This window comes from Amblyomma mixtum, chromosome 2 (genome assembly GCF_055824585.1).
Source record: "Amblyomma mixtum isolate Tamu chromosome 2, ASM5582458v1, whole genome shotgun sequence".
Taxonomy (NCBI): Eukaryota; Metazoa; Arthropoda; class Arachnida; order Ixodida; family Ixodidae; genus Amblyomma; species Amblyomma mixtum.
The window spans coordinates 91,596,898-91,668,986 of record NC_143013.1 but is presented as its reverse complement, the minus strand read 5'-3'; positions in this window follow the sequence as shown (position 1 = coordinate 91,668,986).

The following is a 72,089-nucleotide window of genomic DNA, read 5'->3' as shown; positions in this document are numbered from 1 at the left end:
ATCATTTTCCCCAAGGAGTTCATTTACGTTCTAAGATATTCACTAATTCAATCTTCTTTCAAAATAAGGTCGGCTAAAAACTATTTAGAACGTTTTTTTTCTTTTTTTAGGAAATCTAAAAGCTAGAGTAGGTCACGGAGCTTCATCATCATCAGCAGCAGCAGCAGCCTGACTATGCCCACTGCAGGACAAAGAACTCTCCTAGGTCTCTCCAACTAAAGCTGTCCTTTGCCAGCTTCCGCCACCGTATCCCCGCAAAATTCTTAACCTCATCCGCCCAACTAACTTTCTGCCGCCCCCTGCAACATTTGCCTTCTCTTCGAATCCACTATGTTACTCTTAAGAACCAGCGGTTACCTTGCCTTCGTATTACATGTCCTGTCTAAGGCCATTTTTTCCTCTTGATTTCGAATAGGATGTCATTAACCCGTGTTTGTTCCCTCACCCACTCCGCTCTTTTCCGATTTCTTAACGTTACACCTATGATTTTTCTTTGCACAGACAGCTGTTTTGTCCTTAAGCTGAACCCTCTTTGTTAGCCTCCACGTTTCTGCCCCATAGGTGAGTACCGGTAAGACACAGCTGTTTCATACTTTTCTCTTGAGGGATATTGGTAAACTGTCATTCATGATTTGAGAGAACCAGCCATTTGCGCTGCACCACATTCTTAATCTTCTAGTTATTTCCCTCTCATGGTCCGGATCACCGGCACACCACCCGAGGTGAAGTGAGTAGACGTAGTCACTTTCTGCTTCCATCAACTGGCTACCCATTATGAACTTCTTTTCCCCTGCGAGACTCCTGAACCTTTCTGTATGTTAATTTTAAGGCCTACCGTTTTGCTCTGCCTGTCTGATTTATCATTCTTTGCAGCTCATCTCCTGAGTGACTTAGCAAGACAATGTCACCAGCGAATCGCAAATTATTTAGGTATTCTCCATGAACTCTTATTCCAACTGTTCCCATTCCAGGCCTTGTAACACCTCTTGTAAACAGGCGCTGAATAGCATCGGCTAGATCGTGTTTCCCTGCCTGTCACCCTTCCTTATTAGAATTTTATTGCTCACTTTATGAAGGACTATGGTTGCTGTGCAGTTGTTATAGATATCTTAAAGTATTTTCACATAATCCTCTTCTACAGCCTGAGTCCACAATGGTTGCATGACTGCTGAGGTTTCAACCGAGTCAAACGTCATCATGCCTTTCATCTAAATAATGACCCTTTCCTTGTAAACCTTGCGACCCTGTCTCCATTTGCGAAAGCATATAGCACACGAAGCAGTCAGACATGGAAGATTCCTCACAGCCGTACTAACTATGGCCGCCAAATGCTGATGTACACACTACCACACGCTCTTAACTCTTCTGATAACATGTCCAAATGATCTATCAATCAGTGTATGTGTAATTACTCAAGATATTAACACTCGCAATTATGAACCCGCAATGTTAACCCGATCACTTAACATGTTTTTATGATTATGTAAAGCCGTCGTCATATATATATTGCTTTTCTCTATATCGCTATCTTTTTTTGTCCACTACTGTATTGCTCTGTGAACGGGGTGCTGGCCTTTGTCAAGCCGTTACAGGCTTTTTTCTAGCACCCCGTAGCATCGAGTTTTGTAACGTCATTGTTGATGCTAAATAAATTTGAATTTTAATTTGAAATGCTATCTCGTAAGCAATGAACGCTATCTATAGAGGTCGGTAAAATTCGTTCGCATTTCTCGATCTATCACCTGGTTCATAGTGCGAATATGGTTAGCTGTCGAGTATTCTTTACGAACTTGATTGAAGTCTAAGGTTGTCCTGATTCTATTTACGATTACCTTAGTAAATATCCTGTAGGCAACGGACAGTACGCTGATCGGACTGTAATTTTTCAAGTAGTCGTCGTCTCCATTTTTATTAACTAAGATAATGTTAGTGTTCTTGCAAACTTCTGGTACGCTCGAGGTCATAAGGCATTATGCACATAAAGTGACTAGTTTTCCTAACATAATCTCCCCTCCACCCTTTAAGATATTTGCTGTTACCTGAGCCTCACCTGCTGCTTTCCCCCTTTCCATTCCTTCTTAGCGTTTCTTTACTTCCTTTTTCGTTACTGCCGGGATCTCCAATTGCTGGGCGCTGCTACCTCGCTCATTAACGTTCTGATTACTTTGGCTACTGTATAAATTTGTGTAGAGCTGTTTGGCTACTTTAACTATCTTATCCACACTGCTAAGGACATCGCCCTTTTGGCTCTTTGCGCATACGTCTGATTTTTACCCATGCCTAGTTTTCTCTTCACTGTTTTTAATTACGCTACCTCCGTTCTTTAGAGCGTGCTCGATTTTTTAGAGCATGCTTGATATTAAACTTCCTTATGTCGGCGAACTCGCGCCCACAAACTTGCGCCGACATTTATTAACTTCAATAGCTCTATACTATAGGGACATAGCTCTATAGCTATGTCCGTAGGGTTAGGCGGTTTCAAACATTGGCGTTTCTTAATCAGATTTCTCGTCTCCTGAGATAGCTGGCCAACAACCTGTCGAGCCATCCCACCGCCTACTTCTACTGCGCACTCCGTAATGATAGAAGTGAGATGATCGTTCATTGTTTGAACATTAAGATCGTCTTCCGCAGTTAAAGTCGAATATCTGTTCTGCACGGATGTCCTGAATTCCTCTACTTTCTATTCGCGCTAACTCGTTAATGGGCTTCCGTTTCATTAATTTCATCTGTTCCCTTTCCCGTTCCCATTAATATTTTCCATTCGTGAACTTGCCATTCCATGGTCGCTACAACGCACCTTTCAGAGGACACCCACATCCTCCACAATACCAGGGTGAGCGCTCAGTCTGAAGTCTTATTCATTGTTGGTCTCACCATTGTGGCCCTTCCACGTCCACTTCCTGCTTTTTTCCTTTCCGGAAGAAGATATTCATGATCCGTAAACTATTTCTCTCTGCGAACTCCCCACTCCTATTCCTGGAGCCTGTGCTAAGACCGCCTACCGCCTGGTCTCCGGCCTGCTTTTCGCCTTCCTTCGCATTAAAGGCTCCCCTTACTACAGTGTACACTGTGATTTTACTTTGTTAATGCCGATTCCACGTCTTCGTAGAAGCTTTCAACGATCTGGTCATCATCGTTTGATGTAGGCGCGTAGGCATGTACCACCTTCAGCTTCTATCTGTTATTAAGCCTATTTGTTCGTAGAAGGTTAGGGCGAAGTACTACACAAGGGTGGCCAAATCCTGCTCTGTTGAGGAAGTTCGTTGTTGGTTCTGGTCACTGAGATCAGGCCCCACCACCGGTCTGGTTATGCAATTCCATCGATACGCAGAGTTGTTTTTTAGCCCCGTAAACACTTACGCGTCACAGGGATTCTATCCCCGGACCTCTTGCACGCGAAGCAGGCCTCTACGCTACGGCTGCCACCGCTGCCACCATCGAGCCTATTCGCTTTAAAAAACTTTAGCAGGCTCCGGCTCTTACCGTTCTCCGTTAACCACAAGGACAAGGGTTCCTCCATTGAAGCCGTCAGTTGAACTTTCAGCAATCACCTTTGGAGTCCTACGGTCCTGGGCAGGCCCAGAAAAGGTTGGCGAAGATCCCCCACAGAGGCCAGCGGGAATCGTTTGGGGTGTGTGCTGAGCTCTGCATCTTCTTGAGAGCCCCATCGGCCCATCACCGAGAGGTTAAGGGCCACCGCAGCACTTACCCTTCTAAGGGGCATCTCCTCTAATCTCGATAAATTATGAGGGAGGCGATGAGTGCACTTGGGGAATCAAAGCACGTGTACTTCTCCTTATAGAGGATGAGAAGACGGGAAGAACGGAACGAAAATCTAAAGGGAGGCTAGCGGGCGAAGCATTCGTATATGGGTTTCGTGTGTAACGCAGACTGCGTTCCTCTCATGAACATTCTGAGTATTTTCGTGTCTCCAATGCATCTGGATGCGTTTCTTTATTTCCATACTAAGAGCATGATGGTAAAGAACTAGAAAGTGCTCTGTCAAAATGCTTGTTTACTTACTCTTCTCGTGTTACAGGTTCTAGAGTTTCGTCAAATATTGTCTTTAGTTTCGCCCAGTTGAAGAACGGCTGCGGCGTTCGCAACACAATCGTCTTTTAATTTAAGGTTTGTCGAAAACACAGCGTTGCTCTTCCGTGGAGACTGGGTGTATATTAGCTTTCTGAGCCTGCAAACCATGCATTTGAAAGAAGAAAGCTGGGCTAATCAAAACAGCAAGACATAAACACTAGCACAAAATAACATGCACCAAAAAAATGGATGATTTGAAAGAGATGAAAATCAGCCTTCCGGAAAGTATTTTTGTATTCGTGATATTTTATTGCTACTTACACGACGTGTGCGCGCCCAGAACACAGAATGATCAATTGCTGAAATGCAACCATGCCTAATATGGGCGCAAATAGAAGACGAAGATTTTATAGCTGTTTTATGTATCTGCCAGATTTCAGCTCATAACTATTTATGTAATCAACATCCAAGTTTCACTAAGACAGGAATCTTGAAAATTCGGCAGGGCGGAAATGTCGGCGAGAGTTACAATCTCTAGCCAGATACTCCACTCTGAAGCAGAGGGGAAGGGAAATAGAAGTAAATAGGGAGAAAGTAAAGATGAGGGGGTGGGGGGGGGTGCGGAGCTGCGCTCGTGGTGCAAACTCAAGTAGTGACAGTAGCCCAAAGTCATGACGTTTGTCCCCTAAGTTAGAAAAGAAAGAACAGCTTTAACCGCGAATAAGACTACCGCAGCTGCCTTGGTAACTGGCTTAAGGGCTCCAACAACAACCACGCGCAAAGAACTAACCATCTGTTTGCCTATCGCTTTAATTTGATCGTATGCTTTTAACTCTACAGGCTGTCGCATGGCGAACGAAGCTCACCACAAGGAGCGCATGAAAGAATGGAAACCATGCGGCTGGGTATTCCTTGGGGATTGCTAAGCATTCCAAACGACGCTCAGGAGTGGTAGAATGTTTCACTAATTTTTCACATTAGGTGCAGTGAAATTAAGCAGAGAAAGGAAACGTGGCATCACAGTGCCAGGCAGGCTAGAGATCGTAGCATCGTCCATGCGTAATTTGCACGTCGACAACGAAATACACGTAAGCCTGACACGTCACCCACCTCATTCGCACATTTTGAAGGCGCATGTAAGCATAGTGTATGGCCTGGACGGGTAAAAAGGTGCTGCATGGGCGGTGAATTCAAGAACCTCGGTTCAATAATATACGGCGTCAATGGCGGACGTTGCTTACCCGACAGGAAAAGATCGCGCAGCTATGCTTCTAAATGACGAATGTTTCTCTCACATCCCGACTTTCGTAAAAAAGACAGAACATTTCTTGCAGTTTAATCTCTCATAATATTAGTTTAGGTTTATCAGCAATAAATTACACTTTTCGTTATGCTCTTCATTGTTTAGATTTTGCTCATGGGCGGAAGAAATTGCAAACTTATCGGAAAAGGATTCCTCTCAACACTGCAAAAAACACAAATGAATATTTAATACCCCAACACAAATAGATCTCGTTGCGCAACCGTGTGCCTCGTAAATTATTCTTTCCAAATGATGCCTCAACACTATTTCGACATAGTCTTTCGCTATACGCGCGTCGTCTGAGCTATTATATTGAAAAAAATGAACATCTAGACGGCTTTCTCAAGGTTCAGTCCTATATTGACCTTGCAGCTTTCATTTTGGGTGACTTTAACTCCGAGAGATCGTGTCACTGCGCTCGTGCCTTGTAAAGGCATTCCCTTTGATCTATTCTGTGAATGCCTCATCATTCTGGAGATGAAAGTAAACTTGCAAAAAAATCTTCATTTCTGATTGAGAACGCCGCCCGAGGGCGTGTATTTTATCCACGAGGTAACGAGGCGAAGCATTCCTTGAAGCACGCCGCCTAAATAAGTCTCACTGCAGCGAGCCTACGTGTCAAAGCCTGAACGGTTGCGTAAACGCAGCGCACTTCTTTTTGATATACAACTTTGTATCATTTGTGATGAATCGATGTGAAACGGCTCTTATTTCTGGAATGCATGCTATCGTTGAGTAATGTGCGTTGCATGTATTTTTTAGGCAGTGTAGCTGTAAATCTGAGGCAACATTACGTGCGATGGGAAAGTTTCAAACCAGGAAACTTGGAAAGATTACGCCGCTTTTTGCTGCTTCTAACCCGCCTCGGTTTAAAAGAGATCCCATCTCTCTATAAATAATGGTTAATAGTTCTCCAACTCATCCCTGTAGGAACGCGAATAAACAGGTGTTCGTAATAGAAGTTATGAGAAAGCGAGTGCGTACGAGGTGTATGCGTTTATGCTTGTCTCTGGTTCGTTTAACAAACGACACAATATTCTTTCGGTTTGTACTTACGCTGAAATAAATCTGCGGCCTCAATGAAGCTTCTCATACGTGACCTATGTGCACGCAACTAGTGGTATGCTACTACAGCCAAAGTGCAATTTCTTTCCTCAAAGATACCGCTAAGCGCCTTAAACGAGTGACTGTTGAGGCATGTTGTACAGGGCTGGTCAAAAGTTCCCAGGCCACAGGGTCTGCTTTTCAGCGCCCCATCCTGACGCGCATGATATTAATAAAGGTATCAAGCTTCTCAGAGGCGAGAGTGATACTTCTCCTATCCTGTACTGAGATCTTGGGCTTCGAGGGTGTCGTACCTTCCCGACTACACTGCTCGAAAGTAGACCCTGTGACCTGGGAACGTTTGACCAACCCTGTACGTATTGAAATAATGGCTTCGTTTTTTTTTTTTTCTTAAGCACTTGCAGACATCACTCGTGTCGCCACGAGCGCCACTGAGGAGAAAATTCAGTGGAGTTTAAGCTCGCGCCCATATCTATTGAAGTCTTGAAAAACAGAAAGGTCTGCAATTACTGTATTCTTGTTTATCAAAGAAACAAAAATTCGGCAGCGACACATAGAAGTGCTTACGTGTGAGCGGGCAAAAGCCCGCTCTCTCACTTCGCGGAAGCAGTCGTTCGCTCTACATAGCACACGCTCACATACGAACAGCCGTATGACGACTTGCGGTGAAGTGGCGTGGCAGAAGGAATCGCGTTGCCATGCAGCCGGCAACGTCCTACCTCTGCATGGCTGTTGGAAGCCATCGCTGCGGCGCCGCTGCACCCTTTCTGCTACGTGCTCTACGTCGTGATGTAACCCGATGCCACGAAGCTTGCAATTCTACCTCTAAGCCATCGCCGCGACGCCGCGCTAACTTCGTGATCGTGGTAGTTGCCCTACCGCGGCCCGCGCCCCGCTGCCCCACCAGTTGCCACATCAGGTTACATTTGGATGCGCCGACCGTCTGCATTAGTACGCCATACTTTATGGGCACCATCGAGTGTTATCACACACAAAGTCATGTTTTCGGTCGATTAAGGTGCGACAAAAGATACGCTAGTCTTATGGCTTTGCCCGAGTTTGCAATAAAAAACTTGAAACTTAGCCTCACCGCGGCGTTAAAAGTACAGGAATTCTACAAAGCGTTCTTTGGTCGCGTAAAATAAGAGGACCATATTTCGTCATTTGTGATTGTATAAATGGAAGCTGCAATTTCTGGCAAACATGACATGCGTTCCACTAAAATTATTGCGCTGCACCTTAAAAGAGTGTAGCCTAACCGCTGCCGGATGTGTAGCTAAGAGACATCACGATGGTAGGCAACAGACATCGTTGTGCTGGACATATTGGGCGGAAACGTCACTGTCATGTTTGATAATGTTGTCGTCACTTCGGAGCCCTTCAAAACATTTTTCCCCTATTTTGATAAATATCTTCGGGACCGCTAACAACTTCAGCTGTTATTTGGAATAAGGCCTGATCACTCAGTCAGATGAGCGCCATCGTTTCGTCCTACTCATAAAAGTTTAAATTTCTGGCTATATCGGCCGCACACGTCTGACGCATGATATGCGGAGCGTGTTAAGCGCGAGGCTTTGTCAGAAAGGGGCCTGAATTTTGGCACACCTCTTTGAATTATGCAAAAATGTGTTGTGGCCTGTCAGATTTATTCGGCCAAATAGCTAGAACCTGTCTATTGGCCGTCTTTAGCTGTAGTTTCAGGCTAATATACCTACTTTTCTATCGGCAGGAAAAAACATTTGTAGGTTCCGAAACTACAGCGCTAGTGGCATGGATTTCTCGAATAGCTGTCAATAACCAACGCTCTGGTTACGTATACATGATCATAAAAGGCCTTACACAGACATATCATAAAGTTTCTCGTAGACGCCCAAAGCCCATCTTTAAAAAAAGAAAAAAAAGTTAGAAAACAAAAACAAATCTTTTTTTCGGTCTTCTATTGTTTTTCCCTCCTAACACAATAAAGGCGAGACCACATCTTCGATATCTACATAAATGTTGCTGAATGATATCTGGTATATGCGTACACGAGTTGCAACTAAAATACCATGTAGGATTGAATGCTCGCCTCGGCTACCGCATTTCCTTCGAAGCAAGGGCAATAGCGTCCTTGGCTGTGCGATGTCAGCTGATTTTAAAATGACCACAGGTGGTAAAAATTAATATGAAATCCCTAGATGCGCTGTCATTCATAGCCCCCATGTTTCGCTTTATGCCGTTAAGTCCAACGTATACCACTAGCAACTATGTTAACGTTCTTTTCTTCCCTAATCTGTTTTCTTTGAGATGCTATATCTTTCAGTCACTCTGTGGTTTGTTCTCTTGCTTTTAAAGTGTAGCTGCTGCGATCGATGAAAAACTGGCACGACGCAGATTATAAACCAGCATGCGGCTTGAAATTTTCTTTTTTTTTAGTTCTTTGAAAACCAAGAAGCAAACAATTTCATCCGCATTCAACTCATGTGTCACATCATTCACTGCCACATTGGGAAATGAAGCGTAACGAGGCTTGTGTAGTAGATTTATAGGCGCTATAAAAGTGAAACTGACTCGCAATGTGTTACGCTCAGATTGAAATTTTAACAAAGAAGCCGAGGATAGACTTCGAGGCTCCGGGTCTCATTCCACGAAGAATTCACCACGAAAGACGAAACAACGAAATGCGCTGCTAGACGCGATGAAAAAGCAAATGAGGATGCCAACGGATGACAACGGACGCGCCGACTCGGAAACTGCGAGAGAAAGGAATCGTCTATACATAAGATCGAAGTTGCAGACACACACGCTATATGGCACACAGGAAGCGAAATAAACACGAACACTTTTTCGTCCGTGACTGGAACGATCGCCAGGGTAGACAGCAAAGGGGGGCGAGCACGTCTCCCACGGTCGACATTAAGGCCGCTCATCCTCCGGGTACAAAAGGGAATCCTCCCATGCGGATCTCTTGTTGACTTGCATGCTACGTAAATCAGCGCACGTGCGTTTGCTGCGGTGCTCCCGCCTTGCGTTGTTACATTTGCGCTTCTTTTTTCGATTCTGCTACCACTGATGTGTTCTCATTTCCCGCCGTTCTCTTCTCGCGAGCCAGACACTTTTCCCTCTCTCACTTTCAGCTCGGGTTGCGCTGTCGGATGCATTGTACCCGTGTCCAGCAACATACACGCCCCGCAACCTCGATGCGCCATGAACACGTCGTGTTGCAACGGTCCCACGCCTCCTGTGAGAGAAAGCGGCTCCGAGCGTAGCGAGGCACGGGTCATGAGTCTGCGAAGCGGCTTGCTTTTGTCTGCGGTGCGGTTTCGGAGAGTGTGCTTGTTTACTTGGAGGCTGGCACATCGGCGCCGGACTTTTTCTATTTGTTTCTGTCGCCCTTCTTTCTGGACCCGTGAAGCTGTATTCTGAGGACATGTGAGACGAAGCGCATGAAAGTGTCAATTCTGATGACTGAGCCGAAGGCGGATTTTGAAAGGCAATCACGAAGGAACACTCAAAATGGCACGGGAATGCAGTTTATCACGTACTGCAGAAAATTGTCGGTTAATTGGGTTGGCTCTGAAGACGAAGCGAGCTTCAAGACGAAGATGTCACCACAATGAAATGAGCTCGTAACAAAGACCTCTAAAGAAGAGCTGTTCATTTAAAAAAAGAAACAAATAAAGCGGAACAAGGGATGACAATGCGGTAAAGTTTACGAGTCCTGAGTTAAACATTCAGTCACCCACACTGTATGCATCTGCGAGGGAAGAAAAAGCACTGATACAGTTCTGCGGCGTGCCTTTTGGAGAATTCGTCTGGATAGGTTCATCCGGAAGCAAGGTTTCCGCTCGCGAAAGACAAAACGGAATTTCTTCCTTCGTTTCTTTTCGAAACTAGAACATTTCAAGAAACAAAAAAACCTGAAAGAACATTATCAACACCATAAAATGCAAGGCATGCTTTGCCGCCAAGCTGAACAGAACTAAATGGAGACGCAGGAATCCAAAGAGTCGCGGCTGCGGAGGCGGCGTCAGGCTATAAGTGTCGAGAAAGATGCCACTTGCAGTCTAGTGCGACTGTCTACTTCCCTTTCTTTCCGCAGCACACAATGGGAGCAGTGAAACTACACAAAAATGGGCGCAAGGCGAATGAAACAGAGCACACATGGAACAAAACACGCCAGTCGTTGAGAGTTTATTGGGCGGAAGAATTTCGCCTCCGCGATCGACGGTTATATTGAGGCCAGCTCTCCCAACTGGTAAGAATCTTGGTTGGTCGTAAATGTTCAGTATAAAAAACGAAAAGAAACAGAAATCTTGAAAAAAATGAAGGGAACGCCGTAAACACCTGAGGTCATGAATCTCTAGTGCGTGGGCTGTTTCTGGGTAAATAGTCGGCATGACGCACGCATAACACGAAAGCATTGGAGAGGTATCCTAAAACTGTCTGGTATCATGGGAGAGGTATCTCAAGAGCATCTGTAACATCTCCACCGGCTTGATATATATATATATATATGTAGCATTCTCAAAACTGCCCACTAGCATACCGCTGTCCTCACCTAGTCCACGCGAAGCGTCGTCATACTGCGGTCTGGGTTCCATCTTCTCTTTCGTTACACATACGACATAAATGTGACCCGATGCATGTTATGCTAATAGGTTCTCCAGGCAACCGGCAATGAAAAAAGGACGCATGTAGGCACGCAGCATCTAACTCACGCTGACGCCACTTTCCAAGCATAGCTTTAGCCCGGCAGAGCGAACACTGCCCAACGAAGACTGCAAGATATTTCAGTGTTTGCAGAACCAAGAATTATTGCTCCTTAGAAGCCCAATTAGTTCGTTTTACACTGGGCGAGGATTTAAGAGCAAACTTTGGGAATTTTCAGCAGAAGTATTTGGCAGTGCGACATATCCCTGCTACTTTAAGAAAGAGACCGATAGATTGACGAGTGGTCGTCACTAAAGAACGCTTCTGGCTGGTTGTCCCTGCAGTATGGTCTCATTAATGTACTCATTGCGGGGCTTACAGGACGATGAAGACTGAATGTGAATGCTAAGTATATGGCGTCTCGACAACAGCGGTGGCGGCGTTCTACAGCAGCGCCATGCTGAACAGAGACTTCGTGCTTTCATGCCAGTAATAAATAGGACAGCCGTGTTGTCATTGTGTAAAGTCTTCGGTGAAACACCATGTCTATACAAGGGCTTCTCGGACGCGTTTCCCTGGGCCCGTTGAGGAAGCATTTAAGTGCGCACAGGAAGTAGAAACATCCCCTACATGGCTATTATAAAATGACATGTTACACTAGCTTCTCCAAACGTTGCGCCGTACTTCGTTGGGCGAGCTTCCTCGCATCACCTACAACACAACACCCACATGCCTTTCTGCCACACCTAATCCATAGCGTTCATGGCGTTCTCGGAGAGGAGAGGACGAACCTGGTTGTAGCGCTCGGCTGGACGTTCAAAGTGGCATTTCCATTATCGCTTTTATTGCTTGCACACTTGTAAAAACAGGTCGACTGCAGTCGTTGCTGTTCAGGTTGCGGGCTGGAAGGAAGTTTTTGGCGCACTGATTAACAGGCATGATGAAACTGTATTTAAAAATGGTAGTGTTTAGGCATTACGGCTAAACACCTTCATTGCGATTTAGAGGCTTTCGCTGCTTCTCGCATGGTCGTTTTTCTTCCATGTGTCTATGTCTTGTTGTTTCTGTTGAATGTTATTAACCGCCCAGACTGGCCAAGCGCACACGACATATAGAGGCTCCTACAATTCGAACACACATACGATTCGTCTTAGCCACTGCGAGACAATTTCCTCTCTACAAAGGCCAATTCTCAATCACGTCCCCCTAATTGGGTCTCGGAAGCGAATCTTTGGTCTGGCCAGAGCCGTCCCTCCATTATTAACGAACTGCGTTGGCCGTCGCTTCAGTCCTTCGGGCCAAAGAGCGCGTTCCGGTAGCTACTCAGAGAGGCGGTGCCCGGGCTGTAATTGAAAGGTCAGCACCACCTTGTCCAACAAAGAAGGAGCCATCTCCGAGAGAAAAAAAAACTCTTTCGTGTAAAATCACAACTTAAAAAAACAAAGAAAACGATGCTACAAAGGTCGCATAACGAGCGTAACGTGGGGCACAACATGGTTGGCAAAATGCAATAAAAAAGGACTAAATTTCAAGACGGTTTCTCTCTTTAAGCTTCTTAACGTGTGAGCGCTCTTCAAACACCACATTCAACGACAGTGAGTATGCATTCACTTCTCGATGTCTCGGCATTGTCCTTTGCGTGACTCGAACGCAACACTGCTTAGTGCGAATTCTGGCCTGCATGCTCGGCGTGAAAATTCTGCATCGTCTTCTTGTGCGCGACGACGCCGCAGCACATTTGTGCAGCTAAAACACTACTGAAGCAGCACACTGGCAATTAACTCCCTGATGAAATGGCTCAAAAATAGTTCGTCATGTGGACCGGTGCGTCTTCGTCCCACTTTTGAGGGTGGACCCCGCAAGGAAACTTTGCAGCCTCGCTTGGTACGTCGCCTTATCCAAGAGGGACACATAAGCAGGGTCTACTTCCGCACGTCCCAGATCCTACGCTGCATGAAAATCCATTTCGGCTGTGCAAAAAAATGAACATCACATATATTTTTGTTAGCTGTTGCTGAGAACACCTTTTAAAATGGTCATTCCTACCACATCCGGTATGTTCAACACACCGTAACGCACGAAGGCTGACATTGCAAGCTAAGTGTCTGCTGTAGTGGATCACTGCGGAGGACGTCGTTTCCCTCGGCAGTGCGCCCTTCTCGGGAACACCGCCGTCCTCGTAATAGATGGTTCTGCGCACCGCCCCCACCTGTCCAGAACGCGGAAGGAAGGCGGCAAAGGCGCTGTTTGCTCCCTCGGGTCAAATGGCCTGTGCGGTCGCCTATGGCACTACAACGAATTCTTTTTTTTTTGCATGTTTTTGTGTGCCCACTGTGCCTTGCCATCTCTTCATTTCTCTCTCGCCCAATTTTTTGCCTGTCTTATCTTCCAGGTTCGCCAGAGGATGTTACCTGCAGGCCGCAAACTAGTTCTGGTAACCTCCCTGCCATTGATAGTTAAGGTACGTTACTTTACTGGCTCCCCTGACAGTTTAAATTGCCTTCTCTGAGGAAACCATCGCTTACCGGCACACCACATAGTATGCCTTGACCATGTCCAATGCCTCATTTTTACCTCAGCTAGGACATCATGATACATGTTTAACGCCATGGTGAGATTGAACTTTTCTAAATGTCTAATTATTCTAGACTAGACCAAATCCTAAGGACCAGCCTATGTCTACCGTGTCTTTTTCGTTTGGCCCATGTATTTAGTGCTAGTAGTTAAGTCTTAATACCTATCCGTATTTCCTCCTTTAAATTCCATACTTTTCAACATAAAAAAGGCAATATATGCTGCTACTCGACTGTGTGTGTCGTCGACAAACCTAAACTTTAAATCACCTTCTATATGAAATGCTGCTGCTATCCCTCTACCAAAAAGAAATCTTACAAAATATAACGAAGCTCTAAACCCTGTTATGCACAAATAGTTAGGCTATTTGCATTTTACAGGGTACATTCAACTTCTTTGCCCTCTAAACATAGCCAAAATGAAGATGAGGGTTGTGTTTGTCAGCGTACTTTTAGTTTGCCGTACTTTTTCGAGAAAGTCGCGTGAGTTGATACCGCAACGGATATCGTGGCTGAAAACGAGGTGAACGAAGTGTCTCGATGATGCTTGGGTGGCCAGTGCCCTGTGCTTTGTGTTCTCTGTGCAGGCCCTGTTCTCTCGTCCTGCGCGCTGTGCACGGGACGTCCTAGCGTCGTTCTCGTCTTGGGCCACGAAACAATGTAAAGAAAAAGCGACGGTAGAACAACAAGGAGAGAGTTCTTCACATGTCACAGACAGACACCCTTATGTTCCGCAAGCGTTATCTTAACAGCCTCCTGAACAAATCTGCAGAAAATGAAGAGCAGGCATCAGTACACTCTGAGCAGACCGACATAAGACTACAAGTCTCGTCAAATTTTAACAAAGACCTTTCAGTCCCGCACTTATTTTTGTTTCAAAGCAAAGGACAGTTGATATCCCACCATGATTACAGTCTCCGAGCTGCAGGACGAGTTCTAACTGTGGCTAGTAAAAAGTCTAAATCTGCCCGTCATTTTTCTCATCCATAGGCTCTGCCACGTTATTGAGCGTTAGGGCAAGTAAATAAGAACGTAAAACGAATATATTTTTGACAATGTTTCAGACACGCCTATCAGTTATTTGTCTCCACGTCTAGGGCGAAATCGACGTTATGAATTTTGAACTACCGTATCAATCTGATTTTCACATATGTGTTCACGAAGCTCTTTGCCGCGTTTCTGTATCAAGCTTTCAACGCCCATCGAGATTGCTTTCTCTCCAACAACAAATCAGTGGCCGCATCCACAATAGGGCTCCGTTTGAAACTGCTCGCTCCTCGCCGGCTGCCGCGCGTCGTCACAGCCGCTGCGATGACATCTAACAAATGCGGGACGGCGATTTTTATACACCTTTTATGAGCTGTCACACAAGTGAAAGGGAACCGGTTAGCTCGGCCGTCCGTGGAACTGAGACGTTAGCGTTCACTTCAATGTAATGCGATGGTTCTTACGCTTCTCTCTTTGATGTGCGCGCTGTCCAGTGGTCGTTATCGACGGCCTAACGTGCGCGAGAATTCCTTCGACATGCCTTATGATACTTTTACGTGGAATTTAAGGCTGTCGAAGGGATTAGTACGCAGACTGTCTGTCGAACTACAAGACAAACTTAGACCGCACTGACGAGAAGAAAATTTCATCTGCGCGCTTCGCTTTTTTTTGTGACCGGAGCTTTCCGGGTGGGCTTTGGCAGGAAAGCCACAGGTTCTAGTAGTCGTGATGAGCCTGACGCTGGTTTGTGGTTGTGATACGTACTAAAATGGATGGATAAGGTATGTTGAGGAGGTGCCTTTGCCCCTCTGACTCTCATCACGCGTGCTTGCTGAGGGAACAACGGATAAGAAAGCGCTGTAATTCAGTTCTGTAACATTCCACACCTTTCCTCGTGCCATGCGTTGTAGGTTTACTGCTTCAAGAATTTTACAGTTGCCCTGCCATGATAACACCAAGGAGCACAACGTTCCGCGGTTATCGGTGGTCTCTTGCCAGCGGTTCACATTCTTGCCCTTACGAACAATTATTTAAACAGTCCATAAAGTTCGGTCTACAAAATCTATGGACTGTCTATAGACAAATCCTAGAGAATAATCTATAGGCAATGCAAATCTGATGGACAGTCTATAGTTGAGCTACATATTATGGTCATACACTTTCAGAGGACTTTTGTATATAGACAGTCTATATACTGCAAGAGACGAAAAGTAATAACTATATGAAGGCAATAGAGTCTATAAGAAGTCTATAGACTGTCTATAGGCTATCTTTATAAGAGCGGTGAGCATGGTTGAGTCTAAATGAAGCCTTCACCATGTAACAAGCTGCTTTTTATAGCCCGTTTCTTTTCCAAGCTAATAATAACACAAGGTATGTACAGGGTCAATCACACTTGGAGGGAACACGGCTCCGCCTGGCCACGTACCTGCTGAGTGCCACTTCATCTAATCCGTTCATGAATCAATGCAGAGTGGCGCACGAGAGGAGCGACCTCGACGTAGTGCTTCGTGTCATCTGCCTCTTTGCACGGGTCTCCCACCGGCTTGGTTGCAATAGTGCTCCGCGTGTGCGCAGCCACAGGAGTCGTGTTCCCTCTAAATGTGTCCGACCCTGTACCTTGCATTTTCGTGGTTGTATATGAATGTCTATTTTCTTCAGGGGAACATGACCCGGGTCAGTTGGATCAACATTCGTATCAGGAATGCGCAAGAAAGCGGTGCCTCACGTTTGCTAAAATGCGCATTTTGCATTGCCATAATGTCAGTTTTACTAGCGAACTGACGGAGGCATGTAACATCAGGAATAAAAGTAGCGAATTTGGCAGCCAGCAATCCGCTATGTACAGCGACGTGAGAATTGTGGATGATACGCGAACTGCAAAGGCGGCGTTGTTTTGGGTGTTGTGTTCTGCTCATGCGTTTTCTTTCTTCACTGCGTTCACTGTACATTTCCTGAGTTATTTGTAACATTATTTAGTCTACGCATGAGTCTACTTGCCCCTCCTTGTCCCGCGTTTGTTCGCGAGCCCAGTTTTTCCTGCAGTGCATGTGAACCGACTAGCCCAACTTGCAAACTCTATTGCTCCATGCTCCACCAGGAGCTCACGCTGGTGCAGCGAGGCGAGCAGAATCAGACGCAGCCTTTTCACGCCGGCACCCACCGAACCACATGAAAACGTAAGCAACGAAAGAGCTGCCGTCACCTAGGCTTCCTGAGCAAGTTCAGAAATGACGGCCGCCTTCTCGTTAACGCAAAATAATGCTCGCGTAATCATTCATTCACTGGAGACTCCTGCTCGTCCTCCCTCAATGTTCTCACTATCCACACCAGCGTCAAAATGACGAAACGGCAAATCGAGTCGGCTGCAAAGTTGACTCTTCCGTGGACTCGTCCGCAGCACGCTTATGGTAACAGTGATGCCGCGAGTGGTATCCTATCGCAGCGTAAAAGGAAAGCTTTAACGCACAGCCTTTCGCTCCAAATTGCCCAGAAATTTACGAGCAGTAGAATCATTACAGGTTTGAGCGGTACCGATATCGTAACCTCATTAGCAACACTTTGTGTTGAAAAACAGTATACTCGCAGTCTTGCAACTTATTACTGAAAGAGGAACGAAGTTTTTGCTTTGTTTTGTTTTTCATTTTGAGCTTTTATGAGAGATCAAAATAGTGTGCACATGTTTGCGACCACTATGACTGAGCACATAGTAAGGTTTTCCTCTGTATGACTTACTGGCAAGTTCAGTTCATTCTACGAAGACACAAGGACAATGTGAGCCGCAGGGGTTCCGTCTGTTGTTTACAGCGTTAATCAATTGCTGTGAAAAAATGATGTGCATGTCAGCCTTAGGAACGGCCGAATCTTACAACCAAATACACAACACCGATGATTTATTGTCCGCCTATTGTGTAATATACGAGATTAGTCGAAGAGAACGCCAGATGCGCCAGTGGTAAGCATCCATCGTAAAAAGGAAAGCAGAAAAAAAAACTGATTCAGTCCAAAGCAAGGGGCCCTCGCTTCAAACTACGTCCCTACGATGGAAACGCGTACATCAGATTCACCTGCGCCAAACACGAAAAATAGTGTACGAGCACGAACGCGCCGGTACGGTTCCATCTAAGGCTGAAAATTGCGCACTGCGATGGGCTAATATTTAAGAGCACATAATCTTTTTGAGTTCATCTATCTACACAATACTAAATCTTTTTATTATTCCTGAAAAGAGTCTTGCGCTGTGTTCCAGAATCAACCAGTATTTCCACAGCATGCTAACTTCTCTTGTCCCAGTTCTCTTCTTTCGTTTCTCGGTTTAATAACACACACACCCACGAGGCATTACCTATGATACCTAACACCACAGTCCTTCATTTGAAACACTGTAATTTTGCATAAGTGCATTGTTCCCGAGTACTAAGTCTCAATACAGACTTGCGAAAGTTTCGCGCTAAAAGAAAAATTGTGTGCACCATAAAAACTTCTGTCAAATCATTTTTCATTCAGTTGAATAGGCACCATCAGCTTTTTACCATTACACACGAGCTTGTACTGAACGGAACGTGTTTTTTCTAGTCAGTAAGTAACATAGTTTTTTTCTTTGAATTAGATTGCTTTTCCTTCCTCCAGTTGGAATTTCTCATCAAAGCTTTCACCACTCTGAAGTCGTGCCAGCTATTAATGCGTCTTAAATTTCTAGTTCATTATCTTTTTTTTTTTCACTGAGGTGTTTTTCGGTTGCTCGCTGAGACTTCTCGTGTTTCTGCGCCCCACTTTGGGCAAGATGCGATAAAAGTTTCCCTGTTTGCCCTTACAGAGAGACAGCATTTAGTGTGCTCCTGAAGTTACGCAAAAAAAAGTCCATCTTGAAAAAAATGCCTTGAAACTCTTGAACAAGGCCAAGCTCTTGTTCTCTCTCCTTCTCTTTTATAAAAGGCTCATTCCCGGCGGTCATAAACTGACGTCGTAAGAAGGTGCACTTTGAGGCAGCCCGGTCGTCTCTAAGAAAAACTGGCCACGTCTTTAAAGCCTGAAAAGAAAATCGTGACTATCCACGATGGCGGAACCTTAATCCAAAGAAAGAGAAAAAAGAAAGATGCCGATAACTTTTCCTTGCTTGCGCAACATTTATCCACAGCGCGGGCGGGCTTTTAATTTCGCATCGAGTGACTCGACGGTACGCCCAAGAGGCGATGATAGTAAAGCTAGATGACCTCTGGAAAACCATGTTGCAAATTATAGCACCTGTTAGCGTGTTAATGGAAGGATTAGTGCTACAATAAAATGAACTCCTAGTTAAAAAAACGAACCTATGCTTCGCTCCATGGAGCAAGAGCCAATTGCAAGCGTGAGTATGCTGAGACGCCACGAGTCCAATGATGATTGTGAAAATCTTTTAATTGGACCTGTAATTTTTGGTCGTCCCTCTATTCCGGGAGTTCATAGGATTTTGAAAAGGTTCTTGCCCATTCAACCAGCTCCTGCCCAACTTTCGGGTCTGAGCTCGACAGCGTTTCCTCCCACCGCTAAATCGTCGGTTCTTTTATTTTTTCCATTTCTCTGTTGTCTTGCCAGGCCCCCACCATGTGGTAGAGGTCTGCTTCTATGCGATAACGTCCGCATTATGGCTCATGATATTCTGGGTAGCTTGCGTGAATTCTTTTGAGGCTTGAGCACGTGCTTATAATCTTCTCAGCCTTATTTCTGATTCCTTGTCTAGATCTTCAGGTGTTGCGTATTCCCTTCTGCCTAGCGTATAGCGTTGTAGGATTTCTGAGTATATGGTCAGCAGATATGTGTAGCGGGGCTCGTCCGTGTGTTGAGGTTCCCGAGGTCGGAGTGGTTGGACTGCGGCGTGAAGGAACGGCGCGAGCGAAACCGTGTTGTTTACTCCTTTGGGTAGGTGGTTCTCCGGCAGATTCATACGTTGTCAGTGTTTGTCTGTAAATATATATCTTGGAAGCGCTTTTGCATAAATGTGTGCGTGACAGTGAGGTCTACAAGCAGCTAAATGTCAGAGCGTGAGTTTTCTGGTGCTCCAAATACAGAGAGAGCTTAGAAACAGGAATTTTCCGCGCTACGTAGAACGTCTGCAGGATCATGATAGCGCATTTGTTATTAGGTTTATTTGCCAGGACTAAAAGGGCGGATGTAAATACGAGCTCCGATTCGCTAGTTAGCACCGGTGAGCTCGTATGGCTAACGGGTGCTTTCGAGCAAGAAGTTTATTCCTGACGGTCTCTCTAATGGCAGGCTTTTTACCGCAGGCTTTTATGTTGACCTGATGCCTTGTTGTCAAGAAGCAGCGGGCCGCGTGTGATATCGTGATTTCGTTCAAGTGACATTTTAGTTTGATTCGTTCTGCCCTTCGTTATTGCTCTGTGCCTTCGCTGCCACTAAAATCATTGAGTCATACAGGCGAACGCTTAAAATCGAATAGAATCAGACTAAAATAATTGCATCTATGCGGTCGTACAAGTGCACAAAAAGTAACGCAGAACATTAGCGGTGGCAAACTTCTTACCAGCGTGTTCTGTCAGCGGAAGCTCATTCAGAAAGCGGGGGTCCGGTGGACCAGCCTAGCAGTTTTAATGCTCGCCTTATGGCCGGCACGGGCAAAGGAGCACTCGTTCTGTCGGTTCTCTTCAGGCGCGCTTTTAATGCTTCATTCAGGCATTTGTCGTTGGCACGCATCATGAAAGAACTGCGCACCTTTAGCAGCAAAAGCTCAATTGAGAGTGTTACCTCCGTAAATATTTAGAGCTTATTTTCTGCGCTATAAGCATGACAGTAGGTAGATGTTGATTACTGTTGTACAAAATCCTAAAAATTTCCCTCCTTGCGTGTTGCATAAGAGTCTTTCTCGTCCATGCAATGCATTTTTTTAATTATTTTTTTTCTTTAAGGGCGCATAACCTGTCTATTGCTCCGGTTTGACTCTTGCCGTTCTTGAACGCCTGACAGTGATTTCTTCTTTGTCTTTCATTTATTCCTCCGCATCCTCACAGAACCAGCCTGTATGACTCGCGCCATGCTGCCGTCGTAAACGAACCAGCAAGAGTTAAGGATTAAATGTTCAAATAAGCGTATTCTACCTCAGCTGGCCTGACAAGAAGCCTTCCGTAACACCGCCATATAGAACGACTCGAGCCGCCCCCTCTAGGTTGAGAAAATAACTAATACCCTGAGTTGGTGGCATCAACGCAAGGCTTAAGCCGCGCGCAGCCTCGATCTCGAGATTCCGCAATATTTTTCTCTGTCTTCTCTGTTCAACCTCTGCTTTCTTTCCCTGGTGGGGTTACTCTGGTCCCCAAACTCTGGGAGACCTTTGTTACAACTTTTCTTTTTTTAAAAGCGTTTTTGAAGGCTCCTGCAAATACCCTTTATATCACGAAAAGCAGAAATGCAACAGAAAATATGACAAAAATATAAAATGGAGCCCATAGTTTGCTCTGGCCATGGCAAAAGTGCTTGGCGTGTTCTTTAGATTCGCCACGCGGAAAGGAAGGTAGAACGGAAGGTAGCAGAGTCTGCGTGTTTCATAATTACACGCTTTACTTCGAGGTGTTTCTAAACTTTCGCTCCCCATTTTCCTTTACAACTTCCCTTTCCTCCTTTCTTAGCTTCACTCCTTTCCAAAGTTCTCTTTCCTGAAATTGCTCCAGTCATGCAGTCTCTTTTCTTGCGTTGTCCCTGCTATCCTCTCATTTCTCAAACGCTGACAGCCACTGTTTACGGCACATTTTCAATCGTCACTTCTTTTTCTTCTCTCTTTGGTGCCCATTTTCTAACTGCTTTGAAATATTTTTTTTCTTGCGTTAATTTTACTTTTTACCTCCGAAGCTAGAAAAACCGAATAGCATGAAGCTATACATTCAAAGTAGTTTCATTTGTTAACTTGCCTGATAGATAATGTGCTTTCATAAATGTTCATGCTCTTTCTCTAGTTACGTCTCTGCACATTCTGTTTCAGCAGGTTTCCTGGCCTGGAATTCAACGACGCAGAGAAATGTATCAGATTCAGCGGGCGACCTTTCTATATTGTCACAAAAGACGCAGTTTGTTTTCAGTAAAACGAGATATCCAGACGTCACAGACCAGAGTTGTTTTCTATGTAGGTCCGCTTTGAAATATATCACTATCCGTTCCTGAAATTGAGAACGTGCGTCACTATAAAGACGTATAAGCGCTGATGGAATAATAAACAAGCATGTGAAAAAATGGCTGGGGTTCAACGTGGCATGAGCCTAGTTATACGAGCGAAACCTTTTTTAAGCATTGTCTCGACTGTCTCAGATTAAATGTCAAGGTCATGGTCAAGGTCAAGGGTTAAGGTCAGGTACCTAATGGTTATAGTCGTATGATCACGTGGTCATACTACCATAGCTTGGGCCATACCACCAAGCAGTTAAGTTCGGTTTGACCTTGTGAGGCATTGAAGGTCACTACTATGTGGTGCCCACTGTCTCAAATAAAATGTCAAAGCCAAAGGTCAAGGTCCAAGATGAAGGTAAAAGGTCAGGTACCAAATGGTCATAGTCATATGATCACGTGGTCATACCACCATAGCTTGGTTCATATTACCACGCAGTTAAGTTCAGCTTGACCTTGTGAGGCACTGAAGGTCATTGTCGATGTGGTGCCCACTGTCTTAAACCAAATGTCAAGGTCAAAGATAAAAGTCAAATTTCAGGTACCCAATGGTCTTAGTCGTATGATCACGTGGTCATACTACCATAGCTTGGGCCGTACCACCACACAGTTAAGTTCGGTTTGACCTTGTGAGGCATTGAAGGTCATTGTCTCATCCACATCGAAATCGGATGGAGTACCCTGCGGAGCAGAGCTCCCGCTCTAAAAGAGACATTCTTGCGAAGTGAAATTACTTGTCCAGCGCCAGCGGCAGGCACTCGGTTTTCGCAACTGGGAGCCCTGTAGCGTTATTTCAGAAATACAGAGTTATAACGCAGCAGCGACCGCTGGTGGGTTATTTCTTCACTCGCTTGGGCCAGAATCGAGTATGGGGCGAAAGCGCCGTCCGACCAATAAAAATTAAGGAAATATGATGGTGACCTTTAATTTCTTCTCGCCTAAACAACATTACCGCAAGAAGCACACCGGTTGGTAAACACCGAAGTGATATAAATTATTATTTTGACTTTTCGAAGCTGCTTTCCTTGTGGTTGAAAGTTACGAAATGCCGTTTTCATCTTGTACCATCTTGAGAAGCATGTCTTAAGCTCGGAGACAGTGATTTAATGTCTCGTTGGATGTTGGCTTCGCAGGGGATGTACTGCCTCGGTTTAGTTTTTTTGTTTTTATGGCGAACATTTCTTACGGTTCGCGCATTGTTGCCTAGGCGTCTGTTGTGTGGGCGCGCAATAAAGGTATTGAATAGGTATATAAATAAAATATATTACTCCACCCCATAGTTATCCTCAAAACCTACATACTCCACTCGTACCATCGTTGTCTGTTTCGTTATTCTCTTTAGTGCATAGGAGAGTAGAGAGATCGGTGAGTTCGTCCATATTTTTAAGACTCTAACCAGTGGAAAGGATACAGACACAATAAAGTTGCATAGCACGACGTTAGACTACCAGATAACCTTACACCACTGCAGACGAGATATATACTCATCATTAAAGGACACCGGGCATGCGCATACGTCATCATCGTCTGCATGAAAAAGGCAACAAAAAATAACAACACAGGAAACTCGAACGTCACACCATGGTTTCGATAGTTATTTATGAATGCTGTAAACAGCTCAGAAATTTATTTTCTTGTCGAACAGGCTCACTGACTTTTCGTTAACGCATTATCTGCCTTTTATCCGAAGCATACTACTTTAGCTACCACTTCAGCCCTTCACCGTGGTTATGCGCCTCCAAATTACGTGATACATGACGTCACACCACGTGACACGATGACGTCACGACAGTAGAGAAACGGGGGCCCACTTCGCGCCGTCGCTGTGGTTGTGCGCCTCCAAATCACGTGATACATGACGTCACACCACGTGACTTGATGACGTCACGACAGTGGAGAAACGGGGGCCCACCTCGCGCCGTCGCTGTGGTTGTGCGCCTCCAAATTACGTGACACGATGATGCTTCGCATTCTCCAGGCTTAACCAAGTTAAGCCTCAGCCATTTTTATGCGAAGCATACTACTTTAGCTACCACTTCAGCCCTTCACCGTGGTTATGCGCCTCCAAATCACGTGATACATGACGTCACACAACCTGACACGATGACGACACGACAGTAGAGAAACGGGGGCCCACCTCGCGCCGTCGCTGTGGTTGTGCGCCTCCAAATCACGTGATACATGACGTCACACCACGTGACACGATGACGTCACGACAGTGGAGAAACGAGGGCCCACCTCGCGCCGTCGCTGTGGTTGTGCGCCTCCAAATCACGTGATACATGACGTCACACCACGTGACACGATGACGTCACGACAGTGGAGAAACGGGGGCCCACCTCGCGCCGTCGCTGTGGTTGTGCGCCTCCAAATTACGCGACACGATGATGCTTCGCATTCTCCAGGCTTAACCAAGTTAAGCCTCAGCCATTTTTTTCTTTATATAGTATGGCCCTTAAATTTGATCATAGTTTTTCGTTTTTTTAAGGCCCAACAAAGGTAGTGTTCGTACAGAATGCAGTGCGTCTCTCAAAAGAATTTTATTGGACCCCATGGTTACACGATAAGGGACCACAGTACCTCAAAAAAATACAAGAGTACAGTGCGTCTATGCTTTCTGCAGTGCTTCGCAAATTTCACGTCTGATGAGAAGGTTGGTTGGTGGTTGGTTGCGACTGAGAGAAGAATGAAAAGGAAAGTGCACGGGCCTGCCAACTGGCTCCAGCCGAGCCACCACCGCTGCCACGTGCAGATAGAAGGCAGGTGAAAGATAAGACAGAGTAAAAGACAGAGTAAAGACGCGCGTCGCAACAACCGCGTCCGCCGGAACGGACGCTGGCTGAAAAATACAGATACACGGCCGCAGCCCGAAGGCTGCGAACCGAATGCAACAGATATAGAAGGAAGAAATCTTTCATGCTGTTTCAACCGGGCGCTAATACACGTACATGTTTGCTAACGTACATTTTTGCCCCAAGAGAACGGAATACAACACACAGAACACGTTGCACAAGTGACGTACTTCAAAGTTAACATTCCACTGTGATTTCTTATTCCTTTTCCGTCCCACGCTCCTGCACAAACTAGCAAGTTTTCATACGGCTGAAAAACAACGTCAGCACCACCTCTGCTAGGACCTTTAGGTTGTGCGAAAGCGTATTCACGTGAAGCATGACCACTCTTTTTATTTGGTCCTTTTTATCTACCTGCTCTGTTGGCAACGCGCTTACTTTTTAAGTCGAAAGCCTTTAATGGCTCATACTGTCGTGACCAAGACGTGCTAGCAAATTTGTCCGCGTTTCAGATTGGACAAAATGGTTGTGACGTCACTGCGCGCGAATTTTGACGGGTGTCCACCGCGATATGTGAGACAGTTACTGCTTAATTTCCTTTCCTCAAACACAATTTTCATTTCCTTCCTAACGGCCCCTCTTCTTTCTTCTTTCACTCCACTTCTTCCCTTCCTGTACGGTGCGGTTCAGTACAGTGCGCTTCAGAATTACAGCGCCATTTCCTTTCCTCAAAAAGCGCTGCGTTCAAAGGGCAACGCATCGCGCCGAACGGGTGGTGGCGTTCCGTGGACTCCCTGGCAGCGCCACAACACGCTGTCGCGTTCCACTCCTAAATGCAAAGATTAAGCGTCATTAATTGGCACTTAATTAATGCACCAACAGAATGTGATGTGAACAATCGCGTATCAGAATGCAGCACTATGGTCGCCTTTCACCACTTCAGCCGCTTAAGTTCCTCGTAATTTTTCCTGGAGCTTTTCCGATGCACATTTGACAACGTTCCAAAGAAAACTTTTTTCTTATAGTTTTTTCTATTGCTGCAGAAAGCTAGCTTGCACGGTGTGAAAATAACTGTCTTCAGCTCGTTTTTGAGGCATAAGGTAACTACTCCATCTTTTCGTAAGTTTGGAGTGGCAGGTCTCTACGGACGCAAGGCCTTTTAGCTAGTGATGCGTAGGTCCAGCAAAGGTGCCCGCTGTTATGAAACAATAAAACGATGTCTAAAAATCTAAGCCTGTTGTCATGGGGTAATTCATTAGTAAAACTGAGCGAGTGTACGCACGATCTGAAACAGACTACAACTTTACAGGCTACATTCTGTAGATTGTCTTTGGTTAAAACTTCGAAAAGTACTAAAAAGACATCCACATATCTAAAGACCTTAGTCACACAGTTGACGTCCAATATTTTTTTTGTAAGCTGTCCAAACTGACTAAACAAATATGGGTTAACATTGTCGCTACAGTACGTTCTATAAAAATTCTATTCTTCAGAAATTAATCACATGCCACCATTAAACTCAACCATCGTCGAAGACAGGTAGGCCATGAGAAGTTCTAAGCCGCCATCGAAAGAGCGTTCACAAAGGTTCTTTCAAATTCTCTAAACGTTTCACAAATTATCCACAGGGTTCTAATGTAGAAACCTTGGTTTTCAGGAGCTGTCCGACCACCTTTTGCCGTGATCCCCGCCCTGTGACGACTGTTACCAGCGGGAAATCAATTTTTTTGCGTATTTGTTGTGATAAACATGAGCAGCTCGTCGCCTTAACGAAAATTTACAGCCTTAAATTATCTCTAGGCATAACTTGTAGAGAAGCCTAATGACTTCTGCTTCACTCTTGTAGTTCTTACCTTTCATTTGGAAACATTCTTGTGTACAGCGGACAGCGCTGTGCAAAAATTGTATGATGTCGCCGTTGCTGGTCGTTTGAAGCCTCGCATACGGAGGGGCCGGAGCATGCAGATGGAATGTAGCATTTTGAGAGAGAGAGAGGGCACAGAGAAGATCCAACTCACTCACTTTTGCTAATTAATTACGACATTGCATCAAATTAAATTTTTAGACCTCGTTTCAACCTCCATTACAACGGGCATCTTTGCTGCGCCTACGCCCCACAAGGAAGAAGGCATTGTTGAAACAGTTCCTGTCGCTCAAAACTCGAAGAATGCAGGAGCTACCTTGTGCCTCAGAAACACGCTGCAGAATAGTTGTTCTTTTGCAGACAGCGAGCTCGCACGGTGTGAAAACAAGGACTAAAACAAGCGGGTTTTCGAAGGCACGTTATCAAGGGTGTCTCAGAAAAGCTTATTTATCTATAATCTAATTTAAAATCTAAGCTACTTTTTATCTGAGAGCCTTCGCTCTCGCTCTCAGCTAAAAAGATAAAACAAATTAAAAAGGACAAAGGAGTAACGCCATTCTTTACGTGTGCACATTTTCGCACAGCTTGAAGCAGGTCGCGAGCCGACACGTAGATGACATCATTTTGTTCAGCCCCACGAAAATAGGCTAGTTTGTGCAGGATTGCGGCCCAGAAGTTGTGAACAACACCAATAGAAATTCACAGGGCCCTGTAAACAGCGAATCATCACTTACACTGCGCGATGGTCATTGACTTCAGAACGTCATCTACAGAGCCAAGATATCGACTCTGCAAGGCAGAGCAATCGGCTTGACGTTGAGTAATCACGAGCAGCAATCGCCAAAATATCTATACTGGGGGGCCAGTTCCGGCCTGATTGCAATACTACTTCCGCATCGATTAACGCTCTGTCACTTCGGGGAAAGAAAACTGTCAAGGCGTTATGGGACACAGTGCTCCGGAGTGCGCCTCATAAGCACACCAAGCATGGAGCACTTGCCATGGGCAGCCTACTTTACTGGGCAGCTCTCGAGGAATGAGTTGAACGAAGGAACTAATTTTTAAACACGGTGTACTTGTGTTAACTGTTGTCCCCTCTTTTGTGTGTTTATAGAACTGCTCACTCTCTGGATGCGCAACTTGATAGATCACGCCCCGAAGAGTCGCCACTTTCGACGAAGTCTCTTTTTTTTCCTAACTTCAAGAATGGTAGGCCCTCCTCGTCACGTGTTAGTGGCCGTTCAAGTTGTGATGTGGAAAAATTGCACTAGATGGGAAAGGTTGAGTAGCCGAGACTGATGCCCAGTTATCTGAGCCCTAATGGGTGTGAAAAGTGATGTAAAATCTTTCTTTCTTTCTTCCTTTCTTTCTCTCTTTCTTTCTCTCTTTCTTTCTTTCTTTCTTTCTTTCATTATTCAATACTGCAAAGTTTATACAGGTCCAAGCAGGGTGGGCCAAATGGCAAACAAAACAATAATAACAAAGTTAATAAACATCAAAGTGTGGCGAAAGCCAATAAAGAATCACTCCGGTCGGTTACAGTGCCAGGAAAAAATGAAAACTTGAATAAATCTTTCCGTGCAATACAAAAAATTTCCGACGCCATGACCAACAACAATCAAGCTAGAATTGATGTGTGAACCAATATTCGCCTCTAAGAAATGCGCTTTCCTTGAGGGGGCCTCTAAGCTGATTTGATCCGACCCTTGTCTTCGTATTTCTCTTGCTTTCTTGTCAGTGTCCGAGTATCAGTTTGTTTTCACAGCAGCTGCTTTGTTTTGTGCGTCTTAGAAGATGTGAAACACTTTTCTGCTCTTGATCTGACACTGCTGAAATTCCTCATTCCTTACGGTCTGGTGTTCAACTCAACACATGGTTCATAATGTATTGTTGGCGTGGTTGGTAGCCGCGCTATGACCGGCTTTACTGACGGGAATCACACCACATGAATCGCACCACAGACAAGGCAGGGTCTAAATGTTTAGGGCGCACGCGCAGTGTCATCACAGTGTCATTGCACAGGCCTCTAGAATTTCGCCTCCACCGAAATGCGACCGCCGCGGCCGGAATCGAATGCGTGTCTTTCATTGCACTTCAAGACTTTCGTGACAGAGTCTTCAGTACTGACTCGAAGAAAACTGCAGGAATCGATAACGTCAGCAGGAGGAACCTACAGCTCATTTTACAGGTACCACAGTACTTCGCATACTAAATAGGTGCATTAACCAAAGTTTTATTACCAATAAATTAAAAGTTATAATTCATTCATTCATTGAGGCGGCCCATTTCCAAGCAAATGGAGGGGAGAAAAGTAAAAGCCGCTATTTCACAGCTTGAGTGGTCCTTGACCCCCTTTACATATTGCTAGAGCGATGAAATACAAAGACTCCAAGAAAAACATAACCAACATACTGAGCTACAGCAGACGAGGGTGATTTAAATAATATTTTTCAAACGAGAGACGAACTCCGATAAAATCAAGGTATTGATGTCAATGTCGACATTTAAGCAAGAATTTAATAGCCGTGGTAAGGTGTTTGCGATAACCTGGCGGCCGTAATTTGTTCCTGAATGTGGTTTATACCATTTCAGCACTTACCGATACGCGGTTTGTTGAAAAAGGTAGAAAGTTATAACTCTATTTCTTTAATCTGGCGCAATGCCACGCATTACAGAAATTCTCTAAAAACATGCTTTCCAAATTAGTACCAATTTGCTCTAAATTAGGCACCAAAATCTCCTGTTATGTCCATGTCAATAAAAAAATTTTATCTGAAGCACAGTTTGGTTTCATTCAGAGAAAAAGCACCACTAATTGGCAGACGAGTTTTTCTGCATGATTTATTTTTTCTCAGACAGCGATTAGGATGCTCGTGCTCTGTTTCTAGATGCCAGCGAGGCCTTAGATTCTGTGCGGCGCAATCCATTCTTAAAAAAGCGATGTTCAGGGATATAGCCTTGTTTTTTGCGGGTGTACCGCAGAGGGGTTCTATCGCCCCTGCTTTTTAATTTATTTTTTGATGATTTTCCTGGTCTAGATTCTAGATGCGTTATATTTCAGTACACAGATGACACAGTCCTTTGGTGGGCTAATATATTTTTCTTGCTGCTAAAGAGGCTCTTAGGACCAATACTGCGTATGTGATGGACTGGTGTTTTCAATTTTTCAACCACCATTATTCATCAGAAAACCAAACTTGTCTGTTTTTTCATAATCCGCAGAAAACAGTTTGCTGCTGTAGCAGTGTTGTTCTTTCTTCACGTTACCTTATTTATTCATGATTTCCTACTCCTTTCTCTGATAATGTCAAATATTTTGGGGCAATGTTCAGTGGCGATATACGAGGGGGTACCCAAAAGAAACCGGACTAATTTTTTGAATCGGCACAGCTTCTGTGGTACCGCGTTTTGCCAGTAGGAGCACATAGAACGAACATTCCAGAGTCAGTAAGCCGAGTGCCGTCGCTGAAGGAGGTCGGACTAGTTTAGGCAGAGTTTTAGAGTGACGAGTGTTTTGTGTGAGTGTCGTTTTTGCAATGGCTGATGTTCGTGAACAGCGTGCGCCGGTGAAATTCGGATTTTTTCTCGGAAAAAGTGGAACGGAAACTCTTGAAATATTCAGAAAGACGTTCAAGGACGATGCTATGGGGACAACTCAAGTGTTCCTGAATTAAATCCTGAACAAAGCAACAGTCATGCCAATGGAAAACTTCAAGTTCATCTCGCCTCAAGAAAGCTCGTCAGGTGAAACCAAACCTCGAAACAATGCTGATTTGTTTTTTCGACGTGAGAGGAGTCGTCCATTCAGAATTTGTTCCGCAGGGTCAGACAGTTAACCAGGCTTTCTGCTTGGATGTTTTGAAAAGATTGGGAACAGTGTTCGGTGTAAGCGGCCTGATTTGTGGCAGACGGGGGACTGGTTTTTCCACCATGGCAATGCCCCTGCTCACACAGCCCTGTCTCTACGACAAATTCGGACCAAAAATGGCATGACCTCTGTTCCTCAACCCTCATACTCACCCGACCTTGCCACGTGCTACTTTCTTTGTTTCGTGGAATGAAAAGACAGGTGAATGGAAAGCGTTTCGCTGATGTTACTGAGGTGAAGAAAAAAACGACGGACGGACTGTCAAACATCACAAAAGATGAATTTAAACAATGTTTTGAAAAATGGAATGAAAGATTCGACAAAGGTATTGTTGTAAGTGGAGAGTACTTTGAAGGATATTAAAGGTGTGTGCTGAAAATGTGAACAAATAAGTTCAAATAAAAATAAGTCCGGTTTCTTTTGGGTACCCCCTCGTATATGATGGAAGAGCCAATTAACCTTTGTAATCAATAAGCTCTGTGGTTCACCATGTATATATAATGCTAGGTTTTCATTGCCTTTCCCAACTGATAACTTAATCATGAATTTACTCATTCCTGCTAATCCTGAATATGGAACTGCTCCTTCACGTTTCGATCATCAATCTTTAAGCTGATCCTTGAGCCTGTAATGTACAATTTTGACGTTCCACCATATTGAAATTTATTTTCTTTCTTGCAACTTCCTCTTTTTGACACTCTTCGTTCTTTAAGTGCTTTGCGCGCTCATTTTGGTAAAGTCATTTTTTAGTTACTCATGCGCCCGTACGTTCTTTCCGCCGCCAGTCATGATAGTTTGTCCGTTGCTGCTACATGCATTATGGCCGCTTTATTCGAGATGATTATGTACGCATAATTTAATCACAGTCCCTGATTTCATATTTTGTATTTCATCACACTCAAGCGTTACTTAATAGAAAATAAAGGAAACTGAATTTCTTTTCACAAGAGAGTTTTTGCTCACCCGTGCTTCTAGTTCTCACTTTTCGGATCGTGTGTGAACACGTTTCCCTCCACTGCTGCCGGGTAGAACACGAAAAACCATACTGGCGTGGGTTAACATACTAATCATATGCAATTTTTCTCTCGCGAATAAAGAAGCTATCATCATTTTTTTACTATTATGCAATCCTATTCGAACGCAAAAGCCACTTGTAGCAGCATCTTTGAATCACATGCCATTCTAAAGGGTTTTTCGTATACGATGACACATGTCCAAGAGAATGGCACATGCCTCTCTATTCAAAAACCTTCCCATTAATTACGTGCAAGTTTGCTTTTTCATTCTACTGTTTAAAGTGATCAAATTTACGAGCGTATCAATCATCTTTTTCTTATTCTAATAGCGCTCTTCAGTCAGAAACAAATGTACAGATGCGGCGAAAATATTACGGAGCACGCTTCGGCGTTTGAAATTTTCTCAGCGTTCCGTAGTGGTTTCTGATGGTTTCTGGTTTTTGATGGTTTCTTCGATTCCTACGTGTATACAGCAGCAGATATGCTACCATATATATAAAGTACTTCCCAACTTGACTCGGCAAAGGTGTGACAACAGAAGCGTGCTCCACAATATTACGGCCGCGACCGTGCGCATGGGAGTTTATCGATGCCTATGGTTATGAAGTTTGCATGTCTCTATGGCACTGATGCTTCAGTTTCTTCGTTCCAGTTTGGTGGCGTCAGCAATATCCTGCCTTCCTAGCCCTCCCTAATCCTATACTGGGGTTAGGAAGGATTGGGATTAGAGATTACTGCGGTGCCAATTACCCAGACACCAGTTTGTCTGCGGCCTCAAGGTCAGGGACGCCACAAGATGCTAGGTCGGGTTCGACCCCGTGAAGAAGTGCGTTCGCATTAAAAAGGAGGTAAGGGGAAAGTGACTCTGGAATGAATCTACAAGATGGGATGATAAACCAACGAACAAACCTATGCCCACGACGTCCGGCAGTGCTTCCCTCACGCTCCCCGACCACGACCGCGACCAGCGCGGGTAGTAGCGCAGCCAGGAGGCCTAGGTGAGGCCTCACACAAGCGCAGGCAGCATTCATCTTGCGTGAGCAGGGACGGCGGCGGGGCGCTGTGTTTGTGTTTCACGTGCGGCTAGTCCGAGTCATGGGTCGCTGATGCTCTAGTCGGGAAAATCCGAGCGCCGCTGCGCTCAGACTCCATACTGAGATGCAGGGGTGCTGTATAGCATTATCTTCGCAGATTTCTAGCATTACACAACTGACGTGGGAGGCTTGGAATGGCTGCACTTGAGAGTTTCTACTAATTACTTGAACTTTGCTAACGATGTCTGTGCATCTGGAAATGGTAATACAAGGAATAGTGAAAACAACGCCAGGAAAATGGTATAGTTTGTTCCGCTTAGTTATGCAGATACTTCAACATCCACCACCTCAACATTAGTCGTGCAAGGTGTTAAGAAAGGCAAAGGATAAATATGATGAACATCGGAGGAAATGTATTCTGCTCTCTTGATAATCGGAATTGCGCTAAAGCCGTTATCAGCCAGAGGGCAAAAATAAAGACCTCCTCTGAATGAGAAGTAAAATGGAGCTCGGCTCAGTGAGCGGAAGGTGCTGCTTGAACAAATAAACTACAAAATGATCGGCTTCTCCAACTTCCCTTTGCGCCCTTTCTGGTGTGTCTCGTGCTGGGGAAAAAAAAAGGCTATTTTTGGCAAATTGCACTTAAACACATGGCACGCAATTACTTCTGGTTAGTTTCCTGTATTATTTCCAGTTTCAGACGCGTTGCCTAATCGCTTGAAGGGCTATGCTATAGCTACAACTTTAAAAGAAAATAAGAAAAGGGAGTCTTATTTACAGACGTGAGCGCTGGTTTCGAGCAAACTTGGACAACCGGTGATAACAGACGTGTAGAATCGTTTAAAACTTATGCATTAAGAAAACCTAGCTTTTTTGTAGATGTTATAAATACGCTTGCAATGTCGAACTTTTTCTGGTGGAAGGGGCGCTAAGTTAAGTAATGATACTAATGGCAGTATATTTATTTATTTATTTATTTATTTATTCATTTATTCGTAATATTCTGCTAGCCTCAAGGTGAGGCTGCAAGAGGAACGGTGGGATAAAAAAAGCATAATTGTGCAATACATGTGCAAAACACATCAAAACACAAAAAACATTGTTTCTACAAACCAAGATAAACAACGGTTTAAATGCACTCACTGATAAAAAAACAGAAGTTACATAGAATAAAGTTTGCGTGCCGCCGTGCAGTGAGCCATCGGCATCCCACACCCCGGACGCCATTGACTTTGCCCTTCCCTTCAGACTTTTTTGGCGGCTCGTCGCGCGGCCCCCAACCCGATGACGGCCACCCGAACGTTCTAAAACACAGTGAATGCTGCTTGCAGAGGGCTGCCGAGCCAAAAAATAAAAGCAGTAACGTCAGCGAGTGGCGCCGATATAGGTTCCTCTCCGTGGACAGTGCGTGTCCGTCTCGCACAACGGCGCATCGTCTGGTGTCATTTTTAGGGCTTTTTCGAGGAGCGGTGTCGAACAGTTTGGATGAAAGCTTCGAGACCGCTTGAGGAGTGAAGCTCACGTGGAAAGCTACTCCACCAACGGGTGGCACGTGCGAATGATCGTGCTGATGGAAGACAGTTAATAAGCTGTGTTTGTTCTGCACATGGCCAGCGTAACTCAGATGCCACCCTGCATCTGTTTTGAGCTACGGCTGGTGGAAGTTGCGCTTGTGTGTATACTGTTGTCGTGTGATTGTGTCGTGTTGTGTGTATATTGTTGTCATGTCATACTGTTGTCGTGTCGTGTCATTGGAACGCACGCGGTGCTCGCGAGTAAACAAGCTCGTGAGCACCGGCACGCCATTGGTCCGTTCAATTCACGATAAAATTCTCCGAATGGGTCTAGGGTGATTTCTGATTGGTCACTAAAATTGTCCCCAAAATACTGGGTAAACTGATTTAAGGAGGTGTTTTGGAGCCAAAAATGGGCAGACTTTGGCAGGGACTCTTGGTGGAGAGTTGGAGTCGCGAGAGTGCGGACAGGGTCAAGGTTTGCACTTGCCACGTTCCGAATGAGAAGCTGCTGCACCTAGCGTGAGTTAGTTCGGTCAGGCAGGACAAAACGTCGAAGGGGCTAGCTCTGGCCTGACGCTACCGATCGTTTTTATGTTAGCGACCACCACGGTCTATGTGTAAAAAATGTGAATAGTTTACAAATAAATAAAGCTGTATCCACCTTGAGCAAACGAAAATACCTTGTGCCATGGCGCTATTTGGCCGCAGATGCCCTTGCCCTATTAAAATCCACTTCATCATCATATTTGTTCCAACAAGTAAGTCTACGCCTCCCTACTGCAATGTATGGCACCCAAGCAGACCCCCGTTTCCACCGAGGACCGCCATTGCGGTACCGCAACAACAACACAAACCCAACCAAGTCTAACTCATCTAAACGAGTAAAACATATACTGCACCTACAACACCGTCTAATCCTTTGTACGACATAAGCTGTATGCGTGTCTCAGATGCATACAAATGAAAAAATCGCGCTCAGAATGATGGTAGAAATACACCGACATCACTTTTAAACAGTTTAGATCTCTGGCTTTTTAGAAAAAAGTATACATATTTGCAACAATGAGCACGTAAAATTACCTCAAACATGGTATGTACTCATACCTTCGTATCACTGACAGTGCAAGCTTTTATAAAAAAACTTGCACTAGAATTTAAAATTCCTTCAAAAAGTATTATGAGATAGTTGTGTACTTTGGTTCATCACGCTGGCGCCGCTATTGTACGCAGTTTAACTGTGCTTTTTCTACCAGAACACACGCTGAAGCTAATCAATTATGTGAAAGCTACACAACTCTAACCGCTTCCTTTTGGACAGATTCCAGCTTGTTTGAATATTGGAAAATTTTTGAATATTAAAATGCTCTAAAGTACTGTAATGGAAATATCGAAGGTATCCATTCTTCCGACCCGTAGCAAAACCTTTGTTTTAAATTGTTTCTATAGCTTGCATCGAACAGTTAAGACTGCCATAGAAAACCAATGGAGAACGCTTTTTCTGGTAGCAAAAACGTTAATTTATAAAACAATGTAAGCCTTCTTATGGCAGACCTGAGGTTCCGTCGCACCTTGGACTATGTAGATATTCGACATCAATTTGGTCCACAAGCTGTCACAGGAATAAGGCGCTTCATAAGCCTCTCTGCACGCCTAGCAGCCTTCAGAAAAGATTTCAGAAGATTGTGAAGCGTACATAACCATCCCTTCTTCTGTGACAGCCTTATTGTGAACAAGGGCCCCGTATGGGACCCGAAACGTCATTTTTCATCTTTCGACTTGGTCAGTGACCCAATTTTCATTTGTGAATAAATCATGCTTCGCCCTGACCAGACGGTGTTTCATCGAACCGTGGACTACCTGAGGATAAATTGATTGTTATAGTGAAATCTTACAGTCTATGAAAAAATTGCACTAATAAACTCTGTCCCGCGGAAAAATGCTTTTGTCCAGAATTGCTGGGTATTGCTGTCTCGTGTGTACAGGTCCCATAAGTGCCAGGCAAGTTATCCATATTTATGACAAGGAGAACAAAATTGTTTTATGCCATTAATTTCATTTGTTGTGTATACTGCCCCACATTTCTTAAATAAAGTTTCTGCACGGCCTTTTACACAAGTTCTAACACGTTCTCATTTACCTTGTAGCCGGTGTTATAATTATAGCTATAAATTTCTAGCTCTTTACTATTTCAAGAGCGTTTTCACCTATGGAGTATAACAAACTAAATGGCTGCCGCTGACGTGCTACGGTCATCACCACTGATGTTTCGTGTGTATTTCATTTCACCGCCAAGCGCCCAGTTGCAATCATTTCTAAGGCAATATCAAGTAGAGCCAGGTGAAATTGTCAACTTCATGAGAGATTATTAATTATAGATCGTACATTCTAGTCACATGCTTGGCGGTTTTTATTGCATCATTGAGCAATTCATGCTTGGAATGAAGGAATACTTTACGGCAGGAGCCACCATGAAAATCTTGTGTTTAGAGGGATTGGTTCAGGTTCTTAATCGAAATGCCCATTTGTTTTCAAATTAATCCTACTAACAGTTGTCCGCTCGCCTGGACGGCGTTACAAGCAGAGTGGCTAGATTGCTTTCTCGTCTTCTGTGAAGTTTCTGCACCACGTCTTTTCTTGAGGTTCCTGATTAAGTTCTTTCCCGTATGTTCAGCCCTTTCCGCGATTTCTGCAGGTTCTTCCAAGCGTTTACTTCCTATTACAATACCGGCATGCTAAGCTTGTCAGCTCTTTATTGGTCTTGTTACTTCCCCTCTCTTCTACTAAGGTCTGACGTTTGGAGTACATTTGAGTTACGCGTTTACAGTAAAGCACGATATCGCAAGCTTTGCTATTGCTCGCGCATGTACACAACATCAGCTTGTCATTTTAAATCTTTTCAATTCGTAGAGAGGTCAGTCGCGAAGCTGCGCTACTCGCATGCGATTTGACGTCAGACAACTTTATGTTATGCCTCTGTAAATACACAGATGTCGTTTTTTTTTCGATCATTTTCTGTTTGCGGTGACGCTGTTCTGGGTGGAAAAATCAAAGATCGGCACTTTAGTTCGAAGCGCCACGCCTGCTGTCGCGAAGTTGTGCCTAGATTGCCTCTGGCCAAACCTACTACTCCAACCACGTTCCGCTGATGTGTCATGGTTCCTCCCAGTCTACCAATGTCCCGCAGTATACTGCCGGATGCACGGTGCCCCGTATTGTAATGTTTTCTTTGGAGAATCTCCTACTGTTAGAACTACCCGACGACCACATGTTGCCTGAGCGCAAAGCCCTACTGCTTTTGCTCTTCGGTATTGTGGTTGCGCTGACCGAATCATCGAGCTTCAAGCGAGCTGTTCGCGAGTCCTGCGTATTCTTTTGCTGATTGTTACTTTACTTGGACTTGAACTGGAGTTTCTTTAACGATCACCGAATTTATAGTACACTGGTGACATTGATTCCTGCGTCCATCAAAATAGCGCGGTCGCGGCCAGAAGAAAACCCGTGACTTCCAGCTCTATAGCAGAATGCCATAAGTCGCCTCTTGACGACTTCGACAATTTTGCATACCAAGGAATAATATGCCTAAACTATGCGGACATGCGATGAAATTTCTGTACCTTCAGAATTAGAAGGCAATTCCACGGACACTATACTCAAAAATTGATTTTATTTTCTATAATTGCGGAGTATCTGAGCACACAGAAGAAATACGGGCTACACTGATTTTGTCTCCTAACGTTACACCTTTCACTTTCCTTTTATCGCGCGTAGCCATGTTCTAAATTTTATTCGAAACTTTCTCATTAAGCTCCAAGCTTCGAACGCATAGTTAGATGCCTGTTAGATGCATTGGCTTCATATATTTTATTCAAGGGATGCCGGTAAGCTCATATGATTACCTTTAGAACGTCTGCCAAATGCGGTCCAACAGGTTCTTATTCTGTAGGTTTTGGTTTTTTTTTCACAATCCAATTTCTGCTGACAACTCGCCCTAGATAACAGTGCTACCTTACTCCCTGGAAACTGACTACTCATCGTTTCTACGGGGAACTGTCCAACATTCTTTCGGTTTTCTCGATATTAATTCTCCTTCCTACCTTTCCACTTCGCCCGTCTAAGTCCTCAGTGATTCGCTGGTGTCGCTAGAACTTCTTTCAAATGAGAGGAGCCACATTGTAGCATGAAAGACTATCCTGAATCCTGAAGACAAGCATGCCTCCCGGGCTCATTTGCTTTGTTTTTCCAACTCATACTTCTGGCGACATGCTTTTCAGAAGTGACGGCTTGCATTTAAAAACCATATTTCAGCCGTTGTACGATCTGCGCTCAAAACTCACCCACATAAGGTGTTAAAATTTATTCACCCCAGCAGAGAATGCACATAAGGAACTAGAGAACCTGTCGTAACGTCTAGAGAGTACGATTCGACTCTACTATCGGTACTTTTGTTCTCAAAGAGGATGGAACAGAAGCAGCACAGCGAGTCACACAGTCATAAACTGAGTTTTTTCCGCCTGACGGATGTTGTGATACAGGGCAGCTTCACTGCGAGTTTCGACAGGAGGTCGGAGGCAAGACTGTAAATTCATTACTCCGAGCCTTTTGTCTTTCTTTTATTGATCTTGCGAGCAGACTGCTCTCGTTCAAGCGCGTTTCCAGGCAGCTTGTATGCTTAAAGTCTGGGCTAGAGAAGTGATTTTCAATTTGCCCGTCCGTGCGGAGTAGGAAGAGATGTATCAACGTGTCTATATGTTCTGCTTGTCTCTGTACGCTATTAGACTTTGAATATTATTTGTCGCAGATAAACAATGGGCGCTGTTAGGAAAAAATATGATTTCTCTTTTAAACTTATCAGAGTAAGTAAAAAGAATGTAAATAAAGAATGAAGGCACTTTTTTTCTCTGGGTAAAAAAATATATAAATAATTCCCCTGTCAAGCACGCAAGTCAAGTGTACTTACGGGCAGTGCGCTTCTGCATCTGGAGTGACACTTTAGGCTACGCGGTGCTAAACGGGAAAGCAAAGTGCACTCGTAGTAAAAAAAAAAAACATTTGACACGAAATGAACGGAACTTTGAAGAGGTGAAGAGGTCAACGGAAAAGAATAAGAACTTATAATGACTGATTGCTTAACGTGACAGCGCAGATAAAATCAGGTTCAGCAGTTTTTAACGATGAAAAAAAAAATAGAAATAGAAGAAAAGCCAAGACCAGCCAAGACTATCCAGAATTTCGACAACAAACAAGATGGCGGCGGGTAGCGATGTTGCGTCTGATCTCGTTCTCTTTGTTTTGTTGCTTCGCTTGTAGCTATAACGAACAATATTTTTCTCAAAACAGTGCTATAGCATGTAATATAAGCTTGTAAGCACTTTTTCTGCACTATACCTATTGAGCCTATGAAGTAGCTGCTGGCGACGATATGCAGTCAGCCCTCAAAGTGTGTTCTTGGAACGCACTCCGACATGAGTGCACCGTTAGCTATGCCAGAGTGCACTTTAGCACATCGCATTCTTTTAAGGGCACTTTATTTTGCGCGCTTGACAGGGGTATAAATAACAAGTTCTAACATTACTGGCCTCTATTGAAATGATGTATCAGTATTTTGGCAATCTTTTGAAGCGTCACGCGCTTGTGATTCGAGCTCCGATGATTCGACCGGCTTAAACGTGAAGAGGAACACATGCATAACAATTTTTTTATGGCATGCAAAACAAATCAGAGGCGTTTATTAAGTTTTTTTGTCAGTCAGTTTCTTATTATTCAGGACTCCGCCAACGATTGTTTTGGCTCAACAACAAAGACTATTATGAGCAGCCATAAATCTAAGCTCGCTTAAAATCGGCCAGACTGTGCTGAAGACATCATAGTTCCTGCTGCTCAGTAATACTGAACAACGAAGATCTAAACCAGACAATTGAATGTGTAGTTTAAAGTGTGGCGTCTGGATTTCATGTTTCTCTGCACAGAGACCCATTGAATGTAGCAGTGCGATATGTCGAAGCCGAGCGCGTTCATATAGTCTTGAGCAGCAGTGGCTCATTAGCTTCGGTATTCGGCTGCTATTCGCAAGGTCACCAAGATGATTTGCGGCTGCAGCGGTCGCAGTTTGATTCAGGTGAAATTCTAGACAGCTGTATACTCGCGATGTCAAAGCATGTTGAAGAACGCCAGGTTGTCTAAACTAACCCGCAGCCCTCTACTACGACCGTCCCTCATACAGCGTTGTGACAAATTTCTGTGCTCGATTTTTACGAAAACGTAGCTTACAAACTCTCCATCTTTTTACTTCTAGTGCCGTCAGCTCACCGGAACGAGTCTCTTTGTGCTGGACTCCTACGCACTCGGATCCCTTCTTATGAAAGATGGCGTGCATGAAGCTTGTGATTTCAAGGAGAAAATCCAGACAGTGCCACGCGCTCACTCAGCGGGCACACTATTTCCTTCTCCACCTCTCGAAAGCTGGCCCGCCGCTGACTCTACACAGCTAGAATTATTAGTCCTGCCCCCCAGACGTGTCGCCTCGGGCTCCTCCCATTGCACGCGTCCTACGGATTAATAACATTCTCCCGCATTATCAAAAAATATCAACAGAAAATACACTTTCCGTTGACTAACCGGTCACCGCGCTCTTGCTCTCTTCAAACTGAAATTCACCGCACAAAAACAACAGCGCCGTTTTGAGTTATACTATCTGTTGCAAAGCCTTCACCACCCATATATAGCAGTCGAGACCCTTTTTAAACGATGTCTGATCTGAGCTTATCACTGCGGGCACACTGATTGGATGGGTTTCGAACACCCCTTGTCATCGCTGTGGGGGGATCGAACTGTGTTGTGACGTCACCACACGCACGCTGCTACCCCGTAAAAGCTCATCGAAGGACGGTTACGTAGATTAATGACATCGCAGAGGGTTTGGTTCGTTCTCACGTACGTAAGTGAGGCTTAACGTCTCTCACAGCACGTGGACTAACGAGACGCCGTAAAGAAGGGCTCCATCAACTGGGGATCATTAATATGCATTGACATCGCTATGCCCTGGAGCATCTTCCCATTTCGGCTCCAGAGGAATGAGAGTGGCGCTTCCGGGTTTCGATCCCTCATTGTCGGATTCAGCATCCAAAGGACAAAGGCAAACAGTCGCAAATATTTCAGTATCTAATACAGGGCACGATACAGGAGAACTCCGGATAATATTAGCACACTGCATTAGATAGAAAAAAAATAACTCTTCCTTGAACAGTACTACAAAATGAAAACGAAGATATAAGCTTTGCATTGCTTTATTTCAGGCAGAAATATAGAAATTTTGCAGATATTTTATATTAGCACGACTGAAAAAGCCTTTCTCTTCAGCTTAGAAACTCTTAGAGGAAGAACTCCATTCCTATCGAGGCAGAGGCGCCGAAATCGGGACGGAAAAGTGAGTGTCACTACGTGCGCGTATTAAAGCGGCCCCGTTAAACGATCCTACCGGGGCCTGTTTTTGCAATCTTGATGTTCCTTCATTCGCTTCGCCATGCGCTATCTAATGAAGCAATGAAATGCAGTCTCTTTTTGCACATAATGCGCGGGAACATTTTTTTTTTTCAAGAAACACTTTACGAGGTGCAGCCGATTAAGTTATCCCTCTCAATATAACTATGGCTGGCTTTCTTCCTTCAGTCCCTCCTTCCTCCCTCCCCTTACGGCGCGGTTCAGGTGTCCACCGATATATGTGAGACAGATACTGCGCCATTTCCTTTCCCAGAAAACCTATTTCAACTAACCAATTTCAATTCAGTACTCAAAAGCATATGGTAAGGTGCCACAGGTACTTTAGAGAGAGAGAGGCAAAACCTTTATACATTGCTCATAGCGTCTTGAGAGTCTTTATTTCTGGAGTATCTAGTCCAACACTCCTGCGGCTATTGCGGCAGCTTTGGCGCGTTCGATCAGTGAAAGCTGATCTCCGAGTTCCCAGCTAGCCAGCGCTACCTCCCACTTCTCCGGCGTGGCATTGTGTATGACCGCGACTGCAGGGTTGTGCTGGCATCCCGATGTCGTGTGGGGTAGTGTGGCTGTCCCTCCGCACCATGGGCATGCGGGCCTGTATGTAGTGGGGTATATCTTACTTGGAATAAATGAGCATGGATATGTGTTTTTGGAGCTGTCTCCAACTGACAGCTTGCCCTCTAGAGTGTTAACTATGGGGTGGGGGATAGGCCCTCTGTAGTGCCCTAAGGTGCTCCAGTATGTCGCCGTACGTCTGCGCAACTGGCTCGAGCCCGAACGCATCAGCCGTAGCTCGGTTAGTATGTCCTCGAGCGATGGCGTCCGCTGCGTATTTCCCGGCCAGTCAGGCGTGTCCCGGCGCCCACATGGGAGAATGTTCTTCTTCGCTTGAGCCACCTTGGCTTAGAACGCGGACAGCATTCTTGCCAATTTTGGTTCGGGGAAAATTCCTACAGGCAGTCTGCGAATCCTGGATGATTGCCAGGAATTCCCCTCTTCTGTTTCATTCGGCGACTGCGACAGCAATAGCAATTCCCTCTGCTTCAGCAGAGGTACAACCCCTTATGGTGACGCTGGCTAGCTATTTGTGAGCATATTCGATTGCCGCTGCCACCATAGTTCTGTATCTTGGGTACTGGCTGCGTCCACAAAGACGAGTTCTTTTCTGACAGCGACACGCTGTTCTATCGCCCGAGCCCGTGCTCCCCTCCTGCCTCGGGGCAGTTGTGGGTGCATGTGCTTAGGGATGGGTAGACTGTGTAGGTCGATCTGATGTCGTCCGGTATATCCTCCGTCTCTTCAATCTTCTTGAGGCTGTCAGGGTAGCCTAGTCGTCTCAGTAAGGCCCTGTCTGTGGTCGTATGTAGGAGTCGTTCATTCTGAGCGTTGCCAAGTTCTTCCTGATGCTCTAGGTATGCTTTGTTCTTATGTTTTATTGTTGTTTTCTCCGAGGAAAAGGGGTTATTAAATGCACTCAAGAATGGCATTCATTGTTCATTTCAGAGGCAATATATTTTGAGTCAATTTGTATTTGCATGTCACATCATTTCCGTAATGAACGAAGTCTTTTTGCCTGGCTTTAAGTGGTGGATTTTATTATCACCTGGAAGCAATAGGTTTGCTTTGTAAAATTTCTCGTATTTGCGTTCTTTGGTCACTGAACACCATTGAACATACTGAAAACCACGGGAAAGTTTATGCACGCAAAGCGAATAAATTCCGAAAGAACGCATGCTTCAAAAGGTCATACCTTGCTTGATTTCTATATGGCAGGGATGCGTTGTAGTACGCTGCTTCACCCGTGATTTCAGTCACCTTTGTGTCTCTTCTGTGTCTTAACTCTTTCACCCTCCGCTCGTTGTTGGGATTGAAAGGAACCGTTTCCTACCTAAATAGTTTACACAGCACTCTAGAGAGCCAATTATTTAGTGTCTGAATGGAAAAGGAATGGTTAATTTTTCAAAAGCATGTAGAATATTATGTTAAATGTGCCACTGTCGTTACAAACTGTATCATTAAACCACCTCGATTTATCGAACACCTTGGAACATCGTGGAGTCACCTTCTTTCTTGGAGATTTTCGAGTACGAAGTAGCAACGGACACGTTCTCCGCACCGGTTCCCTGAACATGCGATCGCTTTCTGCCTCTCTGCCCTGTGTAGAGCAGCGTCCTTCTCACCTCTGTTCCTGTCTCCGGCTGCCACCGCCGTCTGAAGGGGATATGACTTCGGATCGCGTAGAAGGGCGCCCTCCAGATATATGTACTTGTCGAGTCCAATGTACATAATTTGCTTACTTTTGTCCGCTAACCGGTTGTTTCAAGTCAGCGGCAAACAGAACAAAGATGGACATAACGCCAGAAAATCTAAGGAAAAAAACCTTTTACTACAGGTGCCAAAATCTGCCTGAATGAAAGAGGCGGAGGAATTGGTATCAACCTCGTTGTTTAAAGAAAAGTTACTTTCAAAGTTCGCTGGGGCCGCCGCGGCGGCTCAGTGGTTATGGCGCTCGGCTGCTGACCCGAAAGACATGGGTTCGATCCCGGCCGCGGAGGTCGAATTTCGATGGAGGCGAAATTCGAAAGGCCTGTGTACTGTGTGATATCAGTGCGCGTTAAAGAACCTCAGGTGGTCTAAATTTCCGGAGCCCTTCACTACGGTGTCTCTCATAGCCTCAGTCGCTTTATAACGTTAAACCCCCATAAACCAAACCAAGTTCGCTGGTTTGCAGATACACTGACTTCTCTGCGATGCGTATGCTGCTAAAGTTACCCGAAAGAAGGAAATCATTGCTGATTGTCACACGCTAAGTACGCTGTTGTGTACACGGCGCCTGACGTAGTTCATGACACTGAGGACAAATTCAACACAGCTTTTACCGAGAAGGTAGCAAACTTTTAAACAAAAATGCGGTAGATTCTCGCCACTGCCGGTCGTTTCCGCCATCACCCTGTGATGGTGTGAACGCAGTGTTTTTAGAACGAATCCTCTAAAGTCACATACTTCGAAATGGTGATCACAGAGTTTCCTTCGATCATGACCTCACGAGTTTGAGTCGAACTGCGGCAAAAGGAACTCCTGGCTTTCAATCTAATTTTCTAAACTTTATATGAGCCTTTAGCTGCTGAAAAAATATAAACATGGCCAGAAGGAGCCAAACCATTAATTTTTATCTCATATTAAAGCTAAATAGATGGGTGCGCGGTGCTCTTTTGAAGCTAGCACCATTACAACGTCATGGAAAGCAGGCTTGCATTATTTATTGTTGCTCCAAGCAACCAAGTTTTAACCGATAATCAACACCATCTGTGTCTTGGTCAAGTCTGCAAGCTGGCTTTGTTCTCAGGATATATTTAAATATGTTAAAACGTACTGTTCGGTGAATTTGCTTCGCATGTTTTAGGAAAAAGCACCAAAAATAAACGGCAGGCACAGAACACACCGGACACACAAGTTGGCGCTTATAATTGCACACCACTCAAAAAAAGTGACCAACAAACATGGCGTGCCGGTTGTTTTCTCGGCCCCACGCAAGCTGGCACAGCTGTGCGCGTGCACTTCGAGCAAGGACAAGAATGGTTGCCGCATCAAACATGGCAAGACAGTTCCCAAATTGCTGCATCGGGGTGGTATACGAAATACCGCTATCATGCGGGAAGACCTATGTGGGCCACACAGGGAGATGTATCAATGAAAGGGCAGGCGAGAATGCACGCTCATTAAAAGACGTAGGTGGTGCGCATCTTTCGCAGCACTGCGCTTAGAGTTATGAGTGTCCTCGTGCGGCAGAACATTCGCCATGGGTTTGATGTAAATTCTGAAAAAAGTGCCAACCACGGTTTCACGAGATGAAGATTTTAGGTAAAAGCAAAGATACAAGGGCAAGGGAACTATTGGAGGCATTTTATATAAGAAAAAAAGGTGTATTTTGTGTTACCGGTACGCCTCTGACCCTCCTCAAAGCGGATATTTCATATCCTGAACGGTTCTGTTGATAGCGTTATATGGGAGCGGGTATCTGCGCATGTCCTGGTTTCTCCTTAAATTTGCTGCGCTGTCAGTGAATAAAGTTAGATGAAGTTTAGCGATAGTACTGCGTGGTCCTTTCTTGTGTTCGTCTTGGTTGCGCTATAGTTCGTTTGTTACAAATTGAATCATCTAGCCCATCAAGAAGTTCTTCTAAACTATCAAATACAAGTATACTTGTATTGAATACAGAAATGCAATTCAAACATAGTCCGGAAGGCTTTCCGAGACTTTATATGTTAAAGGTGATAAATTTTCCAGCTGAAAACTTATTGTTGCTGGCGTACTCCAAGGGCAAGCCTAAATTTCCTGAATAAAATTACCAAATTTCATTCCCTCGGGATATGTTTAAAGTTTCAGCTAGCAAGCTACAAAATTGTGAAGAGAATACCAGCAGGCGGTGTAATTCGCGCAAAGAAGATGTGAATGGGAAAGTGATTTCCACACACTGCACGAAGCACGCGAAATTCCGAACCATCACTAGAGCAGCCTACTCGTTCAACCCTTCCCTAACCATTAACACGCCGTGTTCAATTTCGCGAGGAGCCAGTATCAATCTGCCCCGACGAAAGTGCGAAGTTGTGCCACCCGCAGGTATTCCACGGGCTTGTTTAGGAGCCTGTGAAAAGAAATTTGTATTAAAGCTGCTGGGAAAAAGCGCAATTAAATTGTTAATGGAATAAGTGCAAATGGTTAAAGGACCTAATAAAATATTAATTCATTTACTTCAGGATAAAAAAAAATGTCTCAGCATGCTCTACACGTCTTGTACACGTTACAGAAAAAGAGTGACCGAATAGTTTGTAATTAGGTACTTCATCTGAAATATAACCAGTTGTAGAGAATTACAGCTCTCAAAAGAAATTTCCTTCCTTCTTTTGCAAGAACGAGACAGATATGCAGGGGCCAGAATTAGCCGCTAAGACTTCCTTGGTTGTTTGGCTGTTGAAATTCATTGGCTCTTCATTTGCAGCAGCGGCATCGCAGAAGACTTTCTCTCTGTGCACGCGCTGGAGTCAAGGGGACTAATCTCTGAGGGGACAAATCTCGACCTCACTAAATTTTACGTTCTGTTATGCTGTCGTGGAGAAATCCGAATTGTGCGACACGGGGCTATTTAAATGCAGGCTGCTCGGGCTTGCATGTCAGGACATCCTTGCGCGCCGCTGTTCCGCTTCTGGCGCATTGTTGCGGCGGTTGCAGCTGTTGATGCGCCACTGTCCCCAGATTGTGGGAGTTTCAAGCAGCCCCTTGCAGGTCCTTCTGGGTGGGTGGGTGAGTGGGTGGGTGGGTGAGTGGATGGATGGATGGATGGATGGATGGATGGATGGATGGATGGATGGATGGATGGATGGATGGATGGATGGATGGGTGGATGGATGGATGGATGGATGGATGGATGGATGGATGGATGGATGGATGGATGGATGGACGGACGGACGGACGGACGGACGGACGGACGGACGGTTGGATGGATGGACGGTTGGATGGACGGACGGACGGACGGACGGACGGATGGATGGATGGATGGATGGATGGATGGATGGATGGATGGATGGATGGATGGATGGATGGATGGATGGATGGACGGACGGACGGACGGACGGACGGATGGATGGATGGATGGATGGATGGATGGATGGATGGATGGATGGATGGATGGATGGATGGATGGATGGATGGATGGATGGATGGACGGACGGACGGACGGACGGACGGACGGACGGTTGGATGGGCGGACGGATGGACGGACGGACGGACGGACGGACGGATGGATGGATGGATGGATGGATGGATGGATGGATGGATGGAACGGACGGACGGACGGACGGACGGACGGACGGACGGACGGTTGGATGGATGGACGGACGGACGGACGGACGGACGGACGGATGGATGGATGGATGGATGGATGGATGGATGGATGGATGGATGGATGGATGGATGGATGGACGGACGGACGGACGGACGGACGGACGGACGGACGGACGGACGGACGGACGGTGGATGGGTGGATGGATGGATGGGTGGATGGATGGATGGATGGATGGATGGATGGATGGATGGATGGATGGATGGATGGATGGATGGATGGATGGATGGATGGATGGATGGATGGATGGATGGATGGATGGATGGATGGACGGACGGACGGACGGATGGACGGATGGACGGAGGGACGGACGGACGGACGGACGGACGGACGGACGGATTTAATGAAACGAAGGCAAAGAGGTCGGCCATAAAGCTTTTGTCGTACCAGAGCGACATGATGTCGAACGTATCGCTAATTATTTCTTACGTTGCTCGTGGCGACTTCTGGCCCGTTATCAGTGCCTGAAGGAAAGGGAAAGCCTCAAAGACGAAAGCGGGTGCATAGATCTATTCAGGAATCAATTCTTAAATTGCTGAGTAAACCGATTCCAAGGTAGGAGGACTGTCGTCTGACACAGCAAACGCTTCGGTGGCGTTATGCAGAAAAACGTGTACTCTGACAGGGCTGGAGGACACGGTCCGGTACATGCACTCAAACCACCTGACGAAATGGGTCCTGTAGTGGGCCCAATTTAGCTAATTACGCTGACTGTCACAGAAGAGCCAACATAACGCTCCAATTACAAGCGTTCTACGTTTTAGCAGATATTTGGAGTGAACTCAGCATATATATCAGTTTTGCGGTCGCGAACAACACGGCTACTCAAGCATGAAGTTGCACAACTGATCCCAAATCGCGACGGGATGTAGAAGGGGGGGGGGATGCTGCGGTGTCAAGAGGTTCTCTGCAACCAGCATGCGCAGCCAATCCCACCTGTCCATTCGCATCAGACGTGAAATGCCGCCACGAAACTGGAATAGGTGCTTCAGCCGCATCATTCCGTCGAAGCTGCCGATAGCGCATGCCTGTCTACCCCGGCGCGCGTCTAATTTCGGATGACGGGATCGGCACGCGTCTGGCTCTCTAGTCCCGGACAGGCCATGGGGGCTCACGGGATTCCACTGCGCTGTCTGCGGAGGCTCCAGCGTAGAGCCAAAATTCCGCTCTCTATCTCTCTCTCTATCTACTCCCTCTGTTTACACGCGTTACTCTTTCGGCGGAGGGTCACAAAACCTCAGCGAGATTACATCATTCGAAATGCTCGTCGGCGATGCGGGCTCATTCATCTGCGCGCTCGCAGCGGAAAAGCGGGCGCGCATCGCGCCAGCCTCGGCGACCTAAGTTTTCAGTGACTCTAGCTGTAAGCGGCGCCGAGAACCTAGAAAGTGTGAACACATTCCATGCAGCCGCCTCAGCTCTGGCGCCTGAGCGGGTGCTCAGAAAGTTTGCATCATACTCCGTCTACCAGTAAGCATAGGCGTGTTAATTAATCACAAAAGCCTTGAAGTCGTGGTTATTCTAACAACTAGAAGAGCATAACTGACAATTCACGCACCGCGCCTTTTATAGGAAGGCTGGACGCAAACGATGCTCAACAATGACCACTAATACATTACATGATATTATTACAAATTATGACCAGACGGCGTCGTACCAGACAGCTGGAAGTCGATTGTTGTTGTCCCCATTCCAAAACCAGGAAAGCTGTCGACGGACGTTTTCATCCTCTTGCTTGTATCCCTAACACTTACGCAGTGCAACTTCGTTAAGAAAATACTAGTCACACGACTGCCGTGGTGGATTGGGCACCAAGGTTTCTATCGGCCCTCCCAAACTGAGCTCCATCCACCCATAGCTAGAGAAGATGGGTTGGCTATTTTGGCACCATCAATTGTGTCATTAACCCGCAGCCTCAATATGCGTACCGTCCTGGCGATGGACGACGAAAAGGTATATATTAACTTCTTTCATGGTGTCATCCTGGACTCTATCGACATTCTGCATTCGCTTCTTCGAGTGCGCAGTTTTAAAAAATTCTCTGCCATCTACCCCCAAACACAACGTACTACCGTGATCAAAGAGTGTGTTGAACATATTATTACGGTGCAGTCACGATATCCAGTCACCTGAAATGTGCCAAGATATGAGGAAACGCCCATGCTCTATCCGTTGTAACAATGCGACTTGACTGGGTAACGAAACAGAACCGGAATAAACTTTGGCATCGAAAAAGCATATCATAACAGCAGTCATGCTTCCATCCTAGACTCTATTTAAATGCTGCATCGCGTTCGTAGGGTACGCAGACTTCAAAATCCTTCTTTTAGGGCCGAAAATATGCAATCAGGCTCAGCGGTGACGCCACCGGATAATTTTTCCCTTTTTGCGGCGTACCCCAGGGATCGGTATTGCGACCGACGTTATTTAGTATTGCGTTCATCTCCCTTGCAAGTCACATACATGATGTCCCTGACAAGAAGTTCTTATGGTATGCAGATGACATAATGGCGTACAGCACTCACGGCGTCTCCTGCTGGCTCAAGCGGCTGCCGTGCAGTCTGCTTAATCGTAACAGACAGCGGAAAAGCTTGAGGACCAAAAGATACAAATGCACCCGCGAACACCGTGCAACCTATGCGCTCAGCTGTTCGCATTTACTTTCATTGCGCTTGTACCTGCGAGGTAAGAAAGATACGCTAGCTTCGTCCATGACTGTGCAATGATGGTAAGAAAGTGCGCTAGAGTTGTCGATGATTGTGTCGTTGGCGACTCCAGCGTCTTTTTCATACAAACTTGGTACAAACGCAATTAAAATAAACCAGTAAATGTGGTTCGTCGTTTTTGGTTGCGCTCTTTTCTCAGTTAAATTACAGAGCGGAGCGCATAGTCGCCGCACTGTTCGCATTTCTTTGTATCGCAACAGTACACGTCGGTCGCCAACCGCTGGGTGCGCCGTAAACTCACCGGAAGTTAGCAAAAAGTGACTGGAAAATTGGTGTCTCAAAACCAGAGGGGTACCATAAGTTAGAAGTGTAGGATTACAAATTTATTTAAAGAAAATAGAGCATTTATAGACCGGTTTTTACACCAGAATAGCAATACAAAGAAAAAAAGTCGAGCATCTTGGCAACTGCCACCACCCCGTTTCAAAAGGGGACACTTCTATCTTCCATCCATCGGCCAAGCATTCAACTCCGGTACAACAATCCGGTACACCACTTCAAGCAAGCTCGACAGCTAAAAAGTTGCGTTTGACGATCCGCGGGCACTGCTTAGCGGTCTTGGTCTAACAAGCAAGCGATTCAGAAGCAGGGTTTAGTTAGATGCTATGCTTCTAAAATGGGCGACACCCGCTAATGTTTTGCGCGGCATTTGGCGAGCGTGATGCCTCTCTTATCAAACCCACTTCCAGCAATTTACAAGGGCACAATAGTATGGTCTTGAAATCATGAACCCAGAGGTTCTGAGGGTCATCCTTTCCCTTCCTATCATCCGATCATGGTGCAGCGATGCAGTGCACAGGTGAACACACTAGATGAGCTCGTGGAGTAGCAACATGATGCTCGAAGGCTTAAGGCAAGCCTTTCGCAAACAAAGCTATCAGTTAGGGCTCAAGCTTCATCGCACTGTATACTGCCGCCGCTACCGCCGTTTATTCTTCCCTGGCATTTTGTTCAACTCAGTGCCAGCAACCCGACAGATATTGACCGACCAACATCACCTCACGTGGCATAATCGCGACTCAATTACTGAACAAGGTGCCTACTTGCCCCATCGCGGTCTACGTAGACGCAAACATCCAGACCTGCGTAACAAAGACTACTATTTACTTTCCTTGCAAGCTCCCCGAAATAACACTTAGAGGTTTCGACTTACGGAACCTCCTTTTCTGCTAAAGTTGTTACTGTCCGAGAGGCGCTTCGCTCTGTGGCCGCCATTACCACGCTCCCTACTGGCCGCTGTTGACATCCGCACCAACGCCTTTCAAGTAGCACGACTACTTCGACGTGTCATTCGTAAGCCAGAAATCTGCCAAAACATCCATTGTCTGGCGGCTCGCATCCCTCAACCGACTAATATTCAGTAGGTCCCACGTGACCTTCATTGTCTCGGCTTCTCAGGTCAATGCAACCCTCCTGTTAACTAGAAAGAAGCACCTACAAGGGCGCACATGTACTCTCATGCCTCCTTGCGCCGTAACCATCACCCATGACTTTACCCGTGCATACAAATTGTTGCAATGCTAAAAGCTCACTATAAGAAAGCTACTTTTTATGAGGGGTCACCAATGCTGGATACGACGCGGATTTATAATTAATTCTGATCAAATTAGGAATGTGCTTCACCAAAACATTGCACTAAAAGATCAAGATGGTTGTATGCCATATCTGCGTCAAACTCGAGTGCGATTAAGCGAGCGGTTGAACCGAGATAAGCATTTTGCGGCACGCGTTTAGCGTAGCAACAGCGTATAAGTATGCTGCGGAGGATCCCAGTCGGTGTTGCCCTCACTCACTCCTGCCATAACTCGAAAGTGGCCTCAATTTCTAGACTTTTATTCCCACCCCGGGACTCTGACTGCAGGTACCGGAATACTGAGGGGGATATGCACCACTTGATGTGGGTTTGCCCAGCACTGAAGCCAACGATAATCCGGAACTTGGCCAGATTCTCTGCACTGAAGCCGTTTTCAAGTGATATTTTGCATGTAAAAGATTGCTTTGTAGATTACTTTGTATGCATTGTTACGAGTGATTAGAATTCCTCTGCATCGTCGGTTTGCTGCCTAACAATTGTTTTGTTTGTGAACTTTTGGCTCTGATCAAATATCTGGCTTGCGGCAGGAGAAAGCTTGGCTCCAAAGGACTACCCGCCTTTGTCACTTGGTGACTGGTTTCTGACGGAGCTTGCCATGCTGAGTCGAGGGCATTTCCTGAGAGACCGGAATCGCGGCCCCCACTCGCTCTAAGGATACCTGGGAGCACACGCAACTAATGCGCATTGGAGCAAAATGGTGGTTTGAGCTAGTTGGTACATCTTTAAAATTTCACCAGCGCTGCGACTAGGAACAAGAACAGAGAAGGAAGACAAGGACAAGCGCTACTAACAACTGAAAGTTTATTTGAAAAAAATTTGTTCTTGTTCCTAGTCGCAGCGCTGGTGAAATTTTAAAGTGCGCATTGGTGACACCTACCATGGATTCTTTTCTTCCAGCGCGAAAGCACTAGTCCGGAGGTTCAGAGCCTAGCAAAATCGTATCTTGTATATACTCCTCGGGAGCATAGAAAAAAAAGAGGTAGAAGAAGAAATCACATAAATAGCGGCGAAATTGGAGTCGAACCCGGGGTGGCGCGAACAGATCAGCTTCGAAAACCACTGCGCGAAACCGCTAGGCTAACGCCTTCGCTCCTTTTCTTTATTACATCGAAATCAATCCCGCTCAGCTACCAAATGTTTGGCGCACAGGCATACTATTGCGAAATGCAGGCACACATTCTCATGTCTTCGTACTCTGCGTTCCACGAGCACATCAAAACTTCTGGAGACATACACAAGCGTCCAGAACCGGCAACCATTAAGGCGGCCAGGCCTGCGCAGCATATACCCCCGGCACCAAGGCGCAGTGTTCATTGAACAGAGGCTTATAGGTAAACGAGGAGGTTCTGCGTGCCGATCCGTCATGCGGTTCTTCCACGGGCTAAAAACTCTAATCAGCATTAACAGATCGCACGGAATCCCGGAGTATTTCAGGACAGGCAAGAGCCTTTTAGTGTACGGCGATGTCTCAATGACGCTCTGCAGTGCACAGCACGGGAGTGTAGTGAGGTTTAACACGAGACGTGTTCGGCTGTGGCGGTAGCCTCAAAAGGACACTGAGGCTACCTGAAGGAGGCCTGTTAAGATTATGAAGGAGCTATCATGCTCCGAACCTCATTTACTCTGTCGTCTCCACAACTCTAACGTCGTCTTGCTTTGTTTCTTCTCGCTGTCTCCTCGTCGTCTTCATCTTCATTGTCTCCATCAACAAAGAGTATTTTGAAATTAGATTACTGTGAGAAAAAGTATAAGTAAAAGGGTAACATGCACACTACCAACAGAATTTGCAGCTCAAAGAGCCGTCTGTGAATGATGTCCTCAGCACCTTTATTAGAAACCACAGCTGTATGATTTACTTCTCTAATCAACGATACCTGTCGAGACTGTATAGGACCTTTTGGTCCTCTGGGAAGCGCCACGCAGCTTCACAAAAACCCGCATGGTTGACTCAGTCTTCGTTTGTTTAAGGCTCAGCACGACGCCCAAAACAGCCCTACATAAATGCATACTAGTGGCTACGCTGCGATGCTGCTCAGCTTGAGCTTAGCTCTGCATGAGACCTTCTCACAGAGGAACATTATCCGACCAAAATGGCCAGATTGCAAAGCAAGATGTTACAGCTACCTAGAGCGCATTATTGACGTCAACAACTCCATCCGCCCGCCCGCACTCATTCCTGCGCCTCTAAGCTCCGACCCGCGTCGCTGCAAAGACCAGGCCCAGGCGGCCACAGAGCTGCTGGCGCAACATTGTGCCTAAACTGAACGAAGATGAGATGTGCGCTTTCCTGCTACATTATTGATTGCGTCCAGCTCGACGGTGTCACTGTAGAAGCCAAAGGGGATAAGACGCGCCATATATTCTATCGACGTGCGTTTTCTCATGATTCGTTCATAGCGCGTGCGGCGAAGCACCACTCCCGCTGCTTCCTTATCCTCATCTTCCGCAGCACGAAGGAAAACGCTCGAAACCACAACTCCTCCTCCACGAATCGCTGAAAGTTTGCTCGAGCAAAAATAACATGTTCGCGAAGAGCCGCTCAAAAAGTATAGTTTTTGCTTGGTGGGCTGCTCGTGGTCTACGAATGCACATTATGCGATAACAAATATAGATCCCCGGCCGCGGCAGTGACATTTCGATGGAAGCGAAATGCTAGAGGCTCGTGTACAGTGTGATATCAGTGCACGTTAAAGAACCTCAGTTTAAAGAAACCCTCATAACCTAAGTCACTTTGGGACCTTAGACCCCATTAAACCAAGACCATAAAAAAATAGTCCAATAGTTATCTTCGTAACAAAATTCTTATTAAAGTTTCTTACCTTTCCTGAGAGGTGCCGCTCAATAGGTCTTCCATAGCCTTCTGCCCCTTTGTTTTTCTCATCTCTCTGCCCTTAACCTACGTTAAACGGAATTACAGGGTGCGTCTAGTAGATAAGAAGCCCCTATCAAACAACACGCGTGCGCGAGTTTCTGTCCGGCTTATGCAAAATCACCGCAATGTACACTACCGATGTTGTGTTTCGATCGCTCATCGCAAGCGTAGGCCATAGTATAGATCACTGATCTCAGGCACTCTATAGCTGGTGCTACCGTCTATCTGCAGCTTGAAGGAGTGGAGCAACGTATCGTGTCCACAGAGAATCCTCGCATTGTTGGTGGCACCCTATCTGGTCGTTTGCGGCGGGCTCTTTACGATGAGCGCCGCTCTTGTGAAGGGGTTGCTGGGAGTGTCATCGACCCGCCAACAAAGGATGGCTATCCCATTCAGAGCAGAGCACTGAACACTGATATAGCCCTCCCCTCCCACAGTCTTGGAGCCATGCGTCTGGTTTTACTGCGACCCAAATAGTTTGCGAAGCCGTGCGAGCGTTTTTACTTCTATGCCGAAAGTGCAATTGATGGCGGGCGACCATCGTTAAGGGGTGGTTAGCCAAGATGTCATTAGGGCTCGTTAGTTTTTGTTTCCGAACTGCCTCGTGCCATTAGCGACACTCTTTCCTATAGAGTAGCGGGTGCCGGCCTAGCTAGTCTTTACTATGTTGACATCATTGCAAAACCGTGAAAACAGGGTCCTCTCATTGGCAGACAGCATGGACGTAGTTTGAGAGGTCAGCGTGTGAAAAATGCATTCCAATTAAATTCGCTCACACAGCTACCATTATGCAACTTTCTCTCTGCGTTCGCAATAAATTCGTTTTGACGAAGCAATACTTGTCAGTCTTGCCGCTGCGAAATATACGTGCATGAACTCTAGACATTGCTGCTGTTGTTGATATATTCGTGCATTGTACACCTGTTACAATTGTTGTCACTTGTTGCACAAGAATTTCTAGTTTGTAGACCGATGGCCGATGTGTGGTGGACGTTTCCGCCAACATGACGGTCGAAAAATCGCAATTTTTTGTGTTACTTCACTTCACTTCACTTTTTTCACCTTAAAGACCCTCTTCAGCGGGTATTACATAAGGGGTGGGTTAATATATTGCACAATAATAAATACATGTCATTGCAGTACGATACAAGTGGTTACAGCTGATAAGAATGAAGATGGGCACGTGATGGCGGCAACATCGGCGGGGAGGGCATTCCAGTCAACAACGGTGCGGGGAAAAAAGGAATCTGAAAAAGTTGCAGTGGACGATAGAGGCCGGGCAACCTGAAACGGGTGTGCAGTGCGGTGAGATATGCGGTTGGGATGAGAAATGTAAGTGCTAAGGAAAAACTTGTGGAGCAAACACATGCAGGGGACGCGACGGCGAGCTTCAAATCTTTCGAGACCGGAATTATTCTCTAGAGATGAAACGCTGATCGTATATGAATATGCAGAACGAACGAAGCGAATGGCGCGGTTTTGAACAGATTCGAGTGCATTTCTTAGCTATATTTGGTGTGGATTCCAGATGGGACTGGCGTACTCGAGTCAAGGTCTAATAAGGGTTTTTTAAACTAGAAGTTTCCAGTGCTGCGGTGCATGACGAAGATGACGTTTTAGGAATAATAGAGATCTGTTAACAGATGGTATGATTGTGGTAATGTGTATTCACCAAGAAAGATCGCTACAGAGTGTTACACCGAGGTACTTGAATGATTGGACGCTTCCTGTAGATGAGTTGGCAGCTGTGGAACCTGCTTTGTTTTCGTTTTCCTTTCCTTTATTCGCAATATACAGCCCAATAAAAATCAGTGCTTTTTACACTGCCGCTATAACACCAGCGGTTTCCTTTGCGAGCTCTTGCTCTTCGACTCTTCTCTGGCAGTTATTGTCAAAAGACACCACTCCACATTTTATTTAGAGCCACTTTTTTCTCGGTTCTGCATCCTTGTAGGTTTTCTGGCCAGCACCTTGGGGCCACTTGTGAGGCTAATAACCAGAAGAAATTGGGGTCCCCTGACATTGTACAGAATCCGTGCTCTTACGTGTTATTGTTGCTATATAAAACAATAAACACGCACTTCGTCTTTTCCCGACTTAAAATACGAGATTTCGACAACAAAGTTATCAAGATGAGTTGCATTGTTACACACTTGAACAAACCATTTTTCTTTTTCCTCGTGAGCTCCAATTTTTTTCTTGTGCTAAGCATGTTACCTTCTCTGCGCACTTCCTGCAACTTTTTGCTCGTCTTTAACGTGCTTGGCCTCTGGAAATAAAATCTGAGCACATTATTTCAAGGACACAACTCCCTAACGCAAAAATGTCTTCGAGAAGCGTATGCTAAGAGCATTGTGTGCCAGAGAACCACGCCAATGACACAGGCAGACAATAGCCTTTAGCGTGGGGCGCACCTTTAGAGGCGGAGCAGCAGAAGCTCCCCCTGCAGTGATCCCAACTTTTTGGTCGCCAAAGTTCAACAAGGCTCGCGATAGTCAAGCACTTTGCTCAAGATGATGATATTGATGGTAGTTACTAAAAAAATAAAATAACACTGAAAGGAAATATAACAGATGGTTCCCGCTGCGGCAACTGCCGCTTGTTCTTAGGGCTCCTTGTTTTGCAGACGGCGGAAATAAAAAAAATACAAAGGGTAATATGTCAGATGAAATGCAGACATGAGGAACATTTCGAAAATAAGTTGCAATTCAAAACTACATACAAATATCGTATACATACAAACAGATGTACAGAGTACTCATCTCTAGAATCAACACGCGATGGTGTGGCCGCGCTGTTCGGAGAGTGAGTCCGCCACGGCCATACATTGAAGCGAAGCGGCCGACGACGCGATGCACTGCTTTCAGGTTCATCTTCTCGAGCACCATTTTGATTCGATTCACGGTGTGTCGAACGCACTGGCGCTCTGAAGAGGGCGACCTCGTGTTCGCATGTTCACCTTAAGACTGGACGACCCTGTACAGTCGTCCACAGACCTGTCTAGAGCGCTCGAAGTCTATGCCGTCTGCGCTCCGCTGCACGCAGGGTGACTTCTAGCGGCTGCACCTGGTTCGAGATAGAGCATTCCTGAGTATGGCCTGAGCATCAGAGAAGCGCTATCTCGAACCAGGGGCTGCCGCTAAATGTCGTCCTGCGAGCTACGGAGCGCGGACGTCATGGAGTTCTAGTGCTCTAGACAGGTCTGTGGACGACTGCAGATACAAAAGCAGAGAAATATAAACTGCAAAGATGTATTATCACAGCTCCCTTCCGTACGCGGCAGTTCACTGCAGTTGTTTGCATAACATGCACATCAGCCAGGCGCGTTTTGCGTCCAGTCACAATGAACACGAGGTAGCTCGATACTCTTTGGCAGAAAGGGTGGGGCACCCGACTGCTTAGATGTTGAAAGGACGTTTCATGAAGCGGTTCAGGATGCTTGCTAACTTCCATACTTTAAACTATTGCTGTCGTTTATTAATAGGCGAGTACAGTCTTGTAAAGATTGAAGTTTTTAAATCGATGAGAAGTTGCCCTATATATATTCACTCCACTGTAGACTCTCCTTTTGAGCCGCCGCGGTGGCTCAGTGGTTATGGTGCTCAGCTGCTGAGCCGAAAGACGCGGGTTCGATCCGGGCCGCCGCGGTCGCATTTCGATGGAGGCGAAATTGTAGAGGCCCATGTGCTGTGCGATGTCAGTGCACGTTAAAGAAGCCCAGTCTGTCGAAATTTCCGGAGCCCTTCACTACGGCGTCCCTCATAGCCCGAGTCGGTTTGGAACGTTAAACTCAATAAACCAAACCAGACTCTCCTTTTGCGCAAGTGACATAAGTAAGTACTGCAAACGTGTAGTAAATAAAAGAAGATATGGAAGACATATAACTAGAGATTAAATCGCACGTCCTCCCTTCCGGTAGCGCGACAACTCATTCCCTGCAGGAAGTGAACAGCAGTGCTTGCATTTTTTAAGGCCACCCGCTCCAAGAACTTGGAACAGCCCTTGCGAATAATAAGCACCCAACAGACTTTTCGACTGCAAGTGCAAGACCGAAGAAATAAAACATAACGCAGTTTCACAAAAGTACCCTGACGTCGATAAAGAAACGAAAATGTTGGAATCGCATCCATCTCAGTAATGAAAGCCCGAAGCACAGCTAAGAAACGGCTACCAAAACGAAAATGAAAGGACAGCGGCCCTCTACCCAACATTTATTCACGCTTACGTGCGTACGTTCTCTTCGTTCCCATTTTACTACTCAACAGAGGTGTGCGCTGGCCACGGGGGACGCATTCGCCCTGGCGGGATAATAAAGCGGGGTCTCGGTAGGACCCGTGCAGGTCGTACACCGTGGAGGCGGGTACAGGGTGCGCATTTATTCGACGATGTTGCTGACTCGTGCAGCCGAGTGAGCGAAATGAGATGGGGTTCCGGAGAACAAGCAGCAGCCTGGCTCGCTGGGCTGGCCCGCCTGGAGTCGTTCGCAGCCTGACAACGCTGTGTAACTCGAGTGCAGCTGTCCGAAGCTCGCTCGCAGCGAGGGAGCGAGAGCCCAACGACACGGACGCTGCTCGGTTACGGAAGGCAGCGCTTAACTTGCGAGGCACAGGGGCTGTAACTCCGGGAGCTGGGAATTTGGGCTCTCTTGCTCGGTTCGTTTTCGCGTTCTGTCTTTAAACATGCATCAGAGACTCGTGAATTTTCTTTTTCTTTCATTGTGTGCGCTCGGGGTAATCACAGCGTACGGGTGCTCTCGGGATGAGGGTAGCCCCGTATTTCTTTCTTTCGACGAACGGCCCTCGTCACATCGCTACGGCTGCCCTTTACGAGAGACGTCTACTCGCAAAATTTGTTTCGGGATGGAGCTGTTGTTGGAGGAGGCACTGCGCAGCACGGAGAGCTCAGTTGCCGACGTCCTATTAAATATTTTTAATCTTTTTTTTTCTGCCTTTGACCCCGCTGTCATCAAAAGTATTCACTTCGGCCGCAGAGCGGGCAGTCTCATCGCTGAAGATTTTTTTTTTAATTTTGAATGAAATCCACGAATTATGTCCGGAGCACTACTCTCGAGTCGCACTGAGCCTTTGCGCTTGGATTTTTAAAATATTCTCCTCTTATATTTCTTTTTTTTTTAACTCACGTTGGAAGGATAGCTTATGACGGGCTTCTGCATTGAAGCTATGCTTTTCGTATATTTTTTTTATTTTTGTTTTCACGTCACAGTAAAACTAACATTGACAGTGCCTGTTTTTGAAAACATCAGTGATTTGGCTTTTTCCTCTGCAAGTCGGCTGCGTCGTTCCGCCACTGTTGCTCGCAGTCCACATCCTGTTTGCAGTAGCGCTGTGCGTAACATACCGTGCACTTCCGGTTTCACCATGGAAAAGGTAATTATGCGATTCTACAGGACATATCAACCCGGCATAATGTCACGATATCTAGACGTATAGCGCTGATGATTAAGGCGAAGGCACAAACTTCCTCTGAAAAAAGAACGAAAAGACGAGTAGACAAACAGGCACTAAGATGTAGCCTAAACAAGTGAGCCTCCGCCCGCAGCACTGCTATGCCGCGGCAGAGTAAATGGAGACATAAAATAGTTCAAAAAGGATTGAGGAATTACAGCGCTAAAGATTAATTTGGCATTCATAAGTGTGAGGTTGAGGTCACGTTTTGCATCCTGACCAGACTCAAAGAATAACAGAATTTACCCAAACGATAACTTGGGTTCCGGGGCACGAGATAATTACATGCGGATAGAGCGGCCCCAGGATACCCAATCTATCGTTCCCTGAACACATCCGCGGTACAGTAGCTAACGTCCATCGGTTCCAAATGCTCTACAATATTAAACGACTATAGGGCAATCTAAGGATATACCCACCACCCCACAGAAAACTGAAGGCTGAAGAGGTATCCGATCTGCGTAGGCTACAGGCAGGTATCTTCGTAAACTAACATAAGCTGCACGAGATAAACCTTACAGCTTTTAGGGACAGATGCCCTTGGTGCGGTTCGCCACCAAGCCTGTATCGCACAGTATGATAGCATAAATGTGAAGTGAAAAAGAGGTCCTCGTTGTGCATACATGACGGAAGCCAACAGCCACAGAAACCAAGGAGCATAGGGGAATGTCTTTTATTTTTTTAATTTGTGGGTTCTCATCAATGTGACATTACCAAAGCAGAAGAAAAAACAACCGCAAGTCGACGGTGGGATCCGAACCTCCGACCTCTGAATTTCGCGTCCTGTGCTCTATTAAGTGAGCTACGGCGACGGCTATCCAATCTGCTTTCGGGGGTATTTATGAGTAGTGCAAGCGAACCTTGAGAGTGTTAATCAGCTCCACCATCGCCCATAGCGTCCTGTATTACCGTCCGTATTAACGTATTACCGTATGAACGTCCTGTATTACCGCGAATGCCACGTAGAAACGTGGTCGAATAGTGAGGGTGAAAGCTGTGCGAGAACCCTTTCCGCCCTCATCGTTCGACCACGTTCCTAAGTGGTGCTTGCAGTAATACAGGGTGTACCACATCCGCCGCTACCCTTTTCCTTTGCCCTTTTCCGTATCTCGCAACGCCTTCGTCGATTTAACTGCAAGCCTTTTATTTAGCGTGCTTACCTATAGGTACTGAATAACTGTGAAACGTGTGACATGATGACATTGCGGTGGAGTAAACGACACCTAGATGTACACAGAAGTCCGCGCATAGCAGGAACACCTGAGAGTGCGGTTTTCGGGCGAGCGCTGCGTCAGCTGCGGGAGCCTCGCGAAAACAGCGAGACTGTAGAATGTGACAGGCCCCAGAAAAGGTCGCCCAGTTGCCGCTGCGCTAGCCGCAGATCTACGCATTTGAGTCTTATCGCCAAGTGTGTTGCACTTTGTACAGATGAACTTATTCTGATCTGGAACATATGTTGGTTCTAAGGGCTAACTTGACAACAAAGAACACTACAGAAGGTGCCTCACAAAGATGTCACGGCTTCCGCACAGTGATGCCACTTGTCGCAAGCTGCACATCGCAGTGCGTAGTGCTAACTGCGAGCACAACATGCGCAATGCTGTCGCCGTCGTTGTACTGCACATCACGGCGTTTGTGGCTGTATTTATATTCCGCGTGCACCGATGCCCAGTGTACGACTTCATGACCCGAGCATAACAGTGCCTGCACACCGAAACCAATGAAACAACTCTCGCGCTCTTGGCTGAACTTTTAGACGTTCCATTTTCCGGTTATTTGCATTGGTGAAAGAGTGATCTGTTTCTTTTTTCCGCACCGGACACTCTGTTCTTTGACACATGCAGCGCTCTAGGGGAGCATTTCTCTCGTCCTCATGTTCCAAGGATGGAATCGCCCGCCATCGGCAACTTGCCCCTTCTATGAGACATGTGACACCTTTAAAGGTGTCCTATGTGCCATCATCGGCATTAACATGAACGGCCACCAACTGAAATGCCAAACGAAAGTTTCCTTCTCCCATCTATCCAGTCAAAACTTATTGCGTACGCACCCAAAACCCAGAGTGCGGGCTCCAATGGTAGCGCTCCCATACAATAACGCCGCGTTTCATAGTTCTTTTTTCGCACTGCCTAAGCAGGCGCTCCTAAAACGTGTCCATCTGTACACTAAACGCGCTTTTTTTTTTCGCTCGCCAAGTTTTCCTAATGGACGTGTTCCCGCCTCCAGGCGGTACATTATTCATTTCGCATACGCCCCGAGGAAGCATCGAGCCGAAAAACACATCCGGACGCATTTTTGGCTCGCCTCCGCCTCCGCCGCCGCAGCGTACTACAGCCGTGGACTGCGGAGGGAGCGGCGGTGATGGCGTACCCATAATCTGTCTTCATTAACGCTGTTTGAAGAGAGGCGCTCGTTTTCAATGCGCTTCGCGCCGCCGGGACGCAAAGCGGGGCGAACAACGGCAGTACTGTCGCGGCTAGTTGCAGTGCAAATGCGCCGTTACGGATTATCGGTACAGACGGGTGTTCTTTTTCAAGGCACGCCTTGCTTCTGCGACATTTTTAGAAAGGCAGTACTTGCGTTAAGCCTTTAATTTCTTGAAAATAAGAAACGGCCGATTTATATTAATGCGAACGAATTGTATGCAAGTATACAATACTTACTGAACATTTTTCTGATTCAGAATGTTTCTTCGAAAAATAGACGAGGTGCGCTGTCACTTGATAGGGACAACGCCTTGGACAACAGAAGGGGGACTGAGGTGGCACTGATACCAACTTTTTATTGAGCTGGCTTGCGTCCACAAAGAACGAACAACTCGACGGCTGCGATAACAACAAGCCTGCTCAGCGATCGTCGCAGCACAAAATCAGCCGCTTTCGGGCGCTCTCAATTTAGAGACAGCACCAAACGCTAGCGGTAAGGGCATGCAAGATCGCCAGTCATCTAGAACAACTTTTGAACAGCAGAGCATAATTACTGACGTATTCCAATCGGCAATCCGGCGCAGGTATTCTTGCTCCCAGAAACTGAAGAGCATGTTTCAATGGCCCCTTTCAAAGCTGCCCCAAGTCTCCGATGGGAATATGCCATATGCACCTTCGACCCCACTCTGCTTCCTTCTTGGCTAGCAAGCAAAGTGCCGATGTGTCATGGTCGGTAAATAAAGCGCGAAAGTAAAGAACGGAGACGAAACCAAACACCACTTTGTGGCATTGCCCTTCTCTTAAGACATCATCGACGAGATGCTTTAAATGAAAATAACGATACACAAACAATTTATCAAAAGAACAGCGTTCGATAGCTCTCGTAATATTGCTTAGTTGCAATAATTGAAGAAATAGAAGTTTTGGTACTTACGCGCCACGGTGAAGGAGCTGTCAATAACTGTGTGATGAGTTTGAGAGCTTAATATGCGTGCCGCACAAATAGCACAGCTGGATTAATCAGTGGCTGCCTTCTTAAACGTCCGCATAAGTTGCGTCCAGGTAGTGGTGGCCAGTAATGGGTTGCGAGCAAGCCGTCTGAGCGTTCACTGTTTCTGCGATGGTTACTCAAAGAAATCATTTACTCAACCCTAACATCGAAGTGGTAGCCGATGACTACGAACACCAGGGTAGGACTCCAGGCTTAGCAGTTCAGGATGCACAAAAACCATCGCAGATACAACCTTTGGGGGAAACGTCAGCCTGACTTTTTCGGTACGGAAGTGCTGTCTTGGCGCCGCCGTTGCAAGTATGTCGTGTCGTCATTTATTGATGCCCAAAGTGATGAGACAACCCGCATATAACGAAGGGCACATTTTTGAAATTTGTAAGTTTCCTCTGGCCATGACGACTTTATATACGTGTCTCACTGATCACGTTTAGAATGTTTTGAACCAGCACGAGCTAAAGGTCATATGTCGTATATAGCCAGTGGTAGAGTCACTAAGGGGATGGGTTAGCTGCAATATGAAATACCCGTGGCTTAAGCTCCTGCCTTTATTTAAACGGCATGAAATCTCGGCAATGTGTGAGCCACACAGAAATAAAAGTAAATGCGCATTACAGTTGCGTTCTATATTTGAGCTGTTCATTGTCTGAGTTTTTCAGGAAATTCTCAAAAATGCGTGTCTATCGATCGCCGCCGTTGTGAATAAGCAGGCGCGCTCAGGGTACCAGGTATGAAAACAAAGTTCCCTTTAAAAAAATTGTCGTTTCCTATTTTCTTACAGCACGGAGTCCTTTCAAAATATTTGAGCAAGTTATATCCAGACAATAAGAGAAACTGTTGGCACTCGCATGCGTGTTGACCCGCGGTTCCACCTAGTTAATAGCTTCACCCATTCTTCAAACCGAACCAGTGTTGTTCAAACATCGTTCAAAAATTGTTCAAATCTGTAAAATAGCAACTGAGAGCCCATTTCTCCGTTATTGATAGAAAGCAGTTCCAGGGAGATAACGAGCCGACAAGATGCCACACAAAGAGTAAGTTAAATAAGTATTCACGACGGCCGAGACTTACAGTGGTATTCACGGATGTAAAGCCTACGAAGCTAAAGAAAACGTTATCACAGCTGCACAATACGGATTTAGGAAAGGCAGATCAACGGAATCAGCTCTGTTAGCACTCAAAGAAAATATCTTGCGGAATATTGAAAATAATTTGTGAACTGCTGCCATTTTTGTAGATTTCAGCAAGGCATTTGATTGCTTACATCATAAAGTGCTCCTTAGTAAGCTGCAGTCATATGGCATTCGCGGTAATTGTTTGGCCCTGCTGGAGTCCTACCTCAGCCACAGGACTCAGTGTGTATATGTAAACGGTTATATGTCCTCCCTCCTACCAATTACTGACGGCGTTCCACAAGGTAGCATATTAGGACCGTTATTATTCTATACTTATATAAATGATCTTGTAAACATAGATGCCACGGTTCAATTTATAATATGTGCTGACGACAGTACCATACTTATTCCCGAGTACAATGTGGACCGACTAATAATAAAATGCAATGAAGTCCTCCAGAAGTTATCCATATGGTCTAAACTCAACGTAATTAAATAAATACAATGAAAACAAAAGCAATTATATTCCGTGCCCGTAATAAGCCTGTTGAAATACATCAGTCTATTAATTTTCAGTGCCATAACATATAAATTGTGACTGTTCATAAAATCCTCGGTGTACATTTTTCTCAGAACTTAAGCTGGGATGCACACACTCTCTTTCTTAGGAAAAAACTATCCTCAGTTGCAGGCATGACATCGCGTTGTCGGAAAGTGCTTCCAGTAAAAGCTAAACTTCAAGTATATAATGCTTTATTCAATTCCTATTTAAACTACTGTCCGTTGGTATGGGCCACAACAACAAAAACAAACTTAGACAAACTCCATTTGTTACAAAAGAAGGTTATCCACTACATTGGAAATATCGAACCAACAGCCAGTACTAAAGATTCGTTTGTTTCCTTTAACATCATAAGGGTTGTTAACTTATACAAATATCGATTAATCCAAACATTTTTTTTTCCTCTACTGAAATCAAGAACTTACTCTCATCTCTGGCATTTTTAACACTACGTAGCACGGATATACACACAAGAAGTAAAGATGTCTGGGAAATCCCCCACTTCCGCACATATTATAAACATCAATCATTAGCACATAACCTGCCATCAATGCTTAATATGTACCAAAACACAACTCATCTCAACCCCAAGAAATTGCGCACGTACTTCATAACCATGTGAACCACATTCGATGTTATACTTAGTTTTTTCTACTGTGCTTCCTTTGTTTACAATTTCGTACTGTTATTTATGTCAACTGGTACTATCTCATTTTGGCGAATATGATGCATCACATACTGTATTATGTTGCCGCAACTAGTTTTTTTTTGCGTATGGTGTACATTGCTATATACTCACATTATTTTTTTTCCTCAACTTCACTGTTCTGCCATGTAACGGTCTCCTGGGCCCCGTCAAGCTGCTCACCCAGCTTTTAGCCCAGGAGACCATTACAGTTCTTTCCGGGAAAAATAAAGAATGATTGATTGATTGAAAGCTACTGGCATATAAGCATGCATTAAACAAGGAAAAAGAGCTTGTTCTTCAGTGTTTATTGCTTTCTTTTCTCCATTGCATTTGTGTAGCCTTTTTAACGTGACCTGAATGCTCACAAATGCGTTTGGGATTTTCAGATGCTGACGGGCGCTGTGGAAAGTCAGCATTTTCGTGTTCTCGACAACCTTGCAGGTATTAATTGACTAAAACACATACTTCTGCGCTTGCCTAGAAGGTAAAAATATATGTGGCAGCGTAGCAAGAACAAAACAAAGGCCTGGTGACAGAGCAATAGCACTTCAGGTAAGGAATGTATGGGGCAGCTTTGAAAGCCTGAGAATGCCACTCGCTCCAACAATTTGCAGCAATAATCGGCACTTTTTTCTTCTTATAATCTGTATACCTTTCTTAGTTCTGACAGCAGACATTTCGCGTGCAAGAAATCGGAAATAATGTGTCTTGTTCTATTTCCGCAGGATTGTTTCCTGCAAACATGTTCTCTTTTAGCGTGAAAACATTTCGTGTCAGTGAAATAATGGTGCTGTTAGGCGAAACCTTCATCCATTCATACTACAATACACGGAGGAGTACTCTATAGGATCTGTTTCGCTTGCAGAATGCATATCCAACATTGCCGCACAAAAACTTTGAAAATTGAAAAATTTTAAGATGCTGTTCTATAAATATTTAAGGTAATGATTCATTCTATTGATATGTAGCCAAATCTTTCTTTTAAAGTGATTCCATTGATGCCATCAAAAACTTAAGCTGCCATAGAAAACCAATGGGCAACGTTTTTACGATAGCAAAAACGTTAATAGAAAAGAAAATAAGAGCGCCGTCCGCTGATCTAACAATATATTGATTGTTATAGTGAGATCTTACAATATCGTTAAAAAAGCGGTCATAAATGGGTTCCCGCTCAAGAATGCTTTTGTACAGAATTGTTTGGTATGAAGAGCCAGGGAATGGGTGCTTTGTCGAAAAGCAAGCAGCCGTTCTTCTCTTTCGGAGGGCGTTGGGCTGTTGATGCCCCTTTGGCTGATAACCAGTTGGCGTGCGACTTGCTGGATGTCAACAAAGCTAATGACGAAATTAAAAGTGATTACGTTCTCCCTGAGCGTGATCTCACCTACTCGTCGGTTTCTTGCAAGTGACTAATGACAGCAAGGTAGAAAGCATGTCTTAAGGTTCGCGTGAAAATATTGAAAATGCAGCCCCATGTTTTAGTCAATTTCCTTCCCCGGTCGAACCAGATTGCCGCCGAGGGATTTTTGTTGGAGCCTACGCTCATGAAAGCACAGAAGCAGTTGCGTGTGGTTTTCAGGATGCTCGAAGTAGACCCGCATACGCATGTGCCCCGAAATAAAATGTGGCAACATTTTGTTTCCTCTCTTTTTATTGTAGCCACAGTGGCACGGCTGCAACTGTGCGCCTCTTTTCCTTGAACTTTGTGCCTGTTTATTAGCTACAGTAAACACTTAGCTCTGACTTCTGTGCGCATAACCCAGCATATGAATAAAAAATGATGGATAGCAAGTCCGTACCAATCTTCGCAAAAGTTTACCAGATTGTATTTCGAAATCTTAGGAAGAAAAGTTTAAATAAGTAGAAACCCCAACCTGTTTCGGAAAAGGAAAACAATGGATGTAATGAACTAATCCAATCAAAGAATGAGTAGTGCAAAATTGAAGAACGAATGATGGTTAGCTTGCGGGTTGAGGCCTTTAATGGTGAATGAGCACGCAGACAAAGGAGAGAGCAAAGTGAACGTCACAGCAACGAAAAATTTTATGGCTGCATTGAGTTCTATGGTGCAACAAGTGGCGCAGAAATGTTTAGAGAATGAACTAAAATCAAGGAGGCGATTTGGTTGCGTTCCTAATAATTCACAGCTTAATACAGCACAAAAACAGACGTGACGAACAGGAAGCAGACAGAAGATGCAATGACTTGCAACTAGCATATTGAGACGGCACCTAAATATATTTTTAACATGAATATAAACGGTAAACAAAGAATGTCAGTTCCGAGGCAGCGCGTGTTCTTTAAGTGTTACCCGTATTTGTTCCGTCCGTTTGTGTGCTGGATTAAGAATCAATAAATTAGAGTTCAGATTGATTAGGCCCAAAGAATAACGACCCGTCCCGTATTTACCTGGCCTACCATTCATTAAAATATCATATTACTAATCTAAAGCATGTACGGTGTTTCTGTTTTTCTCTCCATGCCAACATTAATTGTACTGTTGAGTGACACCATAAAAGCATTTTCTCACCCCGGGCTCGCGCGCAAAGCATCCCATTTTTTCATCGCAGCCATCGGTGAAACACTGAGGGACCCCTGTTGCACAAAGCCATCAACATAAAGACGCCCCGGAAACTTTCCTGTGCAAAGTCTCGTTGTTTCAGCAACGGCTACGTTCCAGTTTGTGTTTACGAACCACTTTCTCGCACTCGGGAAATCAAACAGATTCGTTGACACTCGGTGCCTTCGGGAATGAGCGTGACAGTCGGAGATTGCTCTGCGTCGCTGTTTGCGAGAACTAATCTGTCCTGGTTTGCAGGTGCGTCGTCTCGCCCGTAGAGACAGACCGCCGAGCAACAACGCATTTTATGTATGAACTTCGCCGCAACGACTCCCGCAGTGCAGTAAAAAGAGCAGGCACGGCAGCTTCTTCTCTTGGAGCGGACGCCATTTGGTGCCTTCCTAAAAGCCGCTGCTCGTGCGCTTATTGCGGGCGCCTTTATTGCGTCGGAAGATCGAGAGGAGTGGTTTGTACTGTTAGCTTTATTCAATACACAAAAGCTTGGCTGAAAGCGCGTTAGGTAAGGTTCTGTAGCCTTCACGGCCGGTGTCCTTTGGGGATACCCAGGCAGCATGGGTAGTCGGTCCAATATTGGAAATGTATTCGCAAAGGCCATTCCTATTTCCAATACTAGGACGACTGCCTAAGCTGCTTGGGTATTGTCACTTCCGATATTGCCGTGAACCTTTTATTGTCTTGTCATGGTCTCTGTTCTCGCCTCCGAATGGCAGCCTTATCTAGGGAAGCTAAGGCTACAGGACCATGGAACAAATTTTTTGCCATGTTTGGAATAAGTTTGGTAGTAGGTCAAGAGACAAAGCAACAAGTTCTGTGGATCTTCAGAGGTCCAGGGTTGTTTAGTGCTATTTGCCTCGAAAAAAATTCGGCCACATCCTACCGTGAAGGGGAGCAAAACTCAGACCAAATAAGGTACATCTCATCTGGCAAAGGTAATGTAGGTATATGGGGTTTATTTTTTCCCGAACCTACGACAGATGGCACCATGAAGAGCTCGGAACTAATTTCTAATTTCAGGTGTTTCTGAACGTGCACCGTTATCCCGCAGCATCCGGGCAGTTTTTATTTCCGCTGCCTTATTCCTTAGCTTTCTTTATCGCGCGTTTTTATTTTTTACTTTTTGCGCAGAAGAATCGAAACTTAGCGCATTAGGCGCCAGAAATTTCAGTACAAACTCGATGTCCACTGGTGACGCCTTGCAGTGCCGACTGCATCCAATTTAAACTCCGTGCTCTATATATTGTACGTGCACTTTACGTTGCTTCGTCGCCCTTGAGAATATTCACTATCCTTCTCCTTTTCGCATCAAGTAACAAAGCAAGTGAAATTGCATGCCCTTGTTCAATAGGCTCCAATATGTTCCAAGCAGGTGCTGGGTTTTCAATGCGCTTCCTGCTCGACTCAAGCGCTGAATTTCGGTTTTCTGCGGAAGAAAGCTACGAATTTTGTCGTGCTGGGGAGTTTTAGAGAACGGCGGTTTCACGGCTTAAAAAGTGATACGGCCTCGCCTTGTGCGTGGCCATGATCTCGCCATTCGCACTAATCACCAGACTGTATTAAGCAAAAAAATCGCCGACGGTTATGTTATTTCCTAAAGTGAAATTTGAGCGCAGCGCATCAGCTGTTGCAGCTTTTCGGTAGATTGAGGCAAAGAATGCGAGCAAGACATGTATATACAATTACAAACAGCTTTTTATTTTCAGACATATTCCTTCTTCAAGAAACACTCCACTAACAGTAAAGTTACACTTGAGAGAGATTACAATACAAAAGAATTATTGCACTTGAAGTGCACTACCACAAGAGAGAGAGGCAAAAAAAAACACAATATGTTCACTGAAGCTTAAGCGGTGGCTCGGGCGGTCAACGCCCTTCTTATATAGGCTCGCTCCACGTCTGTCTGTTCTTCGCGCCAAGGCAGACGTGCACATACACACAGTGTCGGCTGTGCAGTCTCCTCCTTCTCGCGCTGGGCGCGTGTCCTCGTTGGTCAAAGGCCGGGAGTGGCTTCGAGGCGCATCTTGAACTTTCTGTCATGGTGCCGGTGGCGGTGGTGGTGGTGAAAAACATTTATAGTGCAAAAACTTTTTACAGAGAGGTGATTGGGGTAGGCCCTATTGGCCCTTTCCCCTAACAATACTAGGTGGAGCCCCTATTCCGGGGCCCCACAGCCGTCGCGCGAGTGAAGATGTGGACGGCATCTCTTAGCGCACGCAAGGCTACGCCTTCTCCGTCAACATCGCGTAGAAACGACTCGGACAGTCTAGAACAATCGACGGCCATACCCCCGCGCGCCATGTCGGCGAGCGGTGGGAGAGGGGACAGCCACACACACAAGGCTAGTCGCTATCCAGGGGTTCCTTTCCCCCGTTCTACGACGCGCGCCGTCGAGAGCCGTCCGCGCGGCGCTGTTTTTTTTTTGTTTATTTCTTGCTAACGATGGGAAGAGGTTTGCGATTTTACCCTCTCCTGGTTACAACGAACAGAAACGACGGCGACGCCGCGAAACGCAGAAACGGGCGCCTAAGAGCTGCGCTCTAAAAGTTAATTGGTTATGCTTAGTTATTTAGCTACTTAAACAGGATTGCTTTCAGAATAACTTAGGCCCGCCGCGTGTGACAGTTGTTCCTTTAATGATGTTTCTATTTCAACGGCATTATTTTTAGGAATGTTTCGGAAGCCCTCGCTGAAACGCCCGCTGTACAACAATGTCGCGTCGAGGCCGTAGTCAACTAATGTTTTGAGGGACGGAAATGTCAGCTGCCAATACAAACGTCGGCACTGAGTTAATGGCGCTCGCGTGCAACTCCCGAGCAGATGACACTGCACCGCTACCGCCGCCAACACTGCACCTGCTTCGGAAATTACGAATCTCGGAGGTTGTTTGCTCGTTTGTGGCTTGAAAACCGCTAGTCAGTCGAGATATGGGGCAATGTCGTCTCATTGCGCGAAGATCGCTTTGAGAATACGTTAGATCAGCGGCAGCATTTGGTTTCTTACGAAGATGCCATTCTTTTCAGTGAACTTTCTCGAAGAGAAGAAAATGCAGTAATTTGAGAATTAGACGTCGCGCTTCTCGCTACTCTGCAATAGTACACCAGCGCCGTTAAGTCCCTGTCGACAGTCTACATTTCTCGCTTAGGTCTTAAGCTTAACTGCAGGCCTTAGGCATCAGCAAAACAAATATAAAAGAGGGCACAGCTTCCACAGAGTTTAACGCGTTACGCAGCATAGCGTAGACATTTAGTACTTTATGTATTTTAGTAGCAGCCAAAAGTCTCTTTGCTTGGAGAGCAACACCGAAAGTTAAGTACGGTGCAACCGGCTTTCTGCACATGCCATAAATTTTCAAAACCTTTTGTCAGCCTTTCTAGGCTTCTGCAGGCGACCTTGTGAGCTCACAGCGTCACTCTTTGATACCTCTGTGAAACACCTACCACAACTATACCTGCCCAAGCATCAAAAGTTGAAGCCCCAGTAGAAGGGCGCCTATACCCACCGTTTTTGTTCTGCAAAATCTAGACGGGCATTTCCAGATCATCTAATGCGAGATCACCCACCGAAAGCTGCTTTAGTATAAAAAAATTCGCTGTGGCTTAGCTTGGTTAGGCCCGGTAATTGCGAAAGCAATATCCGTACCTACGCCATGGTTCAGCTGGTAGTGTAGCTGGTGGTGGGGCTTGTGGTTAGACTTGTGGTGATGCATCGGTTGTACAATCCAATCCAATCCAATGTAATCTAATCTAATCTAATCTAACCTCATCTAATATAATATAATATAATATAATCTAGTGTAATCTAATCTAATGTAATCTAAGCTAATCCA